Source organism: Aedes aegypti, chromosome 3, assembly GCF_002204515.2.
Source record: "Aedes aegypti strain LVP_AGWG chromosome 3, AaegL5.0 Primary Assembly, whole genome shotgun sequence".
Lineage (NCBI taxonomy): Eukaryota > Metazoa > Arthropoda > Insecta > Diptera > Culicidae > Aedes > Aedes aegypti.
Window position 1 is genome coordinate 408,694,432 of NC_035109.1, and position 64,385 is coordinate 408,758,816.

Genomic DNA, 64,385 nt, shown 5'->3' on the forward strand with positions numbered 1-64,385 from the left:
ACAGTATTTTAGAATGTTGTCAGAATTCTTCCTGGATTCTCATAATTCTTCAAGGATTCTTTCCAAACATTCTAAGATTTTCATCGGAAACGATGCAGAGATCTCATCTGAGATTCCTCGATTCTCAAAGAGATTCTCCCAGGATTCTCATTATAAAGTTTCCAAGATTGCCTTCAGAATTCTATCAGAATTTGCATTACAATTCTACCAGTAGTATGCAGCATTTTTATTAGAAATCTTTCAGGGAGCTTATCAGAAGCCTTCCAGGGATTTCAATAGAAGCCCTCTAGGATTTTTATCCAAATCCATCTACGACTCTCATCAGCTTCCTTCAGGATGATCATAGCTTTTTGAAATCGTTTAAAGATTCGCCCAAGTTCCTTTCCAGTATAACAGGATTTTCAAAAATCAAATCAAAAAGTGGAACTTTGTTACAAAATTTGAGTTCCAGCATTATGTTTGACCATATTCTAAATAGTCTTATTAAGAATCCGATTGATTGAGTTGTATTTTATAATTCTCATGATGAGAAATTCACACTTGCATTTTTATGCCACAAGATAATTCTTTCTTAAAAATATTTGCGGCATGGCTGGTAGCGACTGAGTGCCATGAAAATAGGAACTTCAAACCAAAAAGAGACCAAACAGAAACAGAGAACAGTCCAAAAAGAGACCTAGGGGGATTAAGGGCATAATGAACATACGGGGCGAAATGGACACCCCCTCAAAATCTGAAAATATGCGTTGTTCGTCAAAAGTTCATACACTGCATGAAATCTGTATTGCATTTGAAATGTTTGACGGTATAAAAGTTTATTTTTTGCTTCAATTGGTCGGTGTTCAGACAGACCGAACTAGATGATATTTTGAAGGTCTAAAGATACGTTATTAGGGACACCATCAATTCGGAATTTTTCGATGCTATTTTCATACAGATGTGTTGGCGATAAAATATGCTGTGAAAACGGCAACACTGACTGACGATACAAAATATAAATAGTATAGAAAATCACTGTTGGTAGGAGGTCAATTTGAAGACAGCGCGAGGTAAAATACCAAAACGTATGTATATAATAAGTTAGATCTAAAATATGTTTAAGTAAAATAAATTGAATTTCAGCATTGAAGCTGCTATTGAGAATGCTGCTCTCAGTCTTTGGTATATCGCGGCAAATTTGACTTCCACCCCAACAAGATGTATTATCAAATAGAAAAGTACCATTTTTACAACAAACAATACAAATATTTTGATATTTCGAATGCCTGGAGTAGGTTTTTCTGAAACCATAAAAAAGCACTTAGTCCAGTCTGTCTGAACAACGACCAATTGTCCTTCAAAATTCGATTTAAAGTGTTTCTTAGTTTCAAATTGGCATATAAGCAAGGTCGTGGAAGAATATAATTTTTGAGCAAAGTAACGAACCCAAAAAGGTTCTTTTTAGCTATTATGATCGAGGGAGAGCCCTTTTACATATCGGTACGATTGACAGTCATTAAATATATTGGACTCACTAAATGTCATGCAAGTGTTCATTTCGCCCCGATACCTTTTAACCAGCCTTGTTTTTGTCGCAATTTTATATCTCGCTTTTCTGACATATGATAAGATTTTTATCACCATGCATGAATGTAGCACGTCCTACTAACATCAAACTTGAAAACTAGCCGGGGGTAAATTAAAAACATTGCTATTTTATGGCCCTAAAACGAACATTTGCTTAACGTGTCCATTATGCCCCTAATTCCCCTAACAGGAGATAACAGCTGGGATCTTAACAAAATCGGACCAGGCGCTTCTCTAAGATTCAAGGATTATTTTGTAATTTTTCGTGACTTTACGAAAACTATTACTGCTCGTATTACTGTATGATTTTTTCATGATTTTGTTATGGAAACCTCACAAAACCTCATGAATTCAACAACATGGAATTTTCCAAGGTTAAAAACAAAAAATTATATTATAGATATCACCAGGAATTCTTCCAGAATCATTCAGAAATCACAATGATACCATTAGGAGTTCCTCCAAAACATCAGTCAGAATTCTCTAAAATAAATTCTAAGTCCTCTTGGATTCTATGTAGTAATATTTGCACAGAATTCCCTTGGATATCCTCCAAGAAACTCGTTTAGAACATCTTCAAAACGCAACCAATAGCCTAAAAAAGTTCTCCAGCGGTTCCTCCTTCAATTTATTAGGATTTTCTATCTATAACATTGTCTTTCGGGATTCCTTCAAGATTTCAATAAGGAATTTCTCTCACCTTCACCATCAGGATTTACTCCAGAAACTCCTCCAAAGATTTCTTCAAAAATACCTCTAGTGAATCTTTAAGATGTTTCTCAAAAAAGTCCCCAAAGATTTTTTTCCAGGTATTCTGGAAATGTTCCTTTTCAGGTAAATGTCAAGGCAAAATTTCAGAAATTGTAAGAGAAAAATCCGTGAGATATTTCTAAAGAAAATTCCAGGGTAACTTCAGACCAAACTTGTGTGAGTAAGAGACTCCTAAACTCTTGAGGAAGTTTTAGAAGATTTGCTAGATAAATTGCTAGGGTAATAAAAAAAACAATCGAATCCCTTAATAATAATATCTCGCAAGATCCCTAAAGAAATTTATGTAAGAATGATTGGAATAATGCTGTGGAATCTAAAATAAACTTTTGAAGATTCTTTGGAGACTTTAAGAGAAATGTAATGAAGAACTGTAGGAGTAATCCTAGGATGAAAAGCAGTAGAAATTCCTAAAACAAACCATGGGAAATCCCAGGTCGAGTTCATTGAGGAATTCCTGGAAGAATTCTTAATACATTTCCTCGAATAATCCCTTAAAGAAAGTTCGACGCAATTTCTGGGAGTAACCATGGATAAATTCAATAAGTAATCTCCATGCATAAGCGGAGGAATTCTCGCAAGGTTTCTTAAAAAAATCCTTAAACGAATTTCTGCAATACTCTGGATTAATCCTTGTGATTTGGAAGATCTCCATAAGTGACAACAGAATAATTTGTTGGAAGGAATAATGGAAAAATACGTGGAGCAGATCCTAGAATATTTTATGGAAAAACAAAAATCAAAGTAATCCCTGGTGAATTTATTGGAAGAAGTAACGTTGGAATACTCAACGATTTCTTGGAGAAATTCCTCTAAGCATTCTTCCCTAAGTATCTCTGAATAAATTGGTAGATGAATTTCTGGAGAGATCCCTATTAGAGTTCCTGAAAGTAATCCAGATAAAATCTCTTGAGAAATCACAAGAATAATTCCTGCAGAAGCTTTCCTTAGCTGAATGGTTGGAGTCCGCGGCTACAAAGCAATGCTGAAGGTGTCTGGGTGGAAGTGCTCATTGAACACTAAGCTGAAAAAGCAGGCTGTGCCAATAAGAAAAAGAAGCTTTTCCTCTAGGAATCTGAGACGAAATTCTCGAAGAACCTGTTAAATAGTCGCGTTTCAGTTTCTGAATGTTTTTCTGGAGTCTGTAGAATTTTGCATCAGAAGCAATAAGCAAGCAGAGTAATAATAAAAATAGAGAATTACATTAGAGTAGATAGCATGTCTCTAATAAGAAACCTGCTACCAGCCCTGTTATCAAGCTAGGATGACAGTGTTGCATTAGACACTAGAGTAAAGTACGTATTGTTTAAAATAATATCATTGAAGAGGTTATAGATATTATTTTCAACAAGTGTAGCAAGAAAAATATAAGAAAATAGCATAAAAAGCTCAACATTAGAGTGATGCAAATTTTAAAATATAGGGGAGCCAACATTTTAAAATTTGCATCACTCTAATGTTGAGCTTTTTTATGCTATTTTATATTTTATGCTTTAACGATTTTTATTATGGTAAATAGCATCCTCCCAAAGTTTGAAATGATTCGGAAGAAATTTGACAGTGCACAAGCGATTTGAAGTTTATATGGAGATTACTATGGAAGAACGCCATCTTCTTGTGTTCAGGCCTCTATCTCTTCGACATAATATTTTATGAAAAAGTGAACAACCTCTGTTCATGTGAAATCCTTTCAGCTACAACTTTGCTGAAGACCACATTTTGATAGGACTTAAGGACAAATTGCTATTCTTAATCATAAACTGGGTTTGCATTTTGCATGCTTACCCAACTGCTCGGCAGGCAACAGTGGTCCTCCTGGCGGGTAGAATAGATCAACGTAATCCAGGCTACTATGTTCTACAGCAAAACAGCAGTGTTGCTCTGAAAGTAATTGAATGCTCATCTCAGCATGATTTAGACTTTGTTATCACTAATAACAAATTATCCTTACGTCCCATCAAAATGTGGTCTTCGGCAAAGTTGTAGCTGAGAAGATTTCACATGAGTAGAGTTTGTTCACTTTTCCATAAATTATTATTACGAGCAGTAATTTCCACAGGAACTTCAAATGGCCTGTGTACAACCAAATTTCTTCGAAATCACTTCAAACTTTGGGAGAATGATTTTCAACATAATTGACACCGTTTAAGCATAGGGGAGCAAAAACTTCAAAATTTGCATCAGTCTACTCAACATGCTGGTGTTCTGACTGTTGTCTATCCAAAATCCCTCGATAAACCAGCATCGTGTGTTTCAGCATTTTTGTGTACTGTCTTACAAAAAATGTATCAACTCTTATCGAGTCATCCATTGTTACCCTAGCTCCGGAAAACAATAATGATTGGATCGGTGTACCAAAAACAATACCAACGAACAAATATTCATATAAAATTGAAAAAAAAATGAGGTCAGCATAAATATTTTGTAGGAAAAATATGAAAGCTAAATCAAATCTGATTTTTGTACTTACTATTGCTTTTTTTTTGTTGAATTTATTATTCTTTCAAAATATCATCGTTCTTTGGAAAAATGCCTTCCAATTATTATTTTTCATTGTTTCGTTATAATTCAGTCATTGGCTGTGTTGAATTTATCATTCTTTTAAAATTTCATCGTTCTTCATATATAACATATCCAACGGTACTCGGTGTTAATGCTCGAAAACCTTTCTGATTCTCAGATCTTAAAGCTTTCGAACTTGTTTAAGAATTTGAAATGCGGCGACCAGACTTAGAACGAGAATAGAACTATACGTCGAATATAGTGGCTTTTACATTTATGAAACGCTTCTGACGAAGTGCATCAAAATAACCGTCTATTTTTTACGTGTTTCTACTCATCATGAATTAGGTTATTGTGTCTTCCAGGTAAAATATATTCCAAGAGCAAATATGATGACGACTCCGACGACTTTGAAGTATAATAAGTAGATAAATAATTAAAAAAAAATAGAGAATCGTGTTTATTATGCGTATCGGGTGAGATGAAAAGAATCAACTCCGGTGACAAATGTTGAGTTGCTTTTATTTGAAATCAGCTTGTCGTGATTTCAAAATCAGCCTGAATGAGAATAATAGCAAGAAATGTAAAAAAAAACATGTTACTCAATCACTGTGCAATAACGACAAAATGTCACATTGAAAATAATTTTTAAAATCCCTATTCAAACGCCCTTTCGACCAAAGGCCATATGCTACTCAAAACAACTAAACTCTTTTCGTCCAAATGTCCATTCGACGAAATGTCCTTTCGAGCAAACGTGATTAGACTAAACATCATTCGACCAAATGTCATTGATTCCTTCACGATGCAGGAGAAGCTTATATCAAATTCGTATTTATATAAATCTTATATAGTTTTCCTTTGAAGAAAGGATCAAAAGCTATCGATTGATGTAAAAAGTTATTGATTCTTCAATTATTTTGTTTAACAAAAAAATAGTTTCTCTTAGCAGTGCAATAGATCTATTACAGGTGCAAGGGTGCTTTATTTTAATTATTTATTTTCTTTTTTTTAGCAAAATGGAGCTGCATTAATGGTATTGTAAAACGGGGTAACTTTGATATTGTGGGTTACTTTGATAGTGCGGGACCCGCCACATACAAAACGAAATAAGATAATATCTGTTAAGCAAAATGAATGCAAAAGTAAAGAATATTGGTATGACACTTTACGTCAGAGCTATTTTCATTTGAATCGAGAACATTTGAGACTAAATATACGAATATTAAAAATTGATGCAACTTCAACCTGTTCTACAATCACAATTTGATGTAGTTTTGAATAGTTCCTCACGTATATTTGACAGTCTGGTTATAAAAGAAATTGAATATGGTCTCAAATCTCTTAGCAAGAACCATTTTTACAAACTGTGACCATTTTTGTAATCTAAGTCACAAATTCCCATATAACGATAAACGCCTATAAATGTTCGTAATTCATTCAATTTTGTTCGATTCATGCTCCATTATCAAAGTTACTCCAAAACCAAAAAATCAACTTTCGATTATATGATCAACTGTGTATCTATTAAAAATAAATCTTTTGGCAATCTATTAACTAAAATCGATAGCTAGAATGCCAGTACTCGTTTTAAAAATATAAATTAAAATTCTTTGAAACAGCAAGCATAAATATTTAAGTTTTCTTCGAAAAAAAAAACTATCAAGGTTACCCCGTTTTACGGTACTTCGGTAAATAGCTACTAGTGCGACTACAGATACTGTCTACTAATGGTACACCGACCCTATGCGTTTCAGTGAGAGGAACCAAATGAGTACCTCCGTAACTTTGTTTTTCGGATTTATTGAGGTCCGCTGTTAACCTTCCTTAGTCCCTAACAAAAAGTTACAAATTGTGACTTAGGGTCGTTTTCGACCCGAAAATTCAAACAGCTCGCAAAAATCAGTGTGTTGACCGAATTTAGTTCTGTTGGGCTTAAATGAAGGGCACACATGTCTAGTTTCAGAAACCCTCCCGGAGATCCGGATTTGGTCACTGTGGCCACCGGGAACCTGCTACATATAAAAAAAGTCCCTTTAGAGACCCTTACTTTGACGACCTGTAGTTTCGTAACTAAACAAGTAATCTGAACCGTCCTCATATTGTTGAACAGGTATTCAAGTGGACTGAGAATAGAGATTCTCAAATCGCTTAGTTATTCAGACCCGGTTCCGGAAACCCGGAACATCCGAAAAGTAAGCTTCTATCGCAGTTCTGTATATGTAATTCACATCGGTGCTATTCGGTTGATGGATATTTTGGCATAATTTTTTTCTGTAATAAGGAACCAATTGCCGGCGCACATTCTCTGAAAATTTCGGTCCAGTAAGGTCAATGCGGAATCGGTTCCTGGAGTCCCGGGAGGTGGCCAATCTGGACAATTCGATGAAATTACTCAGGTTTGAACCCCAAAACCAAATGAATTGTATCCAATTATTTACGGTTTTTTATGTTTGGATGTATTTTGCCGAAAGAATGAATAAATGGTTATTCTGGTCCTTTTGGAGCACCGGAATGGCCACCGGGAAACCCGTAATATGGGACCACAAAGTTTTAGCACCAAAAGTAGGCATGCGACGGCTCAATCTTCATGATTTTGCATCCCTGTGACTCTGCCAGTTCAATTATTGATGAATGACCACTTTGGTTCTTCTGGCCCAGGGAAATAACCCAGGAATGGCCACCGGAAATACCCGTATTGTGGGACATTCCCGTTTTTGCACCAAAACTAGGCATGCGACGGCTCAATCTTCATGATTTTGAATACCTGTGACTCTGCTGGTTCAATTATTGATGAATGACCACTTTGGTTCTTCTGGCCCATCGAAATAACCCAGGAATGGCCACCGGAATAACCAAATTGTGCTACATTTCAGTTTTTGTACCAAAACTAGGCATGCGACGACTCAATCTTCATGATTTTGAATACCTGTGACTTTTCAAGTTCAATTATAGATGAATAATCACTCTGGCTAATTGTGACCTAAAATAAAACTGTAGACACAAAAGTCAATTTGGACATATTGAAATGTAAAATTTGTGAAAAATAATGAAATCGTTCTAGTGAGCTTCGATCCCACGACCCCCAATACGCTAGACTGGACGCGTTAATCAACTACGCCACAGAACGGGTAACGATTCTACAGCGTAGTCGTCCAACCTGAAACCTGAGGACCTGAGTGGACTTTTACTTATTACTGTATGAGAAAAGTCACATGCCCGAAAAACCAGGAAGATTGAGCCGTCGAATTTCTTGTTATGGTACAAACACTAATGTACCCCACGATACGGGTTTCTTCGGTGAACATTCCTGGATTATTTCAGTGACAGAAAGAGACCAGACTGGCCATCCATTCATTATTATGTGTGAAGGATCACGTGCTCAGAAAATTAGGAAAATTGAGCCTTCACATGTCTAGTTTTGAAATAAAATCTGAAATGTCCCACAATAGCGATAACACCGATGGTCATTCCTGGGGATTTCTGGTGGTAATAATGAGCCAGAGTGGTCAATCACTTATAATTTAACTAGAAGAGTCACAAGAACAGTAAGGACCCGATTTTACCAGCCCCTCGATGAATTTTAGGCTGACAAAATGGGGAACCTGCCAAAATTGGGTCATTTTATTTTGTTCCTGTTTTTCAAATTTTGACATGTTACATGTGTACGAGCCAATCGGCTGTATACGCTGGATCGAAGGGTTTTCTTCGCCGTTATCGAAACGGCAATTAGGAAGGCCAGCGGTGTGGCTACGATTGAGGGGGGAACTTCTTCGCTAGCTTTGCTCTTTCACCAGAGCACAAGTTTAGCACTATCACTTGGCGCAATACGGACACCGAACCGGGATCTGCTTTCCCACCTTGTAATCAAAGTCGCGGACAAGCACTTAACGTTTCGGACTCGTTAGAACGATTCGGTTTAGGGTTTTACGCGCACTGCCGTATATTATCAACCTATCGGGTTGAGCGGTTGGATTGAACTGACTACAATATTGATCATAGCGATCGATGACCCTGATCGCTCGGAAACGTACGTTTACATACACGGGTACAATGGTTATTTGGTGAGTGCCTTCCACTCCCTCTCTCGCGAACCTATTGGTCACTACAGATCTAATGTGTACTAATGGTGGGTTTATAGGCAAATACATTTGTACTGGTTATTAGGGTGATGCACATTAAGCTGGGTTGTTAGTATTTGATTTGTATACTCTACTTAGATCTTCTACAACATGGTTACATGGACTTTTTAGAGGGCGATGGACATGGGCGCAGCCAGTTTTTTTTTATCAGGGGCTCCCCCTTCCTTATACTGGTAATATCGACTTTTAACACTTAATAAAAGGCATTGCCATTGCCCCCTCTGGCTTCGCCCATGCGTGCATGACATCAAACATCATTATCAATTTTAATGTAAACGTGGTAAAACATGACGAGAATAATTTTTTGACAAATTTAAAATAGGCTGACAAAATCGGGCCAAAAAGCTGACAAAATCGGGGGTAGACAAAATCGGGGGCAGACAAAATCGGGGGCTGACAAAATCGGGTCAGTACTGTATGATAAATCATGAAGAATGAGCCATCGCATGCCTAGTTTCGGTACAACTATTTAAATATCGCATAGTACGGGTATCCAAGGTGTAATTCATGGGTTATTTTGGTAGTACAGAAGAAGAAAAGTGGTAAATTATCTATAATTGAACTAAAAATTTCACAGGTATGCAAAGTCATGAAGATTGAGCCTTCATATACCTAGTTTTGGAACAAAACTGAAATGTCCCACAATACGGGTATCTCTATTGGCCATTCCTGAATAATTTAGGTGGTCCCGAAGAGCCAGTGCTCATTCAGCTATAATTGAATTAGAAGAGTCACAGGTATTCAAAAGCATGAAGAATTAGCCGTCGCATGCCTAGTTTTGGCACAAAAAAATAAATATCCCACAATACGGGTATCTCCAGTGGTCATTTCTGGGTTATTTCGGTGGTCCAGAAGAACCAAGTGGCTTTTTATCTATAATTGAACTAGAAGAGTCACAAGTATTCAAAATCATGAAGATTGAGCCGTCGCATGCCTAGTTTTAGTACAAAAACTGAAATGTCCCACAATTCAGGCATTTCCGGTGGCCATTCCTGGAATATTTCGATTAGCCAGAAGAACCAAAGTGGTCATTCATCAATAATTGAACTAGCAAAGATACAGGTATTCAAAATCATGAAGATTGAGCCGTCGCATGCCTAGTTTTGGTACAAAAACTGAAATGTCCCACAATACGGGCATCTCCGGTGGTCATTCCTGGGTTATTTCGGTAGGCTAGAAGAATCAAAGTGGTCATTAATCAATAATTGAACTAGCAAAGTCACAGGTATTCAAAATCATGAAGAATGAGCCGTCGCATGCCTAGTTTTGGTACAAAAACTGAAATGTCCCACAATACAGGTATTTCCGGTGGCCATTCCTGGGTTATTTCGATGGGCCAAAGGAACCAAAGTAGCCATTCATCAATAATTGAACTAGCAAAGTTACAGGTATTTAAAATAATGAAGATTGAGCCGTCGCATGCCTAGTTTTGGTACAAAAACTGAAATGTCCCACAATATGGGGATTTCCGGTGGCCATTCCTGGGTTATTTCGGTAGGCTAGAAGCATCAAAGTGGTCATTCATCAATAATTGAACAAGAAGTGACACAGGTAATCAAAATCACGAAGAATGAACCTTCACATGCCTGGTTTTGGTGCATAAACTCGAATGTCCCACAATACGGGTATTTCCGGTGGCCATTCCTGGGTTATTTCGCTGGGCCAGAAGAACCAAAGTGGTCATTCATCAATAATTGAACTAGAAGTGTCACAGGTATTCAAAATCACGAAGAATGAACCGTCACATGCCTGGTTTTGGTACATAAACTGAAATGTCCCTCAATACGGGCGTCTCCGGTGGTCATTCCTGGGTTATTTCGGTGGGCCATAAGAACCAAAGTGGTCATTCATCAATAATTGAACCAGCAGAGTCACAGGTATTCAAAATCATGAAGATTGAGCCGTCGCATGCCTAGTTTTGGTGCAAAAACGGGAATGTCCCACAATACGGGTATTTCCGGTGGCCATTCCTGGGTTATTTCCCTGGGCCAGAAGAACCAAAGTGGTCATTCATCAGTAATTGAACTGGCAGAGTCACAGGGATGCAAAATCATGAAGATTGAGCCGTCGCATGCCTACTTTTGGTGCTAAAACTTTGTGGTCCCATATTACGGGTTTCCCGGTGGCCATTCCGGTGCTCCAAAAGGACCAGAATAACCATTTATTCATTCTTTCGGCAAAATACATCCAAACATAAAAAACCGTAAAGAATTGGACACAATTCATTTGGTTTTGGGGTTCAAACCTGAGTAATTTCATCGAATTGTCCAGATTGGCCACCTCCCGGGACTCCAGGAACCGGTTCCGCATTGACCTTACTGGAACGAAATTTTCAGAGAATGTGCGCCGGCAATTGGTTCCTTATTACAGAAAAAAATTATGCCAAAATATCCATCAACCGAATAGCACCGATGTGAATTACATATACAGAACTGCGATAGAAGCTTACTTTTCGGATGTTCCGGGTTTCCGGAACCGGGTATGAATAACTAAGCGATTTGAGAATCTCTATTCTCAGTCCACGTGAATACCTGTTCAACAATATGAGGACGGTTCAGATTACTTGTTTAGTTACGAAACTACAGGTCGTCAAAGTAAGGGTCTCTAAAGGGACTTTTTTTATATGTAGCAGGTTCCCGGTGGCCACAGTGACCAAATCCGGATCTCCGGGAGGGTTTCTGAAACTAGACATGTGTGCCCTTCATTTAAGCCCAACAGAACTAAATTCGGTCAACACACTGATTTTTGCGAGCTGTTTGAATTTTCGGGTCGAAAACGACCCTAAGTCACAATTTGTAACTTTTTTATGGAAGCTCCCCTAGGGGTCATTCCAAACTTTTGTTTCCGCAAAAACAAAATTTCCCACAAAAAAATAATTGTCAGAAAGTTTCAAATTGCTAGGTTATTTCAATCAAAAGTTACATTGATTTGAATTTTGAAATGGGTCGAAAAAGACCCAAGGTCCTTACTAAGGTTAAATGAGATTTCATATTTCACGGGTAAGAAGTATCGAATGATGGATCACTTGTCAGTATTTATAGCAACAATAAAACCGGTTTAGAAGGATAACGTATATGCCCTTGATCTTTCGCTTATTTCGTTGTGACGTAAACTCTCAATCATCGTCTAGTTAGTGAGTGCATGCAAGTGTGTCGCCAAGCTTCACTTTTTTATTATATCAGGATATAAAACCCTTTGATCTGGACTAAGCTCGTAACAAAGAATTTTTTGAGTGGTGTGATAGAGTAGCATAGTAACAAAAGAAATTTGAACCGAAAAAAATAGCTTGAGATGAAGCATCGTACGCCGTGCATGCCATTTTAGTCTCTCACGATTACGACCGCAAAATATTTCAGCTCGACGACGTTGGAACAGATTCAACGTAGTAAAGTTGTCAAGGGTGGAGTGAGTTGCTTACACACTTTACTATACATACAATCAGATTTTTAGCTAATAATATCTTGAATAAACTAGCCTTAGATCTCAAACAGTGAAAACCCGTTTCATACGTTTTCACCGAAAACTATTACCGTGATTACAATAGCAGCATATTTGCTTCAATGTGTCTCCAGTTAGTCAATCTTGAATCATCCGAAAAACAAGCATCCAGACGTTGCCAAGAGGAATCTGTTGGCTCCAAGGATGCAATGCCACACGCTTTCTCTTCGTCCGGGCTACATACGTATGTATATGATGAGTATTGTTCGTCGCAAAAGATACTCCATTTCATATTTTAAATATGTATGCCAGTGTATGCATCCCGAACGAAAGTCTGTATGATTATATTTGAATGAGATGAACGCCAAACCGTGCCAAGTTTTTCGCAGATGTGAATTAGCTCACTTCGAGTATTTTCAGTTCTGAGTGAGGAAATGGAACAATAAGTAAACCAAAATATTTTTTTGTGTCGTAAATTCTCTGGTTGCCTTATATATGTTTTTTCGTTAGTGTTGTCTGCAAGTTGCAATTGCGTTCTTATGCAAAACATACATTCACTATGCTTCGTACCAACAGCTGTTTACGATGCCACCCATTGTCGTACTGACGAACTAAGATAGTGATCCTGAGGATGTCACAATGCCATGAGCTTACGCTAATTAATGATAACAGCTCTCAAAAGGAACCCAATTTCCTCCTGTTACTTATAATTATCGTTCTTCTAACAATACTCTGAGGTAATTTCCATTGCTTAATATTATCGATTTCCATCAATGCTTCGAACCATAACCATCAACTGTAGTGAAAACTGCCCTTTTCCGCCTTAACGGTTAGGTAGCAACCAGTCGAGAAATGGGCTGGAGCCGTTGGCCCATTAGCGTTTCCAGTGGCGTCCAACCCAATCGCCAATCGATGAGCAAACATCGATAAATTATACAACCCAAAAGCAACGGAAATTGTCGGTTAGACGTGCGCAACACTTTTCCTCCATGACAGTCGTGTCTCGTTGCCAAGTCATTTCCTCAGTTTCTTGATGATGGAACGCTTCGTCGTAACTGTCTGCGATTGCCTACCAATTGAAGTGAATCCGCTCCGGAGAAAATGAATATTTTAAAAGGAAGAAAATTCCACCGTCGAATAACAGACATAAATCAAAAAGTTTCTACCCTGCAAAGCTTACTGAAGGCACGACTTTTCGTTCGCGGTGAAATGGAGATTTACATTAGGTGACAAATTTCAGTCAAACAGAAGGATATTATTGGAGAGACGCACTCTGCCAAAAAAAGACGACAGACACAAAAACAGCTTTATTGGTTCCCATCCGTAGTGAGGAGCTTGACAGCCACAGAACTTGATGCCCCACGGTTGGAGGTTTGAATCTTTTCGGAACCAACGGACAGGCATCTTATCTTGTCTTTTCCTTTTACGGCTTAAATGCAGACAAAAACGATTCTATTAGAGAGAAAGACTCTCTGCAACAAAAACACATTCCGTTTGCTTTGCCAGCCAATCTCGGCGGAAAATGCAATTAGAATGCGGTGTGGCAACGAAAAAAGGAACGAAATCAAAACTGTCTGGCATGACATAACAGTATTGAAACCGCACTGGGATGGGAATTCAAACAATAAAATGAAAATGAATTCCCTTCCGAGGCCAGCCGAACAATGGCATCCATTGTTCTGTACCTATTTAAGAAAGTTATTCGTCGAAGCTATCTGGAGTGAAACTTTGTTTAACAGAAAATTATGAAAATCTTGCGTTTTGTTGTGGTTACGGAGCTAATTTATTTCTATGGACCATGTCTTCAAGAGTACACGAATTTTACTTATGATTTTTATCGACTTTCGACTGCGCATCGATTTATTGAACTAGACTCGGAACTTACATGAAATTTAGAATGACAAAATTTGTTTTCACAATTAAAAATGGATGATATAGAAAATTATTTCGTTGCTGTAGACAAATTTTCCGAACAACATTTCGAAGCGGCCTCTAGCTCAGGCTTTTCCATTCAGGTAATGAATTTAGAAATTTGCTGGATTTATGCAGGAGATCTTGAGATCTATATGGGAAATCAAGCTTCTCGCAATCTCTACAAGCATAACGGCATGAAGAGCCACTGTTTTACGTATCTTTCTATTCAAATTATGTACTAGTTGTCCCGGCATACGGCTTTTGCAGTAGGCTATAACACAAATCCCAAATTACAATAAGATCATGTAAGTTTCCGCTATACATCGTGTATTCTAACATGGACTCTAACCGATTACGCGACAATTCGCATAAATTTACATGACATTGATGTAATTTTACACGATGTGTCTTGAAAATTTGGGACAAATCTGGTATTCCCCTCATGTCACTATGAGCGATCAGGTGGCCAATAATCGAAAAAATGACTTGTTCTGATAGGTTTTTCTTGTACTTTAATCCATAGTAAGCACTTCTATTAAGATATTCCTGGAATATCTGGGCAAGATCTTCTATATTTTAATTGATACAGTATGTCAAAGTTTGAGTTTTGAGGAAAAATAAAGAATTCAGTGCAAATACATTGAATACAAAATACTGTATAATCGTAATATTTTATACAGATCTTTATAGATTGTCTGGAAGCTTATTGAAAAAGCTATCTTAAAAAAATAAAATAAAAAATAATATAAAAATTCGTACTTAAGGTTGGAAAATGAGGGGAGTGCACTGAAAAAAAAATATACTTTTTGTCCCAAGTTGTCCCAGGCTAAAATGTATTTCTAAGGGTACTTTGAGATGTAAACTAAAGAATCGAGAAGAATTTAGCTGCTCAAATTTGCACTTTTTTAATGTGGGGCATTTTGAACATTTCCAATATTTTTAAGCCATTTTCTATTAAAAACATCTAAAACAAATTATGAGAATAACTGAATATCGCTAAATTATTCACATCATCATTTCTATGTAAGTTCTAACATTTATAATGGTTTGCACAACGTTATTCGCATAAATAGCTTATATGCATCATTAGTAACAAAACTTATTATTTCGCTATAGGCCCTATTCAAAAGTTAGTCTCGATAACTTGTTTTTGAAAATAAAACATCAAACTTGTATAACAAAACTCATAAATACGAAATGAGATGAAAAAAAAAAATATTGGCCGCCAGTCTGTATGGAAACCGTCCATAAGGCATGTCCATGATTTTACGCTGAAATTTACAAAGATTTTTCTTTCTGTGCAAAGGACACGGGTATACCACAAAAGATCGAGAAAAACTGGTCGCTGTCATTCATCCCTCCAAACTGAAAAATAACCCTCTGCTCTTGCCAAAGCTTTGTTATATGTTTATTAAATACATTTATATAACGTTGGTTTGGTTTGGTTTGGTATAAGGCCTGTTGGTTTAAAGTCGATTGGTTTGACCATTTGGCATAACGGTCCTTTGGCATAATATTCGTTTGGCATAAAAGTCGCTTGGCATTATGAGTCTGAAGCGGAATTAAAAGGTACACGGTACTCCATCTACTTTTAAGTTTCCCTATTGAGATTCTGCTCAGAGGATTTGAACATTTATTTCTTCGTTTTGTTCGTCAAGGGTTCCGACATGTTTGTGTGTATTAAAATCCCAGGATATTCACCAGGAAAGTTGGAAAAACGAGAGTATACGGAACTGCCATTTTGTATGGGATGATCCATAGCGTATTTCAACAGCCTACTTGACAAGACAAAGTTTGCCGGGACCACTAGTAGTATATAATTATTTATCCAGAGATTCCACCTATTTTAAACATAAATCATTCTTATGAGTTTCGTTATCGGAATAAATTTTGACACTGAAGGCTTTGATATATTTACCCTTCTTTCAGATATCGGTTGTAGACGTTGTCGCAATCGATTGTAAACGGTCTTAAATTTAAAAAATTGAAGATATAGGGCAAAACAGGCACTTCCAGTCATTGGCACTATATGAAGTTTATTCTATCATACTTTACTTACTTATTTGGCTTTACATCAATTGTCTTGATAAAGCCTCGCCAACAATATTTCGCCAATTCCCTCGGTTCATGGCCGCTTCTCTCCATCCTCGACTGTGACCCACGCTCTCCAGGTCCTGGTGTAGCTGGTCAATCCACCTAGCTCGCTGCGCCCCACGCCTTCTTGTTCCGACCGGATTCGTGGCGAACACCATCTTTACAGGGTTGTTGTCCGGCATTCTTGCAACATGCCCTGCCCAGCGTATCCTTCCAGCTTTAGCTACCTTCACGATACTGGGTTCGCCGTAGAGTTGAGCGAGCTCGTGGTTCATCCTTCGCCGCCACACGCCGTTCTCCTGCACGCCGCCGAAGATCGTCCTTAGCACTCGGCGTTCGAAAACCCCAAGAGCTTGCAAGTCCTCCTCGAGCATAGTCCACGCCTCATGCCCATAGAGGACTACCGGTCTTATGAGCGTTTTGTACATCGTGCATTTGGTGCGGGGGTGAATCTTTCTTGACCGCAGTTTCTTCTGGAGCCCATAGTAGGCACGACTTCCGCTGATGATGCGCCTTCGTATTTCCCGACTAACATTGTTGTCAGCCGTCAACAAGGATCCGAGGTGTCGCGCTCAGTTCCGCCAACCAGCATGTACTTTGTTTTCGACGCATTCACCATTAGCCCGACTTTTGTTGCTTCGCGTTTCAGGCGGGTGAACAATTCTGCCACCGTTTCAAATTTTCTCCCAATAATATCCATGTCGTCCGCGAAGCAAACAAATTGTCCGGATCTCGTGAAAATCGTGCCTCGACTGTTAAGTCCGGCTCTCCGCATGACACCTTCAAGAGCAATATTGAACAACAGGCACGAAAGTCCGTCGCCCTGTCGAAGTCCCCGCCGAGACTCGAACGAACTGGAGTGTTCGCCCGAGATCTTAACGCAGTTTTGCACACCGTCCATCGTTGCTCTGATCAATCTTGTGAGCTTCCCGAGACAGCTGTTCTCGTCCATGATTTTCCATAGCTCTATGCGGTCGATACTATCGTATGCCGCCTTAAAATCGATGAACATATGGTGCGTAAGGACCTGGTACTCACGGCATTTCTGGAGGATTTGCCGCACGGAAAAGATCTGGTCCGTTGTCGAGCGGCCGTCGATGAAACCTGATTGATAACTTCCCACGAACTCGTTTGCTATAGGTGATAGACGACGGAAGAGAATCTGGGATAGCACTTTATAGGCGGCGTTTAGGATGGTGATTGCACGATAATTTTCACACTCCAGTTTATCGCCCTTTTTGTAGATAGGGCATATAACGCCTTGCATCCACTCCTCCGGTAGCTGTTCCGTTTCCCAGATTCTAACTATCAGCCGATGCAGACAAGCGGCCAACCTGTCCGGGCCCATCTTGATGAGTTCGGCTCCGATACCATCCTTGCCAGCGGCCTTATTGTTCTTGAGCTGCTGAATGGCATCCTTAACATCCCCCATCGTGGGAGCTGGTTGGTTTCTACTGTCCGCTGTGCTGACGTAGTCATCGCCTTTGCTATCCTGACCTTCTGTACCTGTGTTATCTGCGCCATTCAGGTGTTCATCGTAGTGCTGCTTCCACCTTTCTATCACCTCGCGTCCCTCCGTCAAGATGCTCCCATCCTTATCCCGGCACATCTCAGCTCGCGGCACGAAGCCTTTGCGGGATGTGTTGAGTTTCTGATAGAACTTCCGCGTTTCTTGAGAACGGTACAGCAACTTCATCTCTTGGAATTCCATCTCTAACAGGCGGCGCTTTTTGTCCCGGAATAGGCGGGTTTTCTATTTCCGCATCAGTCTGTAAAACGTGGAAATAGTTTTGTCGCGTACCATGCTGCAGCATTGCAGCCCGCGCTGCATTCTTCTCTTCTAAAACCTCCTGGCACTCTTCGTCGAACCAATCGTTGCTTGAGCTCCGTTCCACATATCCGACAACGCTTTCGACAGCGTCGTTAATGGCTGCTTTGACTGTCCTCCAGCAGTCCTCAAGAGGGGCGCTATCGAGCTCGCCCTCATCCGGCAACGCTGCCTTAAGATGCTGCGCGAACGCATTGGCGATATCCGGTTGTTTCAGTCGCGCTAGATTGTACCGAGGCGGGCGTCGGTACCGTACATTGTTGATGACGGATAGTTTTGGGGTAGTGGTCGGAGTCGATGTTAGCGCCACGATAGGTTCTGACGTCGGTTATGTCGGAGAAGTGCCGTCTATCGATCAAGACGTGGTCGATTTGCGATTCTGTCTGCTGAGGTAATCTCCAGGTGTACCGATACGAAAGACCGTGCTGGAAATAGGTGCTACGAATGGACATATTCTTGTAGGCGGCAAAATCTATCAGTCGTAGGCCGTTCTCGTTCGTCAGAACTTTCCAATCGTCGGTCTGAACTCCTCCTCCTGGCCAACCTGAGCGTTTAAATCTCCTATGATGATCTTGACGTCGTGGCTTAGGGAGCGGTCGTACTCGCGTTCTAGCAGCGCGTAAAATGCGTCCGTGTCATCATCAGTGCTTCCGGAGTGTGGGCTATGCACGTATGCTAAAGTTAAAGAATCGGCCTTTAATTCTTAACTTGCACATTCGTTCGTTGATCGGCCACCACCCGATTACGCGCCTTTCCATATCACCCATCACTATGAAAGCTGTTCCCAGCTCGCGTGTGTTGGCGCAGCTCTGGTAGATGGTATGATTACCTCTAAACGTTCGCACCAATGCTCCTGTCCAGCACACCTCCTGCAGCGCTACGATGTCGAAACCGCGGGTTTTCAGTACATCGGAGAGTATGCGAGTACTTCCAATGAAGTTGAGAGATTTGCAGTTCCACGTACCGAGTTTCCAATCGCTAGTCCATTTATGTCGCTGTGGTCTTTGCCGATTGTTCCGGTCCGTATTCTCTCGTTGACGTTCCTGTGCTGATGTGTTTTTACAATTGGCTTGCAGGGCCTGACACCAACCTCCTAGATGTCCGGAGGGCCATAGTGCGCAGTTTAGCTTAGAGTCCTTCTCTGGCACTCGGACGATGATCAGCCGCCCCTGACATGAGGAACAGACGATGTTGTGAGCCGCTCCTAACATAAAGTACAGACGCTCAAGGTTTGCAGAAGCAAATGCAAAAGCATTTACTGCCGCAATATATTGTAACCTAACATAGCATTTAAGGGCAACATTGGGTACAACGACCCCTTAGTTATGTGGTACCAACTCTACATTAGTCAAAAGCACCGTTATTTGGCGGTTGAATGTTGTGCTTAAAGGTATGATTTGACAAAATATGTTTTACACCAACGTGTATATTTGAGCGAGTTATCCGATGTTGAACGCCAAAATGATCCGTAACTGTGTGGGCATGGTATATTTCGTTAGTCGCAATTTGTTCTAACTGTTCATTATTTCAGAAAAATATCACAAAGGAAAAAATAGTGCAAATAGGCACTTTCAGTCACGCGAGGCCATGTTAGATGTAGTCCATTGTAAACCCCAGATAATTTGAATAACCGTAATCAGCTGTAAACACTTTTAAATATCAAATAATGAAACATAAGGGCAAAACGACGCTTTCAGTCATTGGCACTAAATGAAGCGTATTTCATAATATCACGCAGATTATTATACACCAGTAAACATACATTCAGTTAGCCGCAATCAATTACAACTGTTCATTATTTCAGAAAAAAATATTTTTTTAGGGCGAAATGGGCCATAACGGAAGGCTTCCGCACAATTCTGGTGTATGAAACGATCACCATTCAATCCCTTGAGGTTTTGTTTCCTATGGAATATAAGGGTTTCGAGAAATTAATCAGCCACATGAATGTGGTGCCGTTTTGGATATGGCTTAAGTTGCGGTAAAACAATATAGTTATTGGATAAAGTTTTAGTAATGGAATAATAGGAATGCATATTTGAAATACTAAAGAGGATGAGTTGTTCATTTTTCAAAAGTTGATAACGTACATGTTGCAGTTATTTTGAAACCTATTTTAAACCTGAATCCAAACTAGGAAGAGAACGAAATTTCCATTACAAAGGAATCCGGGGCTGACCGGGAATCGAACCCAGACACATTCAACATGGTTTTGTAGCCACGGATGTTACCACTAGGTTAAGGAAGATCCCATAGCTATGGAACCCAAACTTCCTCAATATTCTTCTTACATAAGGGAAATATAGGGATGAGTTTCGGACGATTCCTGACAAAGTTAACCATGGAAAGGTCCGAATAGTTGTGTTGCCCTAGTAAGAAAATAATTTTGAATTCTTTGTGTAATGCACGTGTTGAACCTTATAACCTTTGTGGCCTTATGGTGAGAAAGGATAAATTTTCGACGTACAAGAATTTTGTGTTATTTTTTGACACTTATCATGTGTAGAATATTCAGCTCGCACCGTGAAATCTGTAGCAAATAAATAATAATGTGGCGTCATGTCTATGATATCTCCGTCATATATCAACTAGTTAGCTCCTACAACGCCTATCAGCTTAGCTTAGCTTAGCTTAGACTGACTACACATATCAATGGTTGCTATTCCGTGATTGACCGAAGTCAGTGAAAATGCACAAAGAATCAACTAGAAGATCGGCTGGGATTGGCCATAATCTTCTTCATTGTGCATAATTCAGTGCCTCTATTTATACAGGGTCAATAACGGCGCCGGCCACATCCTTGCAGTCAGGTGGGATTGGGGGAAGGAATGTTAGTGTGTAACCTTTGCTATTGGAGACCGTGTTTGCCTCTGCATCTCCACAAAGGTTACTGGGAGGGATGTTTGTTAATGGGAAGGATCGTTGGGTCACAGGATTCACTTTGATAAGCGATTAGACCATGATAAATAATTATTTGTGAGCTATAAATATGCTTATATGTAAATATAACATTTTCATTTGGTATGAAAAATATCTATGTAGAGAAAAATTATGCCGACACTTGAGGTGACGAACCTTTCAAAGTTTGTTGAATAAAGTGAACCTTTCGTAAGTCTACACTCGTAGTGTCGAACCTTTCAAAGTTTTTTTTTTTAATTACAAAAATAAAAGTAAAAAGAAAAAGGTGTTTTGAGAAAAAAAAATTGGATGTAAATAATTTATGAATCAGAGTTTATGTCGACACTCACAGTGACGAACCTCTCATAGTTTGTTGAAAAATCATATTTACGTCTCACCGTTGTAACGATCAAAGGTGCAATCATACATATTTTATAGATTAGAAATAGTAGCATGAAACGAGCTCGCCAATTGATCCGTCATCCTTGAGCAGCAACAATCCACTTTCAGCTTCACTCGTTTGCTCGGCTATATAAAAACACACAGAGAAAACAACTGACGACTACTCGGACTTTCTTGACGCTTTGCCCAGGAGCAAGCGTCAACGCCGAAAGCTCAAAAAGAACTTATCGATCACGCCACTTTTTCACTTTCACTCGAACGACGCGCGACATGTTTGATCCTGCCCTCATCGCCGGCCCCCGCAGGAGCAAGCGTCAAGGTCGAAGGATCAAACACAACTCAGTTTGGAATCAACTTCTAAGATTGCACTAAAACTTCAAAGGCACAAATCTCGCGAAGAAAGCATTCCACAACAGTGCACTTTTTATTTTGGCTTCGTGCACTAGCAGAAAGCTTAAAATAAGAAGATTAGGATCGTTAACCAACTATTTCTCCAGTTTTGTGCCTTTGAAAACGTGAGTAGGGGGAGAAGTCGGCCATTGTGCCGGCCATCTTTGAATTCCGAGATGTTTCACCTTAAAAGCAACAGAGATTGGAAGCAATCTCAGATCCATCCCTTTTCTCACAAGAATTATTATTAATTATCTATTGCCTTTTCCATCCTTCTTCTAAAACTTCAAAAGTGAGGTCATGGTAGCAAACATTGCCGCATGAATACTAAATGCACAATTTGCGAAGGTTCTTCTCACGCTATGGATGTTTATCATGTGAAGGAAGATGCCAAAAAGTTTGTATGTGCAAATTGCGGGGGCAACCATAAGTCTAACTTTTGGGATTGTCCTTCGCGCAAACGAATCGTTGAGGCTTGCAAAAGGCAGATGAACGTTTTTCCAACTAGTTAGCTCCTACAACGCCTATCACAGACAAATTGCATATTATTGTGAAATTTGCATCAACTAACAAATACTGAATTCGATGTATAATTTGCATACAATAATGATCACAGGGTGATAGGTAGGAAGCCTTGAATATATTTAGCTCCACGATAAATTGAAAATAAGCATGCATAAACTGACGTTAACATTTGTTAGAAAATAATGATAAAATAATATAACAGTAAATATTGTGGTTAAATAAACATCAAAAGTGGAAACACATTTATTATTATTATCTTTATTTGTGAGATTTTCAACCCTAGGCTGGTTCATCTCAAACAGGAAAAACATTTTTTTATAAGAATGATTAGATATAGAGTATAACAAAATTCGATGTATTTTATAACAAACTGCAATAGATAAATTATTTAATAAACGAAAAAAATCAACGTATTATTACGATTATGGCATGGAAATGCAAAGATAAGCTACAATATGATTAGCCACTAGATATAGATTCCAATAATTAGGGCATCAACAGAGTAAAAAAACGTTATATAACACAGCATACGGTTTGTATCGCTATTGAAGATTTCCTAACATAATAATGTAATCGACTTCAGCTAGATGAATCATCAAACGTAACTAATATTTGAACGTACTAACTATTTGATAATATTTAGTACTAAATCTGCTCGGGTTAAGAACCTGTTTTGCATTAACGGTAGATTATTCTAAACTAAACCATACATTCAGGTCCCGTCCTATCAAGTGCATAATTTCGGCAGGTTGTTTGTGCCGAAAAGTATCTCATGCTATGCTTCAAGAGCTACAGCGAATTTCAACGAGCCTAGCGATGCAAATTATGCCACGGATTAATGCAAATATTGTGTACTCGCATAGTTTCGAACTTTGACTGAACCGCAATCCTACCCCGACCAATATTCCACCGCGTTACATCCGGTGGCTAAAATTTCGATAAAGTTTTCTCACCCATCTCACAACTCGCTGGAGCCCAGTGGGAGTGCAGTATTACGACGGGTAATTCGAGCTCCGTTCCCTCATACCTTGTGGTTCCGCTTAATATTGCTAATTAAAATCGTAATTTCCTATTTAAACACTGGTTACCATCGTACCAACAGCGCTTTCATACGCTTTTAATTCGCGACCCCTCAAGTGTTTAATAATTCCTGATACAGTTGCAACTTTTATAATCATAGCTATTAGTATTCAAATTCGATCCACACAGTAAGTGAAAAGTTAGCTCAGCTGAACTGCATGGGGGGAATTAATTGAGTCATTAAAAATTGATGATGAAGCAGAAATTGTATCGATACGACAAAATTATCTCGGAAACAGACGAAACCTCGTTTCACTGACAGTTGAGAAAGATGACGAACGAGTGGTTTCGATTCCAACGCTTTGTTTGATCAGAAACCGTTTCGAATTGAAATGTCGGAAATGCATTTTCCGTCAGACAAGCGATTTCATTTCCAAATCGAAGCTTTCAGATTTCCTTTTAGCTCGTTAGAGTAAGAGAAACGGTCCGTTTTTTTTAAACTTTTGTTGCTTTGATTGGAAGTGGAACAGGATTTATTGGGAGCCTTGATGATAGGGATGAGCGTAGTTTAGCGTAGAACTGACCGTTTTTCGCATAACAATTGCCGTGAATGCTAATCATATCAACGTGACTAACCTAACGTGAGTCAGACAATCCTATATCAATATGACTACCACCACATCATAATCCTTTTGAGAGTAGAATAGGCTACCTTAATAACAGAACCAGATCAAACATTTGAAGTTGACATTTGTGCAGCAGCATAAGGAGTAACTTCTGCATATCGTATGGGTCCTTGCCACGAGCGGCTTTTGTTCGCTTCTTTAGCATACTTGGGCTGCCACGTGCATCGTTCCTCGGTAACATTTGCAAATATGTCTTAAGGGTCTTGTCTGGAAGCATCCGGTAAGAAGAACGACGTATCACAAATGGTAAAGCAAACGATTGCAACTAGACGAGCGGATATTGGATCAGTCCAATAGATGCAATCAAAGGTTCAAGTGGTTTGGTTTCAATCGGAAAAAAGGGAGAAATAAATAATACGGAAACAAGATTTCAATGCTTTTATAATACAGATGAATATCGTTTTATTTTTTACGCATTATACCTATATTCAATTGAAGCAATTTAAGATTTCTAGGTGGAGAATGACACTTTCACCCTGAATCAGAGTCTCTGATCTCTCTTAGATCAATGTTAGGGTGGTTCAGTTTTGTATTCTGCACCACAGGTCATATCACTTTAAGAAAATATTCCAGTCTAAATTTGCACCGGTTAGGTTGCCTTTCGACGGCCTTCGTCGAGTCGGTAGCTAGCTATCACCCACAGGAGCCAAACTGTGCCGTTTATCGACAGCCTTCAATTGTCGAAAGAGCGTGGGTAAGTTCCACTGCACATGCACACATGTTCATGTAAATTGTTGATTGACGGAATCGGTAGGCGGTCAAGTCAAGAAAAGCAAATGCAATCATCCGAATGAATCGGGAGATCAACAAAAGTGCGGAGTATACTGATGATTGGACTCCACTGAGTGGTGTGAAGTTTGTTTGCTTTCGAACTTGGCCTGTTCGGTGTTGGTAACACTACGAGGAAATGTCGGTTTTAGATCCATCAGATTACATCTGAAGCCTTTAATTTTTGTTCATCTGAATTTAATACACGAGTTTTCCTTCTTTTGGGGATTAAAAGAAGAAAGATCATTTATCCAAAACTTATTCACGTGCAAAGATTGTTACTAAAAAATTGTAACATTAACTCATCTGTACTGCCAATAACCAAACTCCAAATATATTTTATCTGTGTTAGAAACTAATATTCAAATATCTTCTAAGAACTCAAGAAAAACTTTTCAATTCGTAGGCTTTGTGGCTGACATGAAAATTGAAAATTTCTCGTGCTTGAGCATTATGGTCATATTTTCTCATGTAAGACGGTGGACGGATTCCGCTCAAACTTCCACAGTGTAGCTTCTATGGGTCCAAATAAACAAATTTGATGGTTGGAACTTAAAATTTTTTGGGACAACATAGTGGTTCTATAAGGTTTATCTAAACATCCTGTACGAATCTTTCTGCGCTGAACTTAGTTTCTAAAGTAAGCTTACCCTCTGCTAAAGCATTTTGAACATACCTGAAAAGAGAAAAAATAAATAATGTTTAATTGGTGCTCAATAATGAAATTAATGTTACTGGAGTTGAGAATGGCAGACATTTTTATCGAACAACACAGCTCCTCTTATATCTAAAACAAACCTTTCAGTGGAAACGAGATTTTATCTTATCTAGCAACTTCGAGCACATATAATTGCCCACAAGTATGCTGTCTAGTACGTTAATCCAAGATCGGTCGCATTAGTGTACTGAGTACACGCACTTTGAAAAAAACTCGCTTTTCATACACAGCTCAAGCGATGTGGCGCTGGCGATGGTTGAACGCGACCACTCTTGAGTTAAAGTGAGGTATTTTTTAAACTAGTTCAAATGTATGTAAAAGCTCATATAATCTAAGCGCTTGCACAATCAATATTTAAAAGCTTGAAAATAGCGAAATTACTTCCAGTATGTTCTAGTCAGTATTAATGTTTGCAGCATATGAGTGATTTCAAAGCACTTATAAATGTATTAGAACCCTCTGAGCAGGATCTCAAATAGAGAATTCAAAAGTAGATGATTTTTAAATATGTATGTATGTTTATACATATATATTAGGGTGCCAATGAAAATCGATTTTTCGAATTTCAAAAAATGGTAGTGCTCAAAAGTTTTGTCTCCTCGAAAAAAGTCCTCATGCTAAATTTGAGCTCAATCGGACTTCATTAAGTGGACCCCCAAAGCGGTCAAAGTTTGGCTTTTTTGACCCATAAAAAATCTCCAAAGGAGAGGGGGGGGGGAGGGGGGTACATGAAATTTCCGAAATCGAATTTTTTTTTTTTTTGATGCCAGATGTCTTAGAAATGCATGAAACGTCGAGATCTGGTGTTATTTGGAAATTTTTTTTTTTTTTTTTAAATCGACCTTTTGGGACTTAGTAAATTTTTGAGTTGGGGGAGTGAATTGAATTTGAAATGAACGATTTGAATTCAATTGCTGAGAAATTCAAGGCAATAGTATTGAAACATATCCTATATCATTGTTGGCCACTGAAAGCATATTATATGTGATATTTCATTAGGGTGGTTCATTTACTTTCCATTCGGGTGGTCCTTTTTTTAAAAAATAAAAATATAAAAAATAGAATTTTAATTGAATATTGAAGACAATAGTATTGGAACATCTCTCTGTTAAATGTAGAAACATGTGGTATTTTATTAGGGTGGTTCACTTATTTTCCATTAGGGTGGGCCTTTCTGTCGAAAAATCATAATTTGAATGGGATATTAAAAACAATAGTATTTTACCACCTCTTTCATCATCGTAGGGCATTTCCTTCATTAGATTCGTGATATTTTATTAGGGTGGCTCACTTATTTTCCATTGGTGTTTGCCGAAAATTAAAAAAAATCAAGAAATTTTAAATTCGATCCTTTTTTTAGCACAATAGTATTTTAACACCTCTTTTATTTCGAAGAAAATTTTAGGGGAAATACGGATGGAAATTCCAAAGGAAATTGCGAAGGAAATTCCAGAGGAAATTCCGAAGGAAATTCCAGAGGAAATTCCGAAGGAAATTCCAGAGGAAATTCCGAAGGAAATTCCAGAGGATATTCCGAAGGAAATTCCAGAGGATATTCCGAAGGAAATTCCAGAGGATATTCCGAAGGAAATACCAGAGAAAATTCCGAAGGAAATTCCAGAGGAAACGAAAATTATAGAGGAACTTCCGAAGAAAATTCCAAAGGAAACGCCGAAGAAAATTCCGTAGAAAACTGCAATGATAAATTATAATAGAAACTCTGCTCGAAATTCCGAAGGAAATTCCATATGAAATTAAGAAGGAAAATCCATAGGAAACTCAGAAGGAAATTCCTCAGAAAATTCCAAAGGAAATTCCGAATTTAATCCTAAGGGAAATTCCGAAGGGAGCTGCAAAAGAAATTCCATAGAAAATTCCGTATGAAATTTCAAAGGCAATTCCGAAAAATACTCCAAAGGAAAGTCCAAGTGGGATTAAAACAATTCCGTAAGGAATTCCAAAGAAATTCCGAAGGAAAATCCAAGACAAATTTCGAAGGAAATTTTCAAGATAATTCTGTAGATATTCCGAAGAAAATTTCAAAGGAAATTCCGAAATAATTTTCAAATCCAAAGGAATTTCCGATTCCAGAGGAAATTCCGCAGGAAATTCCAGAGGAAATTCCGAAGGAAATTCCAGAGGAAATTCGGAAGGAAATTCCAGAGGAAACGAAAATTATAGAGGAACTTCCGAAAAAAATCCAAAGGAAACGCCGAAGAAAATTCCGTAGAAAACTGCAATTGTAAATTATATTAGAAACTTTGCACAAAATTCAGAAGGAAATTCCATATAAAATTGGAAGGAAATTCCACAGGAAATTCAGAAGGAAATTCCTCAGAAAATTTCAAAGAAAATTCCAAATTAAATTCCGAATTTAATCCTTAGGGAAATTCCGAGGGGGCTGCAAAAGAAATTCCAAAGCAAACTCCAAAGTAATTCCAAAGGATAATCCGAAGGAAACTTGGAAGGACATTTTGGAAGAAATTCCAAAATAAATTCCTATGAAAATTTCAAAAGAAATTCCGAAGGAAGTTCCTAAAGAAATTCCATAGAAATTTCCGAATGAAATTCCAAAGTCAATTCCAAAGGAAACTCCGAAGGAAAGTCCAAGAGGGATTAAACAAAAAATTTCAAGATAATGCTGTAGGTATGCCAAAGAAAATTCCGAAATAATTTCAAAGCTTCAAAAAAAATTCCAAATGAAATACCGAATCAAATTTAGCATGAAGCTCCAAAAGGAATTCCAAAGGAAACTCCAGAAGAAATTCCGAAGCAAATTGCAAAGTAAATTTCGACGAAAATAACGTAGAAAATTCCAAATCAAATCCTGAAGGTAGCTCGAAAATAAATTCCAAAGCAAATCCCGAAAGAAATTCCAAAGCAAATTCCATAAAAATAAATCCAAATGGATTTTTGAAGCAAATTCCAAAGAAAACTCGGACAAAAATTGCACAGAAATTTCCAAATGAAATTCCGAAGCCAGCTCTAAAAGAAATTGCAAAGGAAATTCCATAACAAATTTCAAAGGAACTCCCGAAGCGAATTCCAAAGGAAATTCCAAAGGAAATTTCAAAGGAAACGCCGAAGAAAATTTTGAAGAACTGAAGAAGGAAATTCCGAAAGTAATTCCAAAGAAATCCAAAATAACTTCCTGAAGCAACTTACTGAAAGAAATTCCAAAGGAAATTCTGAAGTAAATGAGATTTGAAGTTCCGAAGAATACAAAGGAATTTTAAAAGATACTCCTAAGAAAATTCCGAAAAAAACAATTCGAAGGAAATTCCAAAGTAAATTCCGAGAAAATTCAACGGAAATTCCAATGAAAATTACGTAAAACAGTCCAAAGGAAAATTCCGTAAAAAAATCCATTCAAAACTTCTAAATAAAATTCCGAAATCTCCATAGGAAATTCCAAAGGTTATTCCAAAGGAAATTCCGAAGAAACTCTATAACAAATTTGGAAGTAAACTTCAAACGAAATTCCGAAAGAAATTTCAAAGAGAATTTTGATGGAAGTAATAAATAAATTCCAAAGGAAATTCTGAAGAAAATTTGATAAGTAGCCTCAAAGAAAACTGCAAAGGAATTTTAAAGGATACTCCTAAGGAAATTTCGACGGACACTCCAAAGTTAATTCCGAAGGAAACTAAAAAAAAAATCCAACGGAATTTCCGAAGCAAATTTCAGAGGAAATTCTGACGAGAATTGCGTAGAAAATTCCAAAGGAAATTCCGAAAAAAAATCCAAAGGAAATTTCGAAGAAAATTCCGTGGAAAATTCCAATGAAAATTCCAAAGGAAAATCCAAAAAAAACCCTTAGGAAATTCCTTAAAAAAAAATTCAAAGCCAATTCCAAATGAAATCCAAAAAAGAATTTCTAAGGAAATTTCGAAGAAAAAATCACAGCTCCAAAATAAATTCCAAAGGATACTTCGATGGAAACTTTCAAAATATAAGGGAAATCCCGAAAAAAAAACTGAATAAAATTCTAAAAGAAATTCTGAAGCACATTCCCAAGAACATTCCCACGACAATTCTGAAAAATATCCAAAGCATATTCAAAAGCGAAGTTCTAAGAAAATTCCAAAGAAAATTCCAAAGCAAATCCCGAAGCAAATTCCAATGAAAAAAGGAAGTTAAAAGGAAATTTCGTAGAAAATTTCTAAGGATTTTTTTATGGAATATCCAAAGCAAATTTGTAAGGAAATTCTTAAAAAAAACTCTGTAGAAATTTCAAATAAAATTGTAAATGAAATTTCTAAGAATATTCCGAATTAAATTTCAAAGGTCCAAAAGAAATCCCTAATGAAATATGTTAACAGTGTCCTACGATGATGTCGCATATCAAATGGTGCATGAATTCAGAGGAATTTAAAGCCTCTCTAAACAAAATTGAAGACAATGGCCTACGATTATAAAATAGGTGTTAAAATACTATTGTTTTTAATATCCCATTCAAATTATGATTTTTCGACAGAAAGGCCCACCCTAATGGAAAATAAGTGAACCACCCTAATAAAATACCACATATTAAATGTAGAAAATGGCTTACGATAATGTGAGAGATGTTCCAATACTATTGTCTTCAATATTCAATTAAAATTCCATTTTTTATTTTATTTTATTTATATTTATTTTTTAACAAAAAGGACCACTTTAATGGAAAGTAAATGAACCACCCTAATGAAATACAGTGGGGTTCCGTTTTTGGCAACAAAGTTGAAATTTTCAGTTGCCAAAAACGGAACCGTGCCAAAATCGGAACCCATATTTCAAATTTTATTTTTCAATTATTGGTTTTGAAAGCATCATTACAATGTTAATACATCATTTTTATGGAATCCTAAGGCGTTGAGACTTTGAAAAGGTTCACTTCGAAGCATTTTCCCGAATCTATAGCTCCGTAATATTAAATCTGACAAACGATTTTCTGGTCGCGTTTTTACGCCTCAACGTCAACAATTTTTTTTTTAGAAGTTTTATTCATAATTTTTGTATAAAAGGGCCTTGTAAAACCAATAATCGCATAAGTGACTTTTATTGAAGAACTGGACATTTTCTTAAAACTATGAGAGAAAACGAAAAAAAAATGTTTTCTGTTAAAGACGTATTTGCGAATCAAAAGCGCTGGGTATTGCAAAATGGCATGACCTTTTTAGGGGACGGACCTGGTGTAGTGGTTAGAACACTCGCCTCTCACGCCGAGGACCTGGGATCGAATCCCATCCCCGACATAGTCACTTATGACGTAAAAAGTTATAGTGACGACTTCCTTCGGAAGGGAAGTAAACCCGTTGGTCCCGAGATGAACTAGCCCAGGGCTAAAAATCTCGTTAATAAAGTCAAACCAACCATGACCTTTTGAACTTTAGCGTAAAATTTGAAAAATTCGGTAAGTTTGGAATTGCTCCTTCAATTTATGTTTCTGATAAAGTAAATCATTTTATAATGATTGGTTAACTGTATCAAAAGGGTAAACATGAGCATGAGAAGATGCATAAATGTCTTGTAATTGTGTAGAATTTAATTTTTACTTGAAATAATTTTTAATTCAGCTTGATATATGTTTTACACCTGCCTTATGAAATCAAGTGAAATTTACAGGATCCTGTTATGAAACCTCAAGAACCTTATAGGAATCTTCAGGTTCTCATGAGAAGCATCTTGCCAAGCATCATGCCAAGCATCCGTAGGATCTCGCATAGAGTTCTCAGGATCTTGCTAAGGATTTTGCTATGAGTTAACATCTTGGAATTCCGCTGCGATGTTGCCGAAAATTCTTAAGTCTCTGATGAAAAAATTTAAAAGTTTATTATTATTAGGCTACCACTAGCACACCTCAAATTCCGCTGGAAACCTTTTCAAAATCCTCAAGCTTTCGCCGCGAAATATTAAAAATACTACTAGAAATTCACATTATCCCGCTTAAAATTTACAGGACGCCCTAGAGTTTATTAGGAATCACCAGCTTTTGGACATAATACTCCATAACCAGTTATACACTCTAAAGATCCCTCAAGAAGCTCCCAGTGTCCACTTGGAATCTGCAGATATCCTCAAGAATTCGTTAAAATTTCTGTAAAGTCCCACAAGAACGAAGAATCCCTTAAGGGTTCTCCAGGTTACAGTTAGGAAACTCATAGACTCAGCTCGTAAGGAACATTTTGATGATGTTGAGACCCGTATCCTTGATTAACAATCTTGTACAGAATTCTGGATCGCCTCTTAACAAATCTAACGCCTTATAGAGTCTATAAAAAAGAGAGAACGTAGCTTTAAATAGTTGACGCAGAAATATCATTATACACACCACATATGTACCACAGACAAAAAGGAAAAACACTCTCAGTCGTATTTATCGCAGCTTCAATGGTATTATTGAAAATAAATTGTAATTTGGACTGTATTCGCATTTGTCATGTTATTAAATGAAATTTAAAAAAAAGTTATGATACACGACATTTTACTGTACATATTTGTATCTTTTATCGCGATGTGTTTTTACATACGCAATGTATATTAATCCATAATAATAAAGACGAATCTATGACAAAAGGTCGAAAGACAAAAGGTCGAAAGGACAGAAGGTCGAAAGACAAAAGGTCGAAAGGACAAAAGGTCGAAGAACAAAAAATAAGGGACAAAAGGTCGAAAATCTTTTTTCAAAGGAAAAAATTCCCACCAAGTAAATAATTTTGGACTTTTTGTCCTTTCGACGTTTTGTCTTCAGACCTTTTGTCCATAAACCAATAAAGACAGCGAGCCAAAATTTATGATTGTAACTCTGTGTAAGTCATAGATTTTTCGTTGCTCTTATGTCGGTGCTGGTGCTTTGTTCGAACAAGCAGTTCCAAATTTGAAGATCAGTGTTTTTTTTTATTGTATCACCTACTGGCAGACTCAAGTGGGCTGGTCACTCAATATGAATGCCTATGAAAAGAGATTGGTCTTAAGTAGAGATACTGGTGGAGATTATTGGTGTCATGAAACGTTGCATATGTATGACCAATGACCATTCTGAAGTAAATAAGCGCGCACGCGAGTCCTTAGTAGTTGGTGAGATTTGGGGAAACATCGACGAAAAAGGAGATCTGGAATGTAATCGGTGTGGAGTTGACATGCTACTCAAGTGACTAAAGCAACAGACACGATAATATTTACAAAAAATTACAAATTTTAATGGAATTGAAAAATGTTGCCAAAAACGGATCCATTTTGTTGCCAAAATCGGGGGGTGCCAAAATCGGAGCATGCCAAAAACGGAGCATGCCAAAAACGGAATCCCACTGTATCACATATAATATGATTTCAGTGGCCAACAATGATATAGGATATGTTTCAATATTATTGCCTTGAATTTCTCAGCAATTGAATTCAAATCGATCATTTCAAATTCAATTCACTCCCCCAACTCAAAAACTTACTAAGTCCCAAAAGGTCGATTTTTTCAAAAAAAAAAAAAAATTCCAAATAACACCAGATCTTGACGTTTCATGCATTTCTAAGACATCTGACATCAAAAAAAAAAAATTTCGATTTCGGAAATTTTATGTGGAGATTTTTCATGGGTCAAAAGAGCCAAACATTGACCGCTTTGGGGGCCCACTTAATGAAGTCCGATTGAGCTCAAATTTTGCATGGGGACTTTTTTCGAGGAGACAAAACTTTTGAGCACTACCATTTTTTGAAATTCGATGACAAAATTTTTCCCATACATTCCATTGGCACCCTAATATATATATTAGTCGTGAGTTGTGTTTGGATGGGCATCTAATTCTTCCGAAAGAGGTGCACTTTGCGAAAAAGGACCACGTGATTATTGAGCTGAAATCGAATTCAGGTTAACTTCTGCGTTCATGAGTCCTCTCATGGCGTAGTGGTAACGCGCCCCAACTAGAGATCGAGGAGTCGTGAGTTCGATTCTCACTGAGAAGACGTGTAACTTTTTCGCAAATTTTCACATCAATTTGTCCATTTAATCCAATTGCAAAATATATGTAATGTTTAGCTTTCGGTAGTTGTTAAACTTCCACTCGGCTGGTTAGCCGTAAACCACGATTCATAATTAAAAACAAATATTTTGAATGCTCGTCCGACAAAACCAAGTCAAAATAATAAGGAACGAGCTCACCAATCAATATGAGAACAGCCCATCGCTTTTTCGATTGAAGTAATGCACAACGCGGTTGGTGGTCTAATGGCTACCGCTTCTGCTTCATAAGCAGAAGGTCATGGGTTCAATCCCAGGCTTCTATCTACCACTCTTAATATATCACAGTTGATTTGTCCACAGTTTATAGCATTTGCTAGAACCCGAGACGGATAGAAATAAACCGTTTTCCAACGCTTCCATTCTTTCATCACAATAGCACGCCATTCCTTATGCCTAACGCATAGGCAGTCTGCTAACCAAACCAACAAGCCTCTCTGCCATAAACATTACGACCCCCCCACCCTTCGCTCTTCCCGCATCAACTGGCGTAGACGTAGGGGTATATACGGTCTACCGTGGGAGCCAGTTGACTGCATCATCAACTCCTTCCCCTTCCCCTCATTGGTCTGCATTCTGACGTGGCAGGCGCCATTATCGCCTAAAAATAGAAGATCACCAGCACTTATACACTGAAGGTGTCTGATAGTCACAAGCAGTCTTCTGGTTAGTTCCTTGTGCAAGTACAGCTGATCTGGCGATACTGGAAGCAACCACGGGTGGCCAATCAAGCTCAAGCTGAAGTGATGCACAACAAAAGGGATTAATTTTACATCCAAGCAGATAGCGCACTTATTAAACAACAACGACATCGTTGCCGACTCTGCCTTTCGATTGCTATAAGCAGTTACTAATAGTGCTTAATCATCAGATTTAGGAAATAGTGTGATTTTATTGAGGTAATAGTTCAATAACTTTCTCGTTTCCCATAAAGGCTTCCGTGAAATGTAGATGATGAAAAAATAGTTCTTGTCATAAGCATTTCCGAACCAGTCATCAAAATGCAACCTTTAAATAAAATAATATTGTTGTCATGAAACGATGAAACGTCACCATTACATCGGCTTCGATGAAGATATTCCAACCCAACCATGCGAGAAACTAATTGATAGCAAGCGTTTCCTCTAATCTGTCACGGATTACTAGTTGGGTGAAACCGGTTCGGGTTGAGCTAATAATAATTGTAGTCGTCACTATAGCGCCGTTTTCTGTTTGTCAACATTTTTGCTAGACCCAAGAACGAAGTGATGCAAGTTATAAGGAAATCAAAACACAAGTTATAAGGAAATAACATGCTGTCAAACATGTGTCATCAATCCATAGATATCCACCAAAATAAGTGTACTTTTTCCATTGTCAAATGGTGACGCAAAGAAAACACCCAAAAGCTGGTTTAATGAGTGATTTTTGAATGCATCGAATCTGCGACGTATTTGAACATTGAACGGATATCCCAATTAAAATGGTATTCGTGAATTAATGTATTCATAATAATTATGGTGCGAGGCTATCTCGAGAGCTACTATCTATGGCCCCATATGAATCCGTAGCATAGTTTATTTGAGCACACTCTTTATCAAATTTTAAGATATCATGCGTCTCCATAACTTTCCATTGGAAACCACTAGTACTTTTCTTAGGTGTGAACCTATGTTACCAAGCTTGTATGATATCTCATCTAAATACAGTTGCGAAACGAAAAAGGCAAAATATCTCCAGCAATCGGCACGTTCTTCTCGTAACTATCAGGATATCGTTCGTCTTTATGATCCGTACTATCGTTTTTTTGCAATGAACCTTTCACGTTCGAAAATCCAAAATCAATTAGGCTTCAACAGTTTAATGTTCTCCTAATTGGTGTCGTTATCACATTTTGCCCGGTTCGCTCTCAATGGGATTAATACTTGTAGGCCCATTAAGACAATACCGAAATCCGCTGCTCTACAAAACCAAGCCTTGGAAAGAGAAGATTTATTTTTTTTTCAAGTAGCACTGTGACGGGTCTAACCTATAAGGTACAGTGGGGGAAGTGTATCAGTGGGGTAAGTGGATCATTTGTCAATATAAAGCATAAATACTTGAATATGTTGAATGTTTTTGCACCATTGCTTCGTTCTAGGTTATATTCTTACGCCCACACTGCTACTATTGCAAAACTGGCACTACACGTATACTAACACAAACAAACTTGTTAGCTGCAAAAAGTAATTAATTTGAAAATTGTTTTCCATCAATCAAAAATCCATTGTATCTCTGTCTAAAATCGAATTCTATTATTTTTTTCGACACATGGTGAGCATATCAGTTCTAATTGAATGAATCACAATGGAAAATATGTAATTTTTATAAATAAATACAAATATATTGGACATGGTACACTTACCACTACATTTTAATGGGGTGGGGTAAGTGGATCAAGCATAATTATCATTTATTGGCAGACTGCTTACGAGAATTTTAAAAAGCTTTACTATCCGCAAATGTTGTTTTTCTTTATTTTGTTCTATTCCCAGCTTGAATTTGTCAAATTGACCATAGAAAATTTTAATTAATCCACCTGAAAGTTTTTTTAACCTTTCGAGAATAAAAAAATATAAAAAAAAAAAAATTACAAAATTCACACGAAACTTTTCGTGGTTTATCTAAGCTGAGTTGTAAAAGAGCAAAATATACTAATTTTCCAATCGAAAGCATAGTATCGTACCTTATTTGACCATATAAATTGCTCTAGACAGATGATAAACATATATTCATAAATAAAATAGAAGGATTTCAGTTTGTTATTAGAAAGTAAATGTAACTAATATTTTTAAATCGAAAGTATTTTTCGAAAACATCGTTAGGAATAATCCTACTATACTTCAGTATTGCTTATGCCTATAAACGGATGTATTTTCTCCAAATTTTAATAGTTACAATGTTTTTTTTGTTCAAATTAGTATGAACTAATATATACATATTTTTTATTATATTTTGATTAAACAAAGATACTTTTTAATTTTCAAGTATTAAAATGTAACATTACTAGCACTAATAACTTGAACGAGAGTAATACCATTCTTATTAAACATAATCACACTACATTTGTTTCGAGAACAGATTTTTTTTAAAGGTGATCCACTTACCCCACCATGGTGGTGCAAGTGGATCATTTGGCGCAAATTTTTAAGTCTCTCATTCTCAATACATAACAATCAGAAAATTCGAAATAAATGACGATTTGAAATATAATAGTCCCTTATTTGTTATCCACAGAAAAAAGTTTGAGTTACATTATTCACGTTAGCTGTACATAACAATGAATTTAACTATTGATTTTGCTGTATCCACTTACCCCACGGTACCTTAACAATAACATAATAGCATCTGAAATCTATGTCTTTGCTGTTCACGGAATGTGCACAATAGAGCGGCTCGAAAAAAAGGAAAATCGAATCAGCCATTTCTATATTATTACCCTTAATTTGAAATTTTGAAAAATATTCCACGTGACTACAGTAATGTAAGTGAAAACTTATAATTTCATAGTGAGCAATTCTCGCTGAAACCAGGCCGCCATCGGCACCCATCGTTAGAATTCCAATTTTATGTCACTGATCGCTAGTTTTCGATAAAACTTAAGGGTGGTCCTTTCTGTTTTCTCAAATTGGTGGACCCCTCGTACGCCAGCTAGCTGAACAGTTTGCGAAAAAGCCCTTTTTTTGATAAATCTTGGGTATTTCTTCACGGTATTTCTTCACATCGTATAGAGAAAGGATATAGCTTTCATTTAAACTTGAAAAAATTTTTGGCGGCCATTTTGAATTTGGCCGCCATCTTGACTTTTGTTAGGAAAATCGATTTTTCACCATTAGCGCACCACTAGTTTTGAATTCTGACATCACCATCAGAAAGCTGAGGAAAAATTGCGTAAGATAGGCTACAGAAACTAGGTGAGCAATGGTATTTACTCTATCAAATGAACGATTTTCTAAATCATGTTATACGATTTTGACGTATATGGCGTGTGCAATCAATACAAACATCATTTTTTGTGCAACAAAGAAACAAGTTTTCAACCTTTGGTGTTTTATTCGAGTCGAGTAAAGAATAAGAATATTATTTTTAGTGAAAAAATCTGGCGGCCATCTTGATTTTAGGTAGTAGAATTAGTGTTTCACCTTGATAGCACTCAGCATGTCGAATTTAGAGGCTACCACTACCACTTCTTATTATTCTTCATTTTACTGACGTTACGTCCCTACTGGAACCGAGCCTGATACTCAGCTTTATTAGTTACAAATCCAGGTTATCAAACAGGAATTTTCTTTTTTAATGCGATAATTCTTCGACATATCTTTGAATTCAGTAATAATGAATAAATAAATTCAATAAATGAAAACCGTCAAAAAACACTGATTGTACTAAATAAACATTTTTTTACCCTATGCATTGTTGTTCATTGTATGAAGTTTATAGATTTCGTGTCGGGACATTAGTAATCCTTGTTGTAATATATGTAATTCTAACGTAAAAATTGACAAAAGTGCATCAATTTATAATGAAAGTCTTAAATTTTAAAGCAAAAACTATCCTTGATTTTCTATGTCATAAAGTATCGTTTTTAGTACCGCCCAACATGCATGTGAAAAATAGCGAAATTGAATGATGAGAAGCAGGTTTTGTTCTAATGTGGCTTTCGACGCCATCTTGGTTTTTAGCAGTTGCATGATTTTTTACCATCTCAGTGCTCATCATGTTGAATTATAAGGCCTCCGTTGAAAAAAAAACAATCAGATTCTATCTGTCTTATCTTATCTCAGCTGTTCAACTGATTGTTCATTTGTATCAATGGTTTTAGACCAAATAAATGAAAGAAATATTGCTATTTTACAACTCGAAGATATGCAGAAGAATCATTCAGCTAGCAAATAAGCGTTAAAAAAATCCTATTTGATAATTTGTTTTTAAAACTAGTTAAGCTGAAGGGCTGGCTCTGTTCCAGTAGGGACGTAACGTGAGGAAAAAGAAGAACAAGAAGAAGAATAAGTGTAACGGTAGCATTGAAATTCAACATGTTGAGTGCTAAGAAGGTGAAAACTCATTCTACTACTTAAAACCAAGATGGCGTCAAAATCCAAGATGGCCGCCAGATTTTTTCACTCAAATTAATACTCCTATTCTTCATCTGTCTCAAATAATACACCAACGATTGAAAACTTGTTTCTTTGTTGTACAAAAAATTATGTTTGCATTGATTGCACTCGCCATATACGTCAAAATCGTATAACATGATTTAGAAAATCGTTCATATCATAGGGTAGATACCTTTGCTCACCTAGTTTCTGTAGCCTATCTTACGCAATTCCTCAGCTTTCTGATGGTGATGTCAGAATTCAAAACTAGCGGTGCGCTAATGGTGAAAAATCGATTTTCCTAACAAAATTCAAGATGGCGGCCAAATTAAAAATGGTCGTCAAAATTTTTTCAAGTTTAAATGAAAGCTATATCCTTTCTCTATACGATGCCACTAAGTTTGCTATGTGTTCAAAGCGAAATATGAGACATATCCCGTGAAGAAATACCCAAGATTTATCAAAAAAGGGCTTTTTCGCAAACTGTTCAGCTAGCTGGCGTACGAGGGGTCCACCAATTTGAGAAAACAGAAAGGACCACCTTTAAGTTTTATCGAAAACTAGCGATCAGTGACATAAAATTGGAATTCTAACGATGGGTGCCGATGGCGGCCTGGTTTCAGCGAGAATTGCTCAGTGAATAAAAAAATGGATGGAGAAATCAAACTTTTTTGAGATAATTTTGATTGAGTTTATTTGCCGAAGTTCATAGGGCTATAATCCCATATAGAACTGAATAATAGCAAACAAAAATATCTCTCTTTCCATTTAATTGCTCTTATCAGCAACTTTCTTTATTATTATTCGAAGAATAATTTTAAACTATGAGATGATAAATTTGTTCTTACATTTCAGTGTACCAACGTGTTTAGAACATATTATAAAATGTTTCCCTAGTAATTCCCATATAATTGATAATGGATTCCAAACCTTTTTTGAATTTTAAACCGCCCTAGTGCACATGACCTATACCAACCATGCTGCATTGTGTATGTTGCTGCGGATTTCATGGCAGACCTCCGAGCGATTCGGTCTTCTCGAGTTTCGAGTTAGAAAACGGATGCTCTCTGTACGTGTCACTGAACAAGACACTCGCTTCGATTTATGTGTAGCGCTTGTGGGCGTTTTTAATTATTGCTCCGACAATGATAAATGTTTTATTTTTAGTACTATGTATTGTGTCAGCGAATGCGATTAGTGGGGTCCGCAGCTGCAGTTCTGCGGGATGAATGGTTTCGATATAGCTATAACATTATAACAATATAACGTTTGGGAAAAGTTCAGGTGATTCATTTCGGACTGAACCGTTCGAATTCGATTGCTGCAAAGTAGAATGCGGCTTTTCATACTGTGTGAATAAATATAGTTAAAAAATCTTTTTGAATTATCATTATAATACTAGTTAATTTACAAAAACTGTCAAAACACATGAAACTTTTACAAAAAAAAATCACATTTTTGAAACAATAGTCAATTGAACATTAATATAAACCATAAAACTTTGTTAACCCTTTTACCGACAGCTTTATTTTTCACTACAAACAAAAATATTGTTCTTTGGGGGACCAACAATTTCCATACAAAAAATATTTGACCGCCTTTTTGTTCTAGTGCATTTATCAAAAAACTGAAACATGGACTATACGTATTCAGGGGTTGAATTTTGAGAAAATTAAGAGTACCTTTCACTTATCGATCTCTGTAACAATCATCATCCGCGGCACATCATGAGAATCTCTTTATCATCTTCTGCTACAGCTCTGATTTGATCGGAGGATAACAGTGCGTGATAAAACTCATTTGAACAAGCTCCTATTCTGAGGGCACTATTGCTATAGGAATTCTTTATCATATCAGGACAATAAAACACTTACCTCCAATGGCAAATAAACGAGAAAAACAGGGTTTAACTTCGCTATCTCTCTTCAAGGCTCTCGTTCGCGCGTCCATTCATCAAGCTTGAACTTGCGAACTTGCCTTAAAAGGAAGAGTCACAAATGATAAGATTAGGAAATAATTATCAACTATCAAGATACTTATAGAAAAATCGATTTCAATCGTAAGTTAAGTAACAGGGTGCAGAGCTACTTGGGCACTTCCATGATTCACTTTGGCATGAGGGGTTTTTCTCAGCTGAATCGTATGAAACTTTACAATAAGAAGCGCTTTAGTACGACGCATATTGTGGTCAAAGATGAGCTCTGTTGCTTTCAAAAAACCCCACTGCCGAAGTGAATCAAAAGTGACTAGAATAAGATCCGACTCCGTACCATAGAGTTACAAAAATAATAAGAATATAACCATTCATTACGGTGGACCTAACAAGGACAGCAAAACCATGGCGAAAGTGCTCGCCACGTTTATGAAAATTTCATTTTTAGCGCCCTGATGATGGTGTGACACTGAGAATCGTTGACGCTCAGCACGTATCCAGTCGAACCCATTCTATTCTTATTCACCGTTCATCCAATGATGGATGCAAAAAAAGTTTCATCTCCCTGATCGTACCTAACTATAACAGTTCATAACTCGTCCAATATATTCGAAGAGATGTGCAAACTGCTGTCTGCAGAAGGAGCTGTTTGAGGAGAGAACGACAAGTTACAGTGTGGTTGCGTGTGCTATCAATACTTTGCCAATCATGAAAATTGAAACTTTTGAGAGTTCATCGAAACTTCTTCGAGGAGATAACCGGGTGCATTTCATCAGTTTCCGTTTTCGGTGGTTTGCTACTCGGAACATCGCACCGTAAAGCACCCTTCGTATATTTGCACACCTCCCCACGTCTTTTCGCGTTTGGCTTGCTCTAGGTACCTATCCCAAAAAGAATTCTGCGTCGTCTTATGAACCTTTAGCACAGCATCAAGACCGTAAAAGGGCCTCGTCATCTGATAGATGGTGAGGAATGGTGAATAATTTCATTTTGTGTGATAGAATGTTTGATCACTTCATATTTTAGCACACAAACGCTGTGCTGAGAGAAAAAAAAATGAAAATTCAATTTTGTTCGACAGAAGAGGTGAATTGTCGCAAAGTAAACGGTGGCAGTGTGTAGTTCTAAGCATTATATTGTTGGCTTAATAATTTTCATTATTGGGTTGGTAGCGACTGCGTGTCTTTGCTATAGGAACTTTAAAAATCTTGTGCTTGGAAACAGAAACCAAAAAGATACCGAACAGCTATCAAAAAGGAATCAAACGAATGCCAAAAAGAGACCATAAAGAAGAAATTTACTTCAATATACCTTAAAAGAATTCAAACTGTTTTATTTCTAAGGATAATCCAACAAATTACTCCAGACTCTACCATCATTTTTTCAGGAATTTCTTCAAAGACAAATTTCTCTTGAGCTTGAGCTTGAGCTTGATTGGTTGCCCATGGTTGCTACTCCAGTATCGCCAGATCAGCTGTACTTACACACGGAACCAACCGGATGAATGTTTGGGATTAACAGACACCCTCAATGTATAAGTGGTGGTGATCTTCTATTTTTAGGCAACAATGAATAAAAATCGTTCAACTTTACTACATGTAGCATCTACTCAAAAGCAAAATTCACAAAGTTTGCTACACTTTTGGTATGAATAAGAAACCTTTCGAACATGTAGTATGTACTACTTTCGAACATGAGCAGTGACTGATGCAGGGTGGCCACCAAATGTTCATTTTGAAATTCCCGCTTTTTTCCCGGTTTTCCTGGTATAATTTTCAGAGCCTGAACGTAAAAAAGTGACCCTTTGATCGGTTTTCAATTGAATACACCAAAACTTTAATTTCAAACTTTTAAACGGTATTTTTCCGCCCAATAAAAAAAAAATCGTAGAAGACTGCCTTGTATTTTTTTGGCTCTCGTACAATTAGTATTGAATAACAAATAGTTGAAAAAACTTAAAAATCGATTTTCTCAAAGATATGATTCTGTCACATACACCCGTTTGCTTCTATTCTTGGCACTTTTGATTCACTTCAACAACGAGCTGCCCGACAAACGTTGTATTGCCTAATAAACCGTAAGGGATTAGAAAAAATAATTCAGAAGTTAATGTCAAATTTGCATTCTTGAAGGATTCCCCAAAAATATTCTTCCACTCAAACACGTCGGAGACCCTATAGAAAAAAAAAAGTGAAAGAATAATAAGGAATGAAAAGGGCATATCTAGACATGTAAATGGAAATGGAATGGTGTTTGTATGCCACGAGTTGGCTTGAGAACGGGACGACTGAGATTTATAGATTTATAGCTTGAATATGTACTTTCAAAATAATTTTCCCGGTGACCATCTCAAATTCCCGGGTTTTTCCGTCTTTTTCTCGATGTATTCAAATTTTCGTCTTTTTCCCGTTTTTCCCGGTTCGTTGGCCACCCTGACTGATGCTGCACGTTAAGAAAAGTAATCGATCATGAACACAAATTCATGTAGCTATGTAATTTTACACGATTTGAAGTGTAAATTTGCGATATCCATTCCCTTTATGTACACGTGAATTTTATAACACTGCGGTACACGTTTTTGTCTCCAGCATCAAAATACCTCTATTTACTCAATTGAGGGTTGCTGAATCCATTGCCGTTTACAGAAATATCATAGCACGTCTAGTGCTATTTCAGCCAACTTGCATGCAAGTTTGCCAGCTTGTATGGCAATTTATTTGCATAATTTGCCACAGAATTCAAACTTTATGTGTATAACGATACTTATCATCAAAGTTTATAATATTTTTGGTGCCGAAAAGTTATTTTTTGATGGTTTCGAAAAGTATTGTATTTTGCCATATAAGAGAAACGAAGAATTTTGTATGGTGATTGCAAGCATGTTGAAAAAGATCGGTTTAATCTAAATTTGATCGTGAAATTTCAACCAAAATATATCTAAAATGAAAGTTTAAGTCCTCTTTTGCATGCTTGGTGGATAAGATCACAAAAAAGTTTGATAAAATATGCTTCAAATTTTAAGTAAACATCAATAAAACCAATGTTTTACACAACTTTGGTGACCTGAAGCTAAAAATTGTGACGTGCTGGGAAATTTCTGTGAACGGCATCAGATTCAGCAACCCCAAATCTACAAGAGACACATAAGTTGATTCTTGAGACACGCAAAAATGTCATTTTTGTTGCGCTGATTTGACAGCAAAGATTTTTCTGAGAATTTTGGAATTTTAGCTAGAAATATGTATCCTACACACTCAAATTAAATTACTGGGTTTTGGAACTACCGAAAAAGTCAGTAAAATAAAAACTGTCGCCACGCGTAATTAAAAAGCAAATTTTACCATATTTTATTTTTATTTTTATTTTTTATCAATATATGATATAAAAAGAAAGCTCTCTGCAAAAATTCAGTAAAAAATCTCTGTTTTTCGATTTCTGATTTTTTTTAGTTTACTGACTTTTTCGGTAGTTGAAAACCCCAGTTATTTTGACCGAACAGATTAAGTGTGTATGAAGGAATCTTGAGATTACAGCAATTATGAAATTATAAAGTACCTACCTTTTTCAAGATTCCAGTACCGTAATTTCGGGTGAAATTGATCATTTTTCACGGTTCTTCTAGTCTCTTTTCTAAAATGTTCACAATGCTAAACAACTAAATGCAGGAAAACAAGTATGAAGGTGAGCCTCATCGACTTATGTACCGAAATTTTCTAACAAATGTCATTTTAGTGTTAACAAATACCTCTAAAATAAAAAATCAGAGGATCTCATTTCGGGGTGAAATTGATCACTTGTTAATGCCATTATTGTTAGTTATCAAAACAACTCTATATGATAAATTTGAGCTCCCTGAATCCGAATATGCTTGTAAAATTCTTAACAATGCAATATTTATATAAATAACGAATAGTTAAATTTCAAGAATTACGCGGAAAACGCCTAAATGTATGCAATTTCCTAAGGAATTCAATGATATGTAACAGAAATTCAATTTTTTCAACCATATGAGCAAATTGGTACGAGTTTTGGTGATGAAATCTGGTTTGGGGATATATTTCATGCATCCTCACAAACTTCCAGGTTTATACCATGTTCAAATCCTTGCTTATAAATAGAAGTTCATAGGTGTTTGTCAATACTGACTAGACTCAGGAAACAATGTAGAAGGAGTTGGCACAGACGCCGTTCAGCTGGATCAGAGTCGTTCAAGTCGGCTCGCAAGGCTTACAAGAAGGCTCTTCGTTCTGCTGAACGATCCGGCTGGAAAAACCTTTGTACAAATGTTTCCAGTTTGAGTGAAGTCAGTCGGCTGAACAAAATCCTTGCAAAGTCTAAGGATTTCCAAGTGAACGAAATTCGCTTACCTAATGGTGACTTTACTTCTTCCGATGAAGAAGTTTTAGAATGTTTATTCAATACACACTTCCCCGGATGTGTGGACATAGCATCTACGGATGAACCAAATGTCTTTTTATGTAGTTACGAGTCTCTGGCCTCGGCTCGCAGTATCGTAACTACTGAATCGATTCAATGGGCACTTAATAGTTTTGCTCCTTTCAAATCTCCAGGAGCGGATGGGATATATCCTGTTCTGCTCCAAAAGGGTTTTGAGTTTATCAAACATGTTTTGAAAAAGCTACTTGTAAGCAGTTTTGCTACCGGGTACATTCCCAAATCCTGGCGTGATATTACTGTAAAGTTTATCCCAAAAGGAGGACGTGCGTCGTATGAGGAAGCGAAGAGTTTTAGACCAATCAGTCTGACCTCTTTTCTTCTGAAATGTCTGGAACGCATTATCGATCATCACATCCGTGATGTTTATTTGGCAAACATGCCTCTTCATGTGAATCAACATGCTTACCAATCTAGAAAGTCCACTGTGACTCTTTTACACAAAGTTGTATACGATATCGAGAAAGCATTCGCTCAGAAGCAATCCTGCTTGGGTGTTTTCTTGGATATTGAGGGTGCCTTTGATAACGTGTCTTTCGATGCAATATTGGAAGCCGCACGAAACCATGGGCTACCTACAATGATTACCAATTGGATTCATCAAATGCTCAAAAACCGACATCTCTTCTCGACATTGCGTCAAGCAGCGATTCGAAAATTGAGTGTTTGCGGATGCCCCCAAGGGGGAGTCTTGTCACCACTTTTGTGGAATCTCGTAGCAGATACGCTATTGAGGCAACTCAATAATTGCGGTTTTCCAACTTATGGATTTGCCGACGACTATCTAGCTCTGATAGTTGGTATGTGCATAAGCACCCTATTCGACCTGATGCAAAGTGCTCTTCAGGTAGTCGAGAGTTGGTGTCGCCAATATGGCCTTTCGGTTAACCCGAATAAAACATCTATTGTTCTTTTTACGGAAAGACGAAACCGCGATGGAATTCGACCTTTACGTCTTTTTGGCACTGAGATTAATGTGACTGATCAAGTAAAGTATGTCGGAGTCATTCTAGATTCCAAACTTTTATGGACACCTCACATTGATTTCAGAGTCAAAAAAGCTTGCATGGCCTTCGGTCAATGCCGGCGAACCTTTGGTAAAACTTGGGGCCTCAAACCCAAATATATCAAATGGATTTACACAACAGTTTTTCGACCAATATTGGCATATGGATGTCTTGTGTGGTGGCAAAAGGGCGAAGTGAGAACAATCCAATCAAAATTGGGCCATCTGCAAAGGATGTGCTTGATGGCGATGTCTGGTGCGTTCTCTACAACTCCCACAGCAGCGCTTGAGGCCATTTTCGACGTTACGCCACTACACATATATCTTAAACAAGAAGCACTTTCTTGCTCTTACCGTTTATGGGTACTGGATCTACTGGAGAAAAATCCAGTGAATCGTAGATCTACACACACTTCGTTGTTTCCACTTTTGGTGAATTGGGACAAAATTGTCCTTGCTCCAAGTGATCTCACAATTGCTTGTAACTTTCCTTACAGGACATTTACCACACAATTCCCTTCACGGGAAGAGTGGACGTCTGGCTTTTTTGAAAAAAGTATATCAAACAATATAGTATGTTACACTGATGGCTCCCTTCTTGAAGGTAGAGCTGGTGCAGGAGTATATTCTCGTGAACTAAGGCTGAATCAGTTTTACTCACTTGGTAGAAACTGCACCGTTTTTCAGGCGGAAATATTTGCTCTTATGTGTGGAGTGCAATCAGCACTTCAACAGCGCGTAATGGGTAAAGTCATATACTTCTGTTCAGATAGTCAGGCTGCTATAAAAGCTCTCGCTTCGGCCAACTCAAGGTCGAAGCTTGTTATCGCATGTAGAACTCAAATTGAGGAACTGAATTCAGTCAACTCTGTAAACCTTGTATGGGTACCAGGCCATTCTTCCATCGCTGGAAATGAATTGGCTGATGAGCTAGCTCGCGATGGAGCATCGCATGACTTCATTGGCCCTGAGCCGGCTATTCCAATTTCGAAGTGCTGGGTGAAGCTTCAGATAAACTCTTGGGCGGCAACTCAGCACAAGCAATATTGGAATGGTTTGGAGTCATGTCGTCAAACAAAATTGTACATTACTGAGCCATCTCCAAGGGTGGCAAAGTATTTAACAAATCTGTCAAAGCAGACAGTCTCTTGGTCAGAGCGTTGACAGGCCACTGCCGACTCAACTATCACATGGCAAATATTCAGCGTGCTGACTCATTTGTGTGTGATAGTTGTGACTCCGATTATGGAACTTCGTATCACCTGATATGTAACTGTCCAGTTTTTGCGCAAATGCGATTCCAATTACTTGGTAAACACTTATTAAGTGAAACTGAATTCAGAAGCCTGAATCTTCAGGACATTCTGTTATTCTTAACCCGCTGTGGTAATGAGCTATAGGCTCTCTTTACGCTCATGCGTTTTGCAGTGCCCTTTTTAGGGCGCTGTTCGAACCCATTGTGGTATGGAGCTACGTGCTCTCATTTCGCTAATGCGATCTTCCCTATTTCCTCCCATCTTTCCCTTCCCTTTCCTCTCCCATCGGGTAGATGATGAAATAGGCTCAAATATGGCGATGGCACAAATCTCCCAACTGGTGGGGAACGTGCCTTTGGAGCCGGCCTTCTGATACCGATCTGATACCGATCATAGGTGTTTGTCAATACTGCACCGTGCATGGTTTTGAAATTTTACGTTATTTTCATAGTAATAAACATTCTTTAACGCAAAAAACTTCACAACACACAATTCGACAATAGTTACGACAAGCAACGTTCATTTACTTTAACTTACATTGATATTTGTGCTCCATTACGAATAAATAAAATCGTGTGATACGATGATCAATTTCATCCTTCTGATCAATTACACCCGATTTTACGGCACTGAGAATTTGATAAAATAGCGGTAGAATTTGGAGCTTCGAGGGGGTCGAAAAAGTCGAAATTTTGCGTGACATAATTTGTGTACCATCACTTAGCATAATGCAAACTGATCGTCGCCAATATTATTAATGTCCACTTCGAATAGATTAATTATTTGAAATGGGCATCAACGCTATCAACGACGCAGAATGTCCGTTGGATCACATCCGAGATATTATTGCGTCTACGCCATATAAATTATGACGCGGCTTTAAGCAAAAAGTGCCAAAATGTGATACCACCACTACAGGTTACGCCTTTTGTTTCCATCTAATGGGCTAATGGATTATGCCCTCCCATCGCGGCAAGGTCGCATAACCAAGGGGAGGGTGTTCAAATATCAAGATATATTTAATATCAAACTACTTAAACACACAAAATGATCAAAAATTTGAAAATAATCAAATTAATACTTATGGCTAAACAGGGAGCCATTGTGTCCATAACTGGTACACGTACCCTAAATAGAATATATGTTCATGAATAGTTGTGCAACGGGATTCTATATTTTCTGGCGCATTATCTCTGGTAGCCAGCCCAACTAATTCTTGCTATATTGAAACAATAAATCAACTTTAAGTTATTTATTATTTTTTCATTATTGCGATTAAATGTTAAGGCGAAGTAGGTAGGACGTCATTGAAATTTGTACTGGGCATCGATGATTGTGGCTAACTCGTTTCACGATTGCGAAATGAAGAAAATGGTTTTGCTTTGACATAGCTGAAAAAGTATCAGCATACTTTCTGTATGTAAGCGAAATTAGTGATACTTTTCTGAATCAATATTACTTATTTTGGGGGGGGACGGACCTGGTGTAGTGGTTAGAACACTCGCCTCTCACGCCGAGGACCTGGGATCGAATCCCATCCCCGACATAGTCACTTATGACGTAAAAAGTTATAGTGACGACTTCCTTCGGAAGGGAAGTAAAGCCGTTGGTCCCGAGATGAACTAGCCCAGGGCTAAAAATCTCGTTAATAAAGTCAAACCAACCAACTTATTTTGGCTGAGTTTTATCACTTTGAAATGGCGAGCTGTAAAACCAACATGGCTGCCAAAACGAATGACGGGCTACTTAGCCTTAATAACAATATTAATGTTAGAACTTTTAGTTGTGATGGTACTTATAAATCCTCATTTTAAAATAGTTATTTGATTGTAAATAAATGTCATGGAAAATTTCAAAAAAAAAATTTTGTTTTATCAAATTTCTCTTTTTCGAAAGAAGCTTTTGCAAAACGTTAGAGAATGATAACTATATATGAAACGACTATTTCATGATTTCTCAATAGTAATGGAGTAAAACGACAAACACTAAACAAAGGACACGGATATGCCACATAACATCGAACATGACAAACAAAAATAAATCCTCTGATCTTGCAAGAGATTGGTTGTATATTTAAAAATAATTTGTAACAAAACTTGGCCCCATCACTTTAAAAGCGCAGTGCACTCAGAATGAAAATCTCTTACAAATGTTTACTTTAGGAAACGCGTGTTTAGAATTAATTAGACGTTATAAAATAAATCATGAAATTTGAATGTCCATAAAACCAAGGTAAAATGACCATAAAATCGAGGGTTCACTAAATCGAACTATACCGGTATACGGACGATTTTCTTCATACAAACCTTCAACGTTCTAGGGTCTTAATTTTGTTCTAATTTTGTTAAGACCTGACGACAACAGCAGTTTTTCTGTTAAAAATTGAAATTTATTCGACAAAAAAGTGTTTACTGTGTTTCGGTTGGAGAATAGATTACAGTTAACATACTTCCATGATTTTAAACGAAAAAAAACTGCTTCGTAAAATTCTCAAATTGACGGATCCTGCCCCATTAAGCTCGTTGAGACTTGACGCATTCCGCTGACATCTTAACAGTAGTTTCTGATATCCGAAGGTACAAATTTGTGAGGTGTAACTTAAAAAAATGAATCACCCTAGCGCAGATACGCCGAAGAAAAGCCAGAATCAGGGAGTTGGATAATATAGTAGAAAGCAAATACAATTGTTACGAAAGTGAAGTTTATTGAGTTTTGCCAAACGTAAAACTGAAAATTAAGAATGCTTGTATTATAATTAATACTATTTATACGCATATGCTACAATTTTCTTCCAATATTATATGCAGATATTCTTCAACGTGTCCAATAGCGCAAAACTATCAAGATGGGAATCAAAGATGTTAAATAGAATTCTGCACCGCATTAGTCGATAGTTAATTTTATGCCTTGTGTTTTTGTTTCTATTTCCATGTCAGTGTTTTGAAACTTTTATTCAACATGTTGCTCAAACAGGCATTGTCAGAAGAAAGAACGGTTTTAATTGTATACTAAGGAGACATAACTATTCAACGTCATATATTGTGTTTCATTCGCTATTTATGTATCTATTCATAATCTTAGTGAAAACAAAGATACGTCGTGATATTGAAAGATATTGACTCATACAGCATTACATGAAAGAAATATGTTATTATTTATTCATCGTGATTAGCACATAAACGAAATGCGTATTGAATTTAAGACAGTATCTAATTGTAAACAATTAACAGGCCATCGCCGCTATTCCAAGTTGACCATTTTTCATTTTCTAAGTTTCATTGTTGAAAAGTAAAATTGATTGCTGTGCAGTTATCAGCATAGAGGCCGGAAGTGGTTCTTGTCCTAAGAAAAAAAAAATATTATTTTCCCCAACTACAAAACAAAACTAACTTTCACTTTACCTTTTACGTGGACAGCTTGTTGGGCAACAGGTTGAGCTGCCACAGGAACAGCTTGGGCAGGCGGATTGGACGAGCAGAGTTACGCTGCAGCACTAGCAGCTTGAGCTGCTTGAGCTTTCGGAGCTGGTTTATTTGTACGGACGTTTGCTGCTTGGCGGTATTGCTTACCAGCAGTGGCAGCACCCATAGCTGGATAAGCACCTCCCGCTGCATTTGCTGCAACTGCCTTTCGATTCGTATTGGCGCGGAACCTTCCTGGAGTAGCACGGATTTGGCTGACCTGCTTCGAGAAGAATCTTTGTGGCTGTGGAAGTGTTGGCACATAATGGCCACCATTACCACCCGGTTGGAAGATTTGTCCCATATGTTGCATACGCATATTGGCCATACGTTGCATATACTGCAAAGCCACGGTAAAAAGAAGCAAGGTATTATACTCCGAAAAATTATATTTGTCAGTGACGTCATTCCTATCGCAAGCTCGAATGAGTGCAAAAGAAAGCCAGGCCTGCTTTCCTTTACTATCCTCAAGGCCTCATGCTTGACGATAGGAATGCCGACACATGTTTTGATGGAAAATCGTTGTTTACACGTGGGAATAGCCTACCTTGTTGTGTCTACCGTGCTGCGAAGCTACATGTGCTTTGCGATCTTCCTTGCGATGTGCAAGGGCAACATATAGCGGTTTGCTTCCAACGAATCGTCCATTCATCTCAGTAATAGCTTTTGTAGCTTCCTCTGCTGCTGAGAAACGAACGAAACCGAAGCCCTTTGAACGCCCTTCTTCTAACATCACTTTGGCAGATGTTATAGTACCGAAAGGAGAGAACTCCTTACGTAGACGCTCATCGTCAATAGAATCATCCATGTTGTTGACATACAGATTGACTCCTTGGTAACGACGTTCCATCTTCAGTTGTACAAAACGACGCTTCAGTTCCATTTGACGTTCAATCTTCTTCAGGCGTAAGGAAAGGCGTGCTATAATGATAGAAGAATGGAAGCGTAGTGAAACGGTTTTTGCTTTGTCCGTCTCTGGTTCCAGCAAATACTATGAACTGTGATAGATCAACTGTGATAGATTAAATGAGTGGAAGACAGAATCAAGTGTTCCACTCATGATACGAGGAAACGGATGGGCCTGGGATTGTACACATTGTCAAGCAGAAGCGATAGCCATTAGGCCACCAACCCCGTTTCCTTCAAAGACAAATTTCTCGATAAAATATTTAACAATAAAAAAGTACTCCTTTGGAGATGAAACAGCCACGGGCTGAAAATCTTTCTTATAAAGCTAACATGCATTATTAATAATAATACAAATAAGCCCTCCATGAGTTCATCCAGCGTTTCTTGAATCGATTTCGCAAGGATTTTATCCTGAATTTTCGTTTAGGACATCTTCCAATACTCAAGCAATAATTTCACACTCTCCAGGGATGCCTCCAAAAAAAGATTCACGCCCGCACCAAATGTACCATGTACAAAACGCTCATAGGGCCGGTAGTCCTCTACGGGCATGAAACGTGGACGATGCTCGAGGAGGACCTGCAAGCACTTGGAGTCTTCGAACGTCGGGTGCTTAGGACGATCTTCGGCGGTGTGCAGGAGAACGGTGTGTGGCAGCGAAGGATGAACCACGAGCTCGCCCAACTCTACGGCGAACCCAGTATCCAGAAGGTGGCCAAAGCTGGAAGGATACGATGGGCAGGGCATGTTGCAAGAATGCCGGACAACAACCCTGCAAAGATGGTGTTCGCTTCGGATCCGGTTGGTACAAGAAGGCGTGGAGCGCAGCGAGCTAGGTGGGCGGATCAAGTGCGTATCGATTTGGCGAGCGTGGGGCAGAACCGAGAATGGAGAGATGCGGCCACGAACCGAGTATTGTGGCGTGAAATTGTTGATTCAGTGTTATCTGTGTAGATTTTAACTAAATAAATGAATGAAGGGATGCCTCCAACAATTTCTTAGTATTTTCACATGAATTTTAGTTCAGTTATTTGAAGATTTCAATTCAGAATTTATTAATGGATACTTTTAGAAATTTCTCCAAAGATTACGCCTATTTTTTTTTTTTTGTTATTTAAGAGGTTTTAAACCTGCATAGGTTCATTCACCTCTGTTTTAATTTAGATTTGATCTAGTTTACATTCTTTAACAAATTTCAATAGTTTGATTTCGTTTTTCTTGTTATTGTTTAGCACGATTTGAATATTATTACTTAGTCCTATTTTTCTTCTGATGTGATCGTATTTTCTACAATTAAGAAGAATGTGTGCTACTGTAATCTCATCGTTACATACTTCACAAATAGGAGGATTTTGCTTATCAAAAAGATGTTTTTTCGTCATCAAAGTATGACCAATTCGAAGCCGAGTTAAAACACGTTGTTTGCGTCTGTCCGATCTGTCTATCCATTTGTCTATCGAAGGTTTGCAGCTCTTCAGGAAGGTTGTTCTGTGAGAATCCCACGTGTTCTGAAAGCTCTCGTACATCAAAGTTTTGATCCATGTTTTGACGTCGGATGAGGGAACGGTCCTGTTGAATATCCTAGCAGATCGCCCTCGTTCAGCTGCTCGGTCTGCTTCTTCGTTTCCTGTGATTCCGGAGTGGCCCGGGATCCAGCAAACGGTGATGTTTTTCTGAAGAGCGATATTTTCAAATTCTTGCACAAAAGGGTGGTTGGATTCGCCTTTATCGATAGCAGCGGTACAGCTAGCGGAATCAGTTAGAATAACTGTTGGAGATCTTGATGCATATCGTGCAGCTGCTACCAGAGCGGCGGCTTCTGCAGAGTAAACAGAACATTGTGGGTGCAAACTTCTTTCGATTAATAGTTTAGGTCCAACCACTCCGATACCGACATCATTTTGAGTTTTCGATCCATCAGTAAAAATTTTCACATGATTGGAGTATTTCTTTTCAAGATGCTCCTTAACGATGATCCTTGCTATACTGGTATTGTTGCCTTTCTTGAAGATGTTTTTAATGGACCAGTCTACTTTTACCTGAGGGCAGTTCCATGGACGGCGGCCAACACGTTGAAGCTTAGTGATATCAGGAATAACACCTCCTGTAGTTTCGCGGAGCGCAGTATCAACCGCATTGCGGAGATGAGGATAGCCGTTATCGTTTTTTTCCACCAGTCGGCAGTACTTACGGATTAGTATTTCGATGACCCGTAGCTCTAGTGGCAGTTCCCCAGCTTCAACAGCAAGACAATAGGTCGGAGAAGATTTGAGTGCCCCCGATGATGTTCTTAACAGTTGGTTGAAGATAGGCTGCAGAGAACTGGTTAGTTCTGTTCCGAAAAGTTCGATACCGTACAACATTTTTGACAAACAAACTGCATTGCATATTTTCCACAAGGTTGATCGATTTGCTTTCGGTGCCAAAGCTCTGATGAAGTTGATCCGACTGTGAAGTGCTTCTTTTGTCTCGGCACTATGAGTGGAAAAATTACCTTTCCGGTTTATCCATACCCCGAGAACGCGCGCAGTTTTTACTTCAGGGATTGCTTCGCCATCGATCACAATTGCTGATCTTACCCGCGCTTTTCTGTGTCTTTTTCTCTGACATACGTGTAGGACGCAAGACTTAGAAGCTGATAGACGGAATTTGACTTTTTTCGCCCAGTCGTTAACTGCAGCAACTGCAGTCAGAAGTTTTCGTCGTACGGTGGACAGTTGCTTGGATGCTGCTACCAATAAAATGTCATCGGCGTACACCAAGATCCGAACGTCTTTGGGAACTACTTCAAACACCGTGTTCATGGCCAGGAGAAACAAAGTCACTGCCAGGACTGATCCTTGCGGCACTCCGCTTTTCAATGTTTTTTTTGATGAAAAAGATCCGCTGTACTGAACTTGGAAGCGTCTATCATTTAGGTATTCTTCAATGCAAGCTCTCATCCGATTACCGACGTGAACACGATCGAGTTGGTTGAGTATATGTGGTCGCCAGGCTTGGTCATATGCCTTCCGGATGTCCAATAGAGCGAATTCAAGATGAGTTTCTGTTCGTTTGGCCTCTTGGATGATTTCGTTCAACTCAGCAAAATATGACGAGGTTCCTCTGCCGGCTCGGAACGCATGCTGTCCCGGATGGAGAAACTTGCTTTTTTCGAGGAAAGTTGTCAGACGATGATTCACCATGCGCTCGTACATCTTTCCAATGCAACTCAGTAGAGTGATTGGACGATAATTCTCTACAGAATTTGGTTGAACACCAGGTTTGGGGATTGGTACAACAATCCCTTCTCTCCATAGAGAAGGAAACTTGCCTTCAGCCCAGACGCGGTTGAAGCTTCGTAGCATTGCCACTTTTCCGGAGATGGGTAAATGGCGAATCATGGGATAACCAACGTTATCGTTACCTGTTGAAAATCCTCTGGTCCCATCGATTGCTCGTAGAAGCTCTTGGTAACTAAAGTCACTGTCCAATGGACTATTCTCTGGGGAAACCAATGGTACACGCCTGCTTTCTGATTCCAGTACTTCCTCGTGACTATCGCCCGTTGAAGTTTTTTCGAAATAATCAGCAAAGTGTTCGGCAATGATTGCTGGATCCTGCTCGTACTTGTCATCAATCGTGAGTCCTTTAAACGTTGATCTTCTTTTTCCACAAAGCTCGTTAAAATTACTCCAAATAATGTCAGCCGGGGTAAGTAGATTAAAGGAGCTGCAGAAAGTTTCCCATGCCTCTTTCTTTGCCAGTTTCACCGTTTTCCTAGCAATACTACGAGCTTTTTGAAATTCTGCTCGTGCTTTGTCTCTCATTGGATCAGTTTCATTAAAGCGTTTCAGTTTTCTTAGTGCTTTTCGCCGTGCTTTTACAGCAAGTTTTTCATGAATCTGTCCACCATAGCTCTGCTCTTTTGGGTGGTTGGCCTGTTGTTCGTGGAATGCTTGATTTAGCGGAGCTAAGGATCATTTCAGTTACTTCTTCAATTGAAAGATCCAAGTTGGGCTCGTTACGCAGAAAATTTTCAACGTTTTCTTTGTAATGTGGCCAGTTGGCGTTTTTGTATAGCCAACGTTTCCGGAGTTTTGTACAGGTTATGCTTTCTTCAGAATGGACACGGATCGGGAAATGATCACTACCGTGTGTGTCATGAGATATCGACCAATATAGATTTCTCGCTAGACTTTCAGAGGCTACGGTTAGATCTATGCAAGATGTGCTGCCATGGGATGAGCTGATAAACGTTGGCTCTCCATAATTGAGTACTATCAGGTCAATGTCTACGAACCACGTAAGAAGGAGCATACCTTTTCGCGTTGATTTGGTGCTTCATGGGCTGCGTTGAAATCGCCACCAATGAGAAATGGCGGTTCTAGATTGTTTTTGATGTGTTCTAAAGTTTCTACGATGTCCACATCCGGGCAATTTGGAGGAGCGTATACGGATACCACGGTAGTGTTGAATGGACTATGCAGTCGTGCGGCGGAGACCGGGATTGGGGTGTCTATCACCATGAAGTGATGTGGAACCTCATTCAAGATTCCTAAACCAGCTGCACCAGCACCTTGACTGTAATGACGATTAGCAAGGCTCCATGTGTACTGTGTCTGGAGGGTGTTGCCAGGATCTTTAGACATCATTTCTTGTAATCCAATTGCGATTGGACGATTCTGCGAGATTAGGTGGCATAATTCGGGATGATTGGACCAAAGGCCGCGAATATTCCATTGGAGAAAAAACATCTTTCTGCTTGCGTCACCGAAGGTCGAGTTGCTGAGAGAGTCCTCATCGTTTTTTGAATCTTCGTCTTGATGAATTGTAGCCGATTGTAGCCCTAGGTTGTTGGAAAGACCAATGGAGTTTGACTGCTGGTTTTGAGATATAAAAGATTGAATACTTGCCGGAGATGATGAAGGGGCCACGCCGACTGCCGCCAGAGGCTCTTCGGAGAAAACCGGAACATCCCTGGTCAGGGTCGACGTGGCAGGCCTCGCGCTTGGCGAATCGTGGTTGAAGATACCGGTGGTGCGATCAATGATGAAGTATTCTTCTGCGTTGCTATTAGAGGGCAGCGCTCGAAAATGGCACAGCCGGTCGTATGCTTCAGAATCCCAAAGTGTTTCTTTCGGAAGAGGTGGTCGACATGATTGATGATGTATTCTCGCGACCGAGCTAGGAGATCGGCAGTCAACGGGTTGGAGAGAGACGTCCCGGATGGCCTCCTTGCCTAGACACGCTTCCGTGTTTGGAAGTGAGAGGGGTACTACACATTCCCCTCCCTCAAATCGCCGTTTTACATTTGCTATTATTTTTTCTCGTTGCGTGTTGTTGAGGAGAAGTTCATAATCGTAGTCCATTTGTATGCGAGGGTCGTATTGCTCAGTTTGGAGTTTTGCTAGTACTTTGTCCATATCAGGGTCCGGATTCATTGCAGGGTCGGTATTTTCAGGGGCGTACGAGGGAGAGTTACTAGCGGCCATCATTGTAATCTAGATGCCTTCGTTTTTCACGGTTCCGATCCGGAGGGGAGGTATTGATACGCTTGTCACTTCGGCTTCGGTTTCGCAGTTCCATATTGTGAAGCAATCTATTGTTCGTGCTGTGCGAAGATTCTTTTGGAGGTGACATTGATAGTTTGTCTTTCCGAGATTTCCTTCCGGTAGTTGCATTTACGCTTGTCCGAGTTCCAGTCATGGTACCAGAATCGGATGACGACGGCATTTGGCTGTTAGTGTCTTTTTTAGCCATATCAACTCCCTTTACCGTCGGGGTGCTGCTCTGCACCACATTTTGAATCTCAATTTCGCCGTTAGGGTGGTTTGACAGTGAGGTTTCTTTCAGAGTTTTTAATTCTGCTTTGACGGCTTCGAGTTCTTTTCTAAGGTTGGCAATAATCGTGTCCTTTTCGGATTCAACTTGGTGCAACCGTTGTTGTAATGCACTGGCGGCGTACGTATCGCCACATCTATCGCGCAGCTCACGGCGGGCTTCACCGAAAGAGATTCTGTTGTCGGTTTTGTGCTTGATGATTTTCGCTTCTTGTTGATACTTCGGACATTCGCGCGAGTGGATTGGATGATTTTCCTTACAATGCAAACAAAACGCAGGGTTTTGACACTGTTCCCCATCGGAAATATGTACTTCTTGAGAACAGTGTAGGCAGATTGATGCTTCTTTACAGGCCTTTTTAGGGTGTCCATAGATTCCACAATTATAACACAGAAGAGGCGATGGATAATACGTACGCATTGGAACTCGTAGTAATCCGAAGTATATGAACTGGGGGAGTACAGCGCCTTTCAGTGACAATACAAGCAATGGAGTGTTACGAAGAGTTCCATTGACCCGTTTCCGAATGCGTCGAACCTTAGTTACCCCCTGACACTTCAAGTAGTCTAGAATCTTTTCTTCGTCATCGTTTATTGAATCCGGCTCGTAGACCACACCTTCGACTGAATTGAGGGTTGAGTGGGGAACGACTTCCACAAGTGTCCCGTCTACCAGATTTTTGATGGTTAGAAGCTTTTCGGCAGTTAGGCGAGAGTTCGTGCGAAGAAGGTATTTCGTACCTCTGTAACGAAAAATATGTGCCACCCTAGTGGTTTCCTAAATTTCATTCACTATTTCACAACGTGAGCTTTTGGTAAACTTGTGCTGCTACCTAACGGACACTAGGAGAACTTCTGATAGCTTAATTTTCGCGCACTTGTTTTGAGTTCCACCCATGTGTTCACTGCGACTACTCGAGCGTACGATTGCAACCGATTTAACGTTCATTCGATTGTACTCGAGCAATATGGATTGTGTGGAGTGATCGAATGCGCTTATTTGAATTTGCATGGAAACTCTTTGACGCCTGGGAAACAGCCGAGTAGTTTTCCATTGCTTTTTCTTGTATTAGAAATTCTATACCCAAATGGGTATAATAGCCTATTCAATTGGACAAATGCGCCATTTGAGCAGAGTTCTTAGTTAAAGCCAGACGTGTTAAGTACTACTAGATAGTAACGGAAAGTTATTAAATTGTTAAATCACGTGCAAAACCTTATATTATTGTGAAGAGTGAAGCAATGTAAGTAGTGAGTTAAAGTGATTTATCCAACAACTTCTATAAAGTGTTATAATCTTATATCTAGCTCTTGATATAATTTGACGTTGAACCACATTTTTGTTGCCTAGTAAACCGGTTAGCTGTGACCAAGTTTAAACAGGCTTAGGTAAGCATTTGAAATCGCTTGTTAGGCGTATATTTAGCTTTTAACATCCCGTTGAACAGGACACCCTACTCAACGTGGGGTGCTGGTGCGGACTCAACGTCTAAGAACAATACCACGTGCTACCTCGCCCGAACCGTAGGACGTCGGTGTGATCTGTGGCTTCAGTAAACGTGTCTGTGGCTTCCAATTAGTTTCAAGCACCACTACTTAAGCTGATCAGCGTGAAACCTTCGTTAGAAACCACGTGCTCGACGCCCAAATTCCGTGACTGTTAAGTGCTCGATTCCAACGTTTCGGTTGACACCTGTGCGTTCATTCCAAGCGCAACGCTTACACCAATCCGACAATCAAGAAAATCTGCTCGAACGGGAGGCTCTGCTATTCGGCCTAATCTCAGCGTTCATCAGCCAACCGTTGAATCTTTCGAGCACGGAGTGGGCACTAGACAAGCTAACCGTCGTGGTTTTGGGAGCCACTGTCCAGACACCTTCGAACAGATCATCCAGCTGGAAATAGTTTTATGCGATCGCCAACGAGGAACATCGGCCGAACAATTGACGCGTCGTGGGAGTTCACCACCCTCAGCCAGGTTTAGCGAAGAAGCTAAGGTAGGATAGAATTAGGAAATCTGCCCCTCAATAAATGTATGCCCCTAAAATAGAAGAGAGATTAATACAAGCGGCCGTTTGGGCTAATAGTATCTAATTTCTTTGGTCAAATGGTAACATTTTCTGATTTTATTCTGAATTTGATCGGTTTGTTTGATGATTGATTTCCATTTGGGTTCAAAGGGTTTCCTATAGTATTGTTGCTTTATGTTTGGGTGGTTACAGTGAACGAGAGTGTTTGAACTACTTTTACCCGCCTTCAGATAAGAGTCTCAGCCGGACTCAGACGCACGTCAGCAGTCTCCCTAGTCCAGGGAGTGGCGCTTAAGCTGCTGAACGGTTGTACGTACATTTCGCTTCGTTACACCTCTACCTTCTTTAGAAGCGACAATTTCTCTAGCTTTTTCAGCACCAATCACTTGCTCTACTGACAATCCAATCACAATCGGGCTGGGAAGACGGTGGTTGATTTCCTTTTCTCCTGAATCTAGTTCACGGCGGACTTGCATTACGAGTACGATCTGGTATCCTATCTCGTCATTGCTCAGTAGCCAATTAGGAACTAGTGTGCCTATTGTACTTCCTGGAGGATTATCAAAGAGCCCCCCCAAATGGGGCCCTTGACTAGCCTCGGCCATGGCCGAAGCGGTATTTGAAACTGCTACTCAATGCTCGGCAGTGGTGTGCAAGCCAAATACACCAAATCGAACGGGATCCGTGCTAGTTCGTTGTGACGCTTGTGATGACGGCTCGCTTTGCTTGTTAGCAAAAAGTTTTCACTTGAAAACTAGTATGAATCACCGTTAATCGGGCAACTAAAGCATGTAGCTGCTACACACTATACTAACGATGGTATTCCGATGTAATAAGGAATTTAATACGCTTTATAACTATCGAATAGTCGAAGTAAACTCCCGGCCCGCGGACGTAAATAAACCGTTGTTATCGCTGTGCAACCGTAGATGAATTCCCAAACAAATTCATATGATTAGAGAACTAACAGGGCATGGTTTGAGGAATTCTTGCAGGAGCTCCTGGAAAATCCCTCAATGAATTCATACAGAAACTCAGAAATGGACCTGTGGGGATTTTCTTGGAAGGACTCCTGCAGGAATCTTTTGAAGATCTGCCAGAATAATTACAGGAAAAATCTAAAAATAGGTGGAAGAATAACGGATTTTTTTTCTAGTAATCCCTGTGGAAATTCCTCGTTGGGAATTTCCTATTAAAATTCACTGCTAAAATAAGGAAAATAGTGACATTAGACACCATTTTGGTTGAAAAAGAGATTTTACAGGCTTTCCAATAAAAATAGACACTTTTCAAAAACTGCATTAAGATAGAGATCAAGTCAAAAAACATTAATCTTTCGTTTAGTTCAAGCGCATCATCATGCATTACACCTGCTCTCCTAGAAGTATAAATTGCATTAAAATCTCATTACAAATTAAACAACATGTAACGTGTCTTGCGGCTCTTTCACAACTACGCTGATTAGCGCACACAGCCTGCAACAATGTCCCGTTGAGTGATGTTGCTTCGATAACCTAATTGCTACCAGGTGCGTTGGCTTCCTAATTACACCCTTCACCGGTTATAATAACGTCGTCGATCGCACAAATGGAAACTAAGTTATCCCGCTGTGGCAACCTTGACGCAATACAGAGAGCAAACATTGGCGCAAGATTTCGCCCACTTTGGAGCTTGTCGTCAGGGGTGGGTTGTGGTTCAAAATTGCCTGCACACATTGCTAATGTATGCATATCTCCTACACGCTTAAACGAAGTTATACAAAATTTAGTACGATTCGCATAAAATCGTAATGCTAAGTGTGGTGAAGTTCGAGAAAATTGAGCAGAAATCGGCTAAAAATCGAGTTTTCAGAATGTGTGAAAAAACACACTTGGTGTGTTGGTGCAGAGAAGCCCGATTTTGTGTAACCTTATTTCAGAGAGTACGATGAAGCGACGAAGAAACCGGAAAACTTTATCCTGAAAGCGCCATTCCAAACGACCACCGGCAGAGGAAGTTTGAGGGCACGGCACACGCTGCACATGTTCACATTTGCAGAGGAAGTCACATGTGCCTGGTCTTGTTGTTCCGTCTTATTTATAATGCATGCAGCTAAAATCTCGCTAGTAATAAACGAATGCTTTTACGCTAATGCTGTTGTATTCATGTTGGCTTCAGAGGAATGATTTCGTTGCAGAAAGTAATCAGATATTCAATTAGTGAAAATTACTAGATATGATTGAGTTATCACGAGCTAGGTTAGAAGTGTATCTACTCTCGATACTACTTAAACTGTATGGTTATGAGTCAAGAAGGTTGCTATAAAATTCTACGGATTCGATAAATGTAGCTGCACCATGGAAATGTGGTCTAATAGTTCATGTACAGTGACTAAAACTCATATTCGTATAGTAAAGCTGGGCAAAACTTCAAGTGGGGAAGAAGTTCGTTTTTAAGATTTACAGCTCAATTCAAAATAAATGTTATAAATTAATTATATTTCCTGGCGTTGCGTTCTAACTGGAACAGAATGATTTTTTCGTCATCCTACTATGTTATGTTGTAGTTTTCTCAACCAGCAGTTCATTAATAACTCCAGTGAAATTACCCGCCTGTAACGGAGGGCCCGGGAAACTATCCATCATTGATTCGTTGCTGCAATTGACTTCAATTATCCCTCATTACCAATGGTGTGTGCAGCAGTGGTGCTTATACCAATTGATTGCTTCTCCCAGGAAAATCACCTTATCCAGTACTCGACTCGGACCGAAGTAGGTATCATAGTGCCACTCAAAAATGACTGCCGGGACTTACCTCGTAGAAGAAGAAGTGCATAAGGGAAACTAACTTGTTGACCTATATTTTCTACCAATCAGGATAGGTAAATGAGGGTGGTGGGTTCACCAGGGAATGTGACTCGTTGCTTCATGGAACCAGTAAAAGAGCATCTGTCGAGTAAGAAGATACTTAATAACAGGGTGGCCACCCAATTTTGATTTTGAAATTCCCGCTTTTTTCCAGGTTTTCCCGGTATATTTTGCAAAATTTTTCCGCTTTTTGATCCATTCTTTCCAACGACTTTAATTGATTTTTCCTAAATCGGTTCTATGAAAAGCACAACAACATTTTTTTTTAAATTGGTTTAAATTTTTTTAGATGTTTTTCCATAGTAATTTTATTTAGATTTTTCTAATCTATATAGAATGTTATCCCGAAAACTATGGCATAGTATACAGCCCATAACTGCATAACAGTCACATTCGACATTTTCGACAAATTGGAGTTAATACCATGGAAAGTCATCAAATGATAAATACTTTCGATCAACTTACTGAAATCTGTGAGATTGTTCTAGAAAATTCGAAAAAAATACCAAGTTGTTTTGTCACATTGGTAATTATAACCGCATAACAGTCACACTGAGATTATAAATGAGCCTCATAATGTAACAGTAATGAAATTTCTATCAGAATTATTTTCTGACTATTCACCTAGTATGCGATATAAGTTGTACAAAATATCAGCCTCAAATAAGCACTTTTGAGTTCCTGGTAATTTTTAGAAATTTTAGTTTCCTCCCATACTGCCATAAAATGCACACTTGGTGTTCCATTTACTCAATGCCTACTTTTGTCGAATGTTACAAATATGCAGTTATGGGCAGAATAGTATTCATATGAATCGATTTGTCTCGCGTTCGTCGAAAATCAATGGAACTCTGGAGCTCTATGTCACAGGAAAGAGATTGTTAATTGTGCTAATAAAACAGATCCTACATGACATGAAATTGAATTGAATTTAATTTGAATGCTATAACCATATTTACCTACAATATAACATTTAAGCCAAGCTTCGAATTTTCATGTTTAAGTTTCAAGATCTAGAGAACCTGAAAACCGTTCGCTTTGAAAATTTGATTGATTGGTTGCATTCTTGTGATCATAAAACGATCAAAATTTCAGTTCAGAGCTCTGTTTGGTTCTCTAGACTCGTTCTCTTGAAATTTCAAGGGTTGGCTTTGGTGTATAATCATCTTAAGTGCATCTTAGTGCTGAATTTCAGATAATTTGGCCGACAAAAGCCTCGGGTGCCTAAGTAAATCATCAAGATGCCCAAGTAGTTCTTTACCGAGTTGTGTTTGATCCTTCGACCTTGACGCTTGCTCCTGCGGGGGCCGGCGATGGAGGCAGGATCAAACATGTCGCGCGTCGATCGAGTAAAGTGAAAAAGTGCCGCTTTCGATTAGTTCTTTATGATCTTCCAACATTGACGCTTGATCCTGGGCAGTGCTTCAAGAAAGCCCGAGTAGTCGTCAGTTGTTTTCCATCACGGCACAATGGTCGGAAAAATACGAAGTTTGGCCAAAACTAGTTTTATCGCCTAAATTAATGATATATGTAATCTATATATGTTATTTGGCGTTTATATTGTTTTAGAGGGGGCTATTCACATATTACGTAACTTTTTAAAAAAAGTTTTTTTTTTATTAGAAATGTAATCAATTTTGTCTGAAAGCACAAATTTTGTTTGTATTTTAACAAGTTTAATCAAAATATGTATTAAGAGTGGTTAAATATCTTCTATATCAACTTTGTATGAAAAATATCGTCAAAATGTATGAAAATATTGAATTATTCAAAAAGCTCTAACTTGCAAATCAGCAAATTTCTGCAAAAAATTCATACGTTTTATGTAAAATCTAAGGATGCATGTTGAAGTGCAATATTCGAAATGGCAGCGACATGACGCGACAAGAGTTGTTTTTCATGTT

The 64,385-nt window shown here is 38.5% G+C and overlaps 1 protein-coding gene across 1 annotated transcript; it reads right to left on the minus strand.

The window, feature by feature from the left end:
* Positions 1-50,632: 50,632 nt before the first annotated feature.
* LOC110678280 (polyadenylate-binding protein-like) lies at positions 50,633-51,971 on the minus strand. Its single transcript, XM_021850908.1, has 4 exons — positions 51,948-51,971; positions 51,422-51,865; positions 50,815-51,214; positions 50,633-50,755 (listed from the first exon to the last, which is right to left on the minus strand). Exons 1-3 carry the CDS (start codon positions 51,969-51,971, stop codon positions 50,894-50,896), a joined length of 789 nt encoding a protein of 262 aa, XP_021706600.1. The 3' UTR covers positions 50,633-50,755; positions 50,815-50,893.
* Positions 51,972-64,385: the final 12,414 nt, after the last annotated feature.

What these genes read in the sequence shown, in the direction of transcription:
- LOC110678280 (XM_021850908.1), bottom strand. Translation starts at nt 51,971, where the DNA reads ATGTGTACAATCCCAGGCCCATCC. An exon ending in GTACAATCCCAGGCCCATCC is followed by an intron (nt 51,866 to 51,947) that starts GTTTCCTCGTAT and finishes CACAGTTCATAG; the next exon opens with TATTTGCTGGAACCAGAGAC. An exon ending in AGCACGGTAGACACAACAAG is followed by an intron (nt 51,215 to 51,421) that starts GTAGGCTATTCC and finishes GTGGCTTTGCAG; the next exon opens with TATATGCAACGTATGGCCAA.